Here is a 59,650-nt window from a genome sequence, read left to right as displayed (position 1 = left end):
CTTTAAATAATCGACGCCTGTGAACAAATATTGTTTAAAAAATCCACTCTATGATAGGCCTTGAAAAAAATCCACACTTCTGGTTGTCCTTGAAAAAAATTTAATATATACGCTTCTGGCAATCCTTGAAACATATTCTTTAAAAATCCACGCTTTTGATAGTCTTTATTCTCAAAAAAGCAATTCGATTTGCTTTAATTTTATTTCCACAAAACACATTCCATGTAAATGTAGCAAACTAGTCAACTGCTGTTTGTTTACATTTGTTTGTAAGTTTGAAAAGCATTGCTTTACCGTTTCGTTGACGTTATCTTTTACTCACTTTGAAAAGCTTTGCTTTACAGTTTGAAAAGAGCACGTAGCTCTTTGCAAAAAATAAAACAAATGACAATTGTTTTTGTTGTCTTGAGATAAATTCATATGTGAAGTGAAGTTCATTGAATTATTTTGCGGTGAAAAGAACGTCGATTTTTGTGCAAAAAAATCATTAACAGTGGACATTAATTGGAAAATATGTAATTACTACAATTGGATAAAAGAAAACTCAAGCAAAATTTAATTAAAATAAAAAAGTGAGTTGGCAGATGATGGAATATTTGGGGCTGAGCTAATAACAAATCTGGAAATCTGTTGACATACATATAAATACGTAAAGGATTAAAAATAAACTGCAGTAGAAAATATTTCTTCTTACTAAAAAATTATTATTTATATTTATAATATATGTATGTATTATTTTAAGATATTGGCAAACCAAATGGTGTTCGTTGAGATAAGTTTTGCTCTGCATTTTTGCGGAAAGGTTCATTAACATTGCACTTTTGTATATATGTGCGGATGAATGTTGATCCGTATATGGCCTTCTCGTTGAAGGTTAGACGACAACACTCAATCGTCGAGGTACACATGAACGAAGAAAAAATGAAAGGAGTCAACATTCCATATAAAGAACGTCGTTTGTTTGTATGCATTTTTTTTAAATTATTTGTATATATTTTATATATAAATATCTGACATTTAATAGATGATGTAGGGGTATCATGTTAAGGAATGTGAGCGATATGACTGTTTCTTTTCCATATATCAGGAGAGAAATGTATATTTCTGAATTTGTATCAGTAAAATATTTCTGCTGGATACCCCATACCATTTATGGACTTAAAACGGTGGCCACACTATCAAATAGGCAATCATTGGGTCAAGGGTGACATTCGAAATCATTCCGCTTTAAGGGTAACTAATTGAACGCCAATCTTAAAAGGAGGATATTTTTTTTTTTTTAATTATGCCAATTAGGTATAGTTATATTTTTTTCATTATAAATATTTTTCAAAATTATAATTAACTAACCACCATATAATTTTTTATCAAAAACGATTTAGGTTATTTCCTCTGCTAGCCAAGAAGTTACAATTAAAATTGTGGGAGCTCTAAGCTAGTAAATGGGTTAATGTCGTGCTGACCAGTACTTTAGTGAAATTCAGGGGAATCATATAATAATAAAGTTGCATTATACGTAGGAATTTTATATCGCTGTGATGACGATAAGAAATTTTCCAAACTAGAACAACTATTTTGCAGCACACATTAAAAGCGAGGACAAGGGACCTTATAATATTTCTTCTATGGACAAATGATTCAATAAAAAGGATAAATAGGATAGGCAAGCCTTGGATGCCTGGAATAAAATACATTATCCTCGTAGAAACCCCTTCTCTGGATAGTATAAGGATTTATATAGAAAGACGCCGAATCTCCTAAAGACTTTCAAGGCGTTTCAATTAAAAAACCAAACCTTCAAATAGAAAACTTTTAATTAAAGAAAGTTTTGATGGCGTAGCCGAATTCGCAACCAGTCTATAAGAAAATGTATTAAATCACCGCTCGAAGGCAGGATATTTTTGTTAAAAATATATTTTATATTGTGAAGTCGAATTTTTCACTTGTCTAATGTGGCAATCCCCGGCCGTAAGCTGCTAATTTGAAGATCAGGGAACCAGACATACCTCGGCTAAATTACAAAAAAATCGATATGAGCCGCATATTTCAATTTATTCCTATGTTTCTTCGATCTGAGGAAACCAAAACCAAATAATACCCGCTTTTGGTAATCCTTGAAAAAATCTTTCTTTTAAAAATCGTGCTCCTGTTAGTACTTGAAAACATCTTGTTTAAAAAATTCACGCTTCTGGTAGTTCTTTAAAAAATCCATGCTTCTTGTAGTCCCTGATAAATTCTTATATGGGAGCTATGCCTAAACGTGGACCGTTTACCGATGGAGAATTTATTCCGTTCACGAATTATTGGGTTTAAACTACGACAGTCCTTTTGCAATTCGTTTACCACTGCTACTTACGATGGAATGAAAAGTAGGAACAAGGTCTTCGTGTTACTGGCTTATAGCAATTGGGTCGCCGACAAAGAGACCTTGTTGATCTCATATAAATCAAAACGCCGATCAGTGTAAAATATCCTTCGCCAAACCCACAGCCACATTGCTCGCAACTTGGGCGGCTAAAATTAAGCTCCCACTGAACAGAATGGTCGATGGAGAACTGATCAATTACCCCAATATATTGGTTGTAACATTCAACAGCCAGAGAAGTAGAAAAAGGATCCTAAAATCACTGGCCGGTAGCAGTCTTTGTCTTTGTTAATCTATTATGAAACAATAGACCGGTCAGTGTGCTTTACCAATGTAAGTAATATACAGTGGGGGAATATTAAGAGCTGTCTAAATGTCCATCTGAGAACTGAAACAGGGAGCATTTCTCCTCATGACACTAGTTGACCATTTTTACAAGAAGTAAAGGATTATACCCATCGGCACAACCAAATGTTGTCGATGAAGTAGCTATTTGGGTGTTATCGTAGGGAACATCACTGGCATAGTCTTATATTCGTGCTTCCCATCAGGAGAGATTTTCATGATCTAGAGAAAGAAGTCCATCAGGGCTATCAAGCAGGCTTGAATGGGATTCATACAGAATCAGTTGCTATATCCCTGCTATATATCTTTCCCTGCTATATCCACTCACAAGGACCATATTTTTAAGTTGTGGATTATTTAAAGAATAGTTTTCCAAGGTCCGCCTAGGCGCGGATTTTTTAAAGAATACTTCTCCAAGGTCCAACTAGGCATCGATTTTTGAAAGAATAGTTTCGTAGACGTGAATTTGATTTATTGACGATAACTTAGAGTGAATATTTTAAATAAAAATTCAAGTGCGGAAGGACCACAGGAGTATAGATTTTTTAGTCTATTTTTTCAAGGACTATAATCATTGACATATTTTAATATGTCGTTGAATGTAATAAAAAATAATAATTGTGAGCATATGGCTAAACTGCTGACGCCTTTTTCTTGTTCCTACACACAACATTGTCGTCATAAAACCAGTGATGACAGTCCAGTGTCATACTGGCATTACTGGCATGCGATATGGACATTAAACAATAATTTTAAAATTAAACAAATATCGCATTTTTCCTGAAACAAAGTGAAATATATAACACAGGTGTTGTGCTATGTGTGTGTGAGCAATGGGTAATTCCAAAGGCAGTACTGGCTATTACTACTTACCCACTACCCCGCCATATTAATATGACGCCTGTTTTAAAATTTATAGACAAGGACATTAACGTCACTAGAAATGACATATGTATGTAGGCGTCCTATAATAACGTCCTATCGATAACAAATTATTAATTTTCAATTTGAAAGTTAAAAAATCCAGACTGGGTGAATGGAAAAAAATTATCAAATGGTCATTTGAAAAATCAGTCAGAAAATAAAAAAAAAAACCCACGCCTATGTTGGACCCTTGAAAAAACCCACGCCTATGTTGGTTAAAATAGGCCTTGAAAAAATATTCTTTAAAAAACCCACGCCTTAGGTGGACCCTTAAAAAAATATTCTTTAAAAAATCTACTCTTTATCAAAAAAAAAAAAATAACAAAAATTGAACTTCAAAATTTAAAACTGGCTACGTGCCGAACTAATCTCAACAAAAACCACGTTCCTTTTTTAGTTCTAATTTTTTTTCCTCCACATCATATAGTCTAGTCAGTCATTCCGCAGCAGCTAACGTGCAACAACCTTGTTATTAATACAAATGACCATTTAACGCAATGTTTGAATGACTACATAAAAAAGTGTCAGAATTCATTGTTACAAATCTACCAGCACCAGCTAATCTTCTAAAGCCAATGGACTTGTGGCGAAAATACAAACAATACTGCGAAGAATAAAAAAGTGAATTAGCGCATAGCCAAAAAAAAAGTAAAGTAAAACAACAAAAGCCAAATAGCAACAGAAAAATACAACAAAATATTCCGGCAAACTACAACCGGCAAAATCTTCAGAAGGGGGAAAACAACAAACAAACCACCAACCGACTGAACAGAGGAAAACCAAAGTAAGGCCCAGTCAGCCAATCTAGTGCTTTGCCACAACTTTGCATTTTAGTCATTTGAGAAACGTTCAACGAAAGAGGAAACAAAAAACGAAACGAAAAACTGAAAACAATTGCGTTATTCGTGTGAATTTTTTTTCTTTTGAAAACTTGTTGTGAAAATATTTTTCTGAAAAATCCAAGTGGAAACAAAAACCAATATATAATTTTTTCCTGACAAATACAACAATTAGTATTGTTTTTGCTGTCTGTTCAAATCCAAGCAACACCATCACCTCCACCCACCACAACAACAATCGTCCATAACTGAGAAGTTATCGCAAAAAAGAAATCCAACCAAATGCCCTACATAATCATACGTGGTAATTTAGCCTCCTATAGCCATAAATATCCATGGCGTGTTCTAGTATCAGGATTAAAAGGTAAATCAAATCGAATTTAAATAAGTGACATATAATAACACACAAATAATACCACTTAGTTAGCAATTTTGTTTCGTTAATTTTTCCGAATATTTTATTTAAATTGGGCACTATTTTTGTTAAAATGAAAATTATTTTTGGCCTAGCAAATTTTTTGATTTGATTTCACTTTTTGCACGTTCCTTCCACCTTACGCTCATGTTTTGATAATGAAATATATTTTTAATGTGCTAAAGATCGATACATTTTTTGGAACACCGAGAAAAACTTTTTTGAAACACAACAAATTTTTCAATTCTCATAAAAATAATTAAAAAATGAGACGATTCTACTTGAAAAAATACATTAAAATAATAATATTTCAAAAATCTTACATAAATTTTTCCATGAAAATTGTTTAAATGTATTAAAAAAAAAATATTTTTTATGTGAAAAGAGCATGAATTTTAAAACAGATACGAAGAACTATGCCCAAATATACCGAAATGTAATAGATCAAGATCAAAATAGAAATAAAATGTATGGTCTGTTCCAGAACCTGCAAGAATGTACAATTTTTTACTACGATAACAATTTTTCCTTTATGTTATCGGAAAAAAGAGTAAAAATTAGTAGATTCTTGCTGTACGGGAACAGACCAGTATTTAGATGACACTTGTGGGGAAATGAAGGTGTTACGAATAGAATACAGTTTGTGAATAAAAATGTAATTATTATTTGTTACATTATTGTATCAAAATTGTTAATTTTTCAATCAAGGGTAAAATATATTTTTATACCCTCCACCATAGTATGGGGGGTATATTAATTTTTTTTCCGCTTGTTTTGTTGTTCCGACCCTATAAAGTGTATATATTCTTGATTAGCCTACAATTTAATGACGATTTAGCCATGTCCGTCTGTCTCTCTGTTGTAATCACTCTAGCGTCTAAATGAATTGAGATAGATCGCCAAAATTTGCATATAGTTGTCTTTTGTCTGCAGGCACAGAAATTTACGATATTTCGGGGGATTTAAGCGCGTTTTTCAACCGAATTCGCTGAAATTTGGTACAATTTGTTCTTATTGGGTACCAAATTTGTCAACTAAAAATTATAAATGTAAATCTTTTTTTCGGCTAGCCCCTGTATAAGGGTACCCCCAATTTTCGGTATTTTGGAGTTTTTAACCTCTTTTTTCAAACGGATTCGCTGTAGTTTGGTATTTTATAGTCGTATATGGTAACAAATCTACCTACCAAAGATTATTAATATTCGCCCCCTTTTTGAAGTAGTTCCCATATAACCCCCTTTTTTATATTGAAATAGTTATCTTAATTATTCCCGTTTTCGGTTTGGTTCTAAAACTTCTTTGTAATCTTGAACGTAAGATACGATAATGAAATATATATATGATATATAGCCCGCATTAGGCCTATCCCCCATATAATGATACCTACCGATTTTCGGTATTTTTAATATTTAGCGTAAAGAAATGTATTCTGATGCAAAAATGTTAGTTTCAATATAGAGATATCTCAGTCCTCAATTAGGCATAGCACCTCATATAATGATAACTACGAATGTTCTGTAATTCCTACACGATGTAATTAACACTGGTTCCGTTTAAGGTATAGCCTCCAGGGACGTCTCATACATTGGATACTTATATTGAAATATATATATTTTGACCATTTGTGGGGGAGGTACCAGAAGGAGTGGACCAATGGGTCCCATCTTCGGACTTAATATAGACTTCGTAAGGCTAATGGGCTGTGTAAAGTTTTTTTCAAAACCGGACATTCCATTCGCCTGATATTGGATTTATAAATATTGAAAATTTTGATCCTCTGTGGGGAGGTACCAGAAGGAGTGGACCAATGGAAAGGAGTGGACTATTTTCCTAATTAATTTAGGTTTGGTCAATATAATAGGTTGTACAAAGTTTCGTTAAAATCGGATAGTCCGTTTGCATGTTATTATAAAATTATTTTTAGAATAATTTTGACCATTTTGTGGGGGAGGTACAAGAAGGAGTGGAGTTAAACTAAGTTTGGAAGAAATATTAAGATGCGCTAAGTTATCGTGCGCACCAACCAGACAGACGGACAACGGACGGACTGACATTTGTAAATCGACTCCAAATTTTCTGAAACGGATTTGGTCGAAAGAAACATGGGGTCTAAAAAAAACAATATTTCGATGAGGCATATTTTCACCGTATCAAAGTGTAAAAAAATCCTTGAGAGGATTTTTTAAGTTATCCTTGAAAAAAATATTTTACTATATTCCTCAAATCAATTCCTTTTTGAAAAATTTTTTTCTTTAAAACAATACTTTAAATCCCTTCTCATAAAACCAAGAGAAATGTTAATCCTCTGGCCGAATCATCTTGATAGAATATTATTTAAAAATTGTTTTCCAAAAACGGATTTTTAAATAATCCTCAACTTCTTATGCTTTAAAAATGAGCCGATTTCTTATAATAATTGAAAAAAAAAATTTTTTTCAAAAAAATCCTCAAATCAAATATTTTTTTTGAAAAAAAAATATTTTATCAATCCTCGATGGTACTTGGAAAACAATATTGTATTAATAACCGCTTATAACTCGATGACCCTGGAAAGAAATTGTTTAAAAAATCCACGGTTATAGCTCAGATGGTCCTTGAAAAAAAATAATTTTTATAAATTCAAGCTTATAGCTTAAACGGTTCTTTCAAAAATCTACGCTAATATGGTATGTGAAAAAAAATATTTCAAAAAGTGTTGGCGGTTTATTTGGGATACCATTTGTATTTTGTTTTTGCAAAATAGTCAGGCTGAATCCCAGTTTGTTGTTTTTATAAAAAACAACTATTTATTAGTGGGGAATGTATGGCATTGTTTGCTGAGAGGTAAGGCAGGGAAGACTATAGTTTCGGATCACGCCACTGATCCTCATCAGTTCCCTTAGTTTTTTGTTGGGATATTCTCCCCAGAAGCTATTGCTTCTATACAAAAAACCGTTCATACCCAAATGTCTCTTGTAACAAAGCGAAGTACTTAGCTGACCAGCGACATAAACTGTATGAGAATTTCCCTGGAGGCTCACTTCGAGGTTAACAAGTCATTTACAAACAATTCCATACCTTTCCCACTGTTGTGTGTTGTCACATCGCGACAAATGCACACAACGATTTTGTGGGTGTTGCTAGTATACAGCAACAAACCAAACAGTTTAACCGTACCTGCGTCTACAACTTCAGTAGTGTTGGCGGTTTATTTGGGATACCATTTGTATTTTGTTTTTGCAAAATAGTCAGGCTGAATCCCAGTTTGTTGTTTTTATAAAAAACAACTATTTATTAGTATTTCAAAAATCTAAGGCAAGTTCGGCTAATTTTCTTTTTTTAATTCCACATATTGAAAAAAATCTTTAACAAATTTACGCTTGTTGCGGTCTCCGAAAAAATATTATTTACTAAATCCACGCCTGTAATGGTTCCTAAAAACAACGTCCAAGCTCCATTGCGCTTGAATAAATATTTCTTAAAAATGAACGTCTTCAGAGTTTTTGAATGTTAATTAATTCTACGTCTGTAACTGACCTTGCCTTTTTGTAATTTCAATACAAAACAAATATTTTTTTTAAATCCCGCATCTGTAATGGCGCTTGAAATAAAATCTAAAACAAATGCACGCTTTATTAAAAAAATATTTCTTCAAGGACCGACCCCTACAGGCGTGGATTTTTTAATGATGATTGCAGATATAGAATTTTGTTTCACGGTCCACGAAAAAATATTCTTTAAAATCCACGCCTGTAATAATAATTAACAAAATTCCACGTCTATAATAGTCCTTGAAGAACTATTTTTTTTAATCCAAGTCTGTGTTAATTTATTCATTGAAAATTCATAATCTCCCCCTATTCCTTAAAAACATTCTTTAAAAATCCCCATCGGAGCACTCTTTTTCATTTTCAGTACTACTATTAAACAACAAATATTACAAAATCTCTAAACTACTGGTATTCATTTCAAAATTGGATTTATGAAGGAAAACCACAAATCGAATTTGCAAACATTGAGAAAATTTTCCTTTGTCAATTAAAAATGTAAATATTTGTAAAAAAAATGAAACATAGTAAATATTTACAATATAATGCGTCACCATTGCCTTGCAACAACAACAGCACCACACCACAAACACCATTCACAAAAGTTTATTGACATATTTGTTGTTGCTGTTTTTGTGTCTGTAGCACACATTTTACGCTGCTCAATATAGACACAAACAAAAAACTTGAACCACTGTCAACTTTATATATTTTTGTTTTCACTATTGTGTACCTCCCCCCTGTCCCCACATTCCAATCGCATGTATTAGTAGTAGTAGTAGTAGTAGTCGATTTGGCTTTAGAACTTTATTTTTTCACAATCTTGATATCATCTCTTGCCGGTCAATTGTGCTATGACACATAATACTATAACTGCTATTTCGCGAGATATGGCGGAGAAGAGAGAGAGAATGTTGTGCTGAGAGCGATTTAGTCGTTTGTTGACAGTGGGCTGAATGACTGAAAAATATATACATGAAGAAAATGTTTTTATGGAAAAAATATACTTTAAAAAATTCAATTCTGTAATTATATTCTTCTACTCAGTATTTCATGAGGTCATTCAATTGTATTTGATGTTTTCAGAAAATAGTTGACAGTAGTCCCTACAGTTGTAAGATAATTTTTGTTGTAATGTAATACACACTGATTATTTTTTATTAACTCGGTGTGTCCGGTATCTCGAAGATTGCAACCCGCTTTGTTTGCGTCCACCCATATTGCTCCTGAAGCCTGGACAATGGGCTGGTCCCGCTACTGAAGCCAGACAAGGATGCCAGCAAACGTGAATCATACAGTTCGAGTTTAGTTTTGTCACCAGTATCGAAGACTCTTGAGAACAAGCAGTATCTGCTTAATTGCTTCAGGGTTAAACCATATAGTGGATAAAACTCCATCTTAAATAGTTCTTCAATATGAAGTAGAAAACTTCGGACGAGGTCCTCAATAGGGAAGCGCACCTCTGAATTACTTTTCACGGATTAGAAGACTGTGAAGAGGTATTCTCTAAATTAAAATACATACGAAAAGGTTCTCCGCGATGTCGGTATTCGAGGAAGAGGGGTGAGAAGCAGTTCAGCAGCTGCGGCTCTACAGTGATGCAAATTATTCTGCAAACAATAGGCTGCTGTCTGCATATTGTTTTAATGGCGGGAGACGGATCAAAAGGAACTCCGTCTCCGCGATGGAGTCACTGTCCCGTCCAATGAATCGGCTGCAGTAGATAACCGCTCTCCGGTACATCTTCTAGGCAGCGATCTCCTTGACGTTGACTTGTCTGCCTGTCTCTTGGATATAATAGACTTTTGACGATGTCCTCAACAGAGTAGAAGGCTTCTGATAAAGTTCACGATAGAGTAGACGAATTCTGACGAAGTCCTCTATAACATAGAAAACACTGAAAATGTTTCCTCGAGAATATAAGCCTTCTGAAGAGGTTCCTCTTGATCAAAAGGAACTCCTTCTCCGCGATGGAGTCACTATCCCGTCCGATGAATCGGCTGCAGTAGTTAACCGGTCTCCGGTACATCTTCTTGGCAGCGATCACATTGACGTTGACTTGTCTGCCTGTCTCTTGGATATAATAGACTTTTGACGATGTCCTCAAAAGAGTAGAAGGCTTCTGATAAAGTTCACGATAGAGTAGACGACTGACGAAGTCCTCTATAACATAGAAAACACTGAAAATGTTTCCCAGAGAATATAAGCCTTCTAAAGAGGTCCTCTCTAGAACAGAAAACAACCAATGCGACGACCCATCGCAGCTATAATTCCGAATTCCACCTCTATTTCTACATCTAATATCAAGTTTATTACCATTTAGTACTCTTCATACACATAAGCACTAAATTCCGACATTTCTTTCTTATTTCCATTATACAGATTCAAAAGTGATCAGATTTCCAATTCCACATTTAGTTCCATTCAGTACTTTTCAAACATATAAGTACACATTTTCAATACTACCTTCCCTTTGGTACTTCTTTTTAACACTCCGTCCCACATTCCAAATTTTAGGTTTCCAGCTCTCCCCGTTACACACATCCAAATTGTTCCAAATTTAGTGCATTTTGTACTATTCGTAAACATATATTCGAATTTCCAAAGCTGTCAACAAAAGCTCAAACCTACACTTCAACAGTAATCTAAATTCCAAATCTCTGGATTCCAGCTTTATCCATTCACCCAAATCCATATTGTACAAAATTTAGTTCTTTTCGTACTCATAAGAAGTACGAATTTCCAAAACTACTTCAATCATGTTTTTAAATAGTTAATGTAAGTTAAAATTTAAGAAATCTAGCTTTGGAAAATTATACTTACGTAGACGTCGCCTAAATTCTACACTCCAACAGTCCTTTTAAACATAAATTTCAGAATTCCACCCCTATCCGTTCACATAGATCCTATTTGTACCATATTTAGTACTTTTCGAACTTATAAGTTCGAATTTCCAAAACTACCTAAATCCTGTAATCTGTAACTGTAATTTTAATTCCAAATTTAATTTTTCCATCTTTATCCGTTCACTCAAATCTAAATTGTTCCAAATTTAGTACCATTTTAGTACACATAATTACGAATTTCATTTTTCATTTATTTCATAACTAACAATGTTGTAATATACAAAAAAAAAATTAAAAAAAAAATTATATATAATTATAAAAATTTTAATGCAATTTCCCTACAACATTGGTTCCCCACGAAGTAAAATTAACAAAATAATATTTAAAAAAAAGTACCAACTATTTTATGAGAGCACTACTAAAAGAGCAGAGTCTAACCAATCACATTTGGTTCAGCGCAAATTCAGTATATCTGTTAATAAATATTAATAATATAATATAAAATAAATAAATTTCAAAACTACCATCAAATTTCAGGATCACAGCTAGCACTATCCGTTCACTCAAATCCAAATTGTAGCATATTTTGTACCATTAATCATTTTTCGTGCCGAATGCTAAGAATCAATTCTATTCTCCAAAAGTAATTTAAGTGCCAAATTTCAGGATTTCAGTCAACGATTTTTAAATCCCTTCGCAATATTTGATACATCTACATATTTCAATTTTTTTCGAATTTATTTTTGACTATATACAAACTCATAAATATTTTTTCTTTTGTCCCACTGTACCCCCATAGCATGACACAATAACTTGACTCGCTTTTTAGCCAGTAGAATCTATTTTGTGCTCATTCTCTACTACGTTTTGGGATACCATTGAACATTTTATCGTTAAACGTTGCCTAGCAAACACCACGGAACCAAAAAACACAAAAAGAAAATCTTAGTTTTGTGAATAACACCAGTTACGGGTATTTATTCTATTGTTTTTATTTGGTTCTATTTATATAACCTTAGAAAAAAGAAAACAATCTAAAACTGCAATTTTTTGTTCTATTTTTTTTTTTTTTTTTTTTTGCACAACAACACTTGAAATCAAGTCACATTTTTGTTGTTGATTTATTATTAAGTGATAATAGTAATAACTTTCGTTTTTCGTTACAATTTCAGCCTCAGATATTGAACAGCTGAATAAATTTTCATGTGGTGGTCTAGTGGATGAGACAACAATTGTTTATTTAGTACATCCTTGTCACATTCTATCCGCGCTAGAGGTAAGGCGGTAATCATGTGAATTTTTTTTGTATATAGACACAATTCATTTGCATTGAAATAGTAATTTCATTTTTTTTTCAACTATTAACAGATTTTGGAAGAAAAAACTTTGATTTTATAATGAAACGTAATTTTGGGATAATATGGGAGAAAAGAAAGGTTGAAACTATTGGAGAAATGTTATCAGAAACAGAAACAAATATTTAGAGATTTCGAAATATGATTCAACATGTTGGCAGAATTATATGTAGATATGTGAAGATGTGATTAGCAGTACGTCACAGTTTTGCAGAAGAAAAGAGTGGGAAGAGATTGAAGGATTTAAATCAAGTGCATTTAAAATATTAGTTAGTGGGATATTAGAGTTTGTTACATACCAAAGGACAACCCAACCAAAATTATACATAATGATATACCCTCCATGGTCATTTAAAGTGGGAAACACATACGAGGATTAAGGCCTGGCATGATAAGTTGGCTTTGTATGAAATGTCAATTTAGAAAGACATATCAGAGTCAAAATTGATTTTGAACGCCGTTATATCCTCTATAGTATAGAAGACCTCTTTAGAGGTCCTTTATGGTATAGAAGACCTCTTAAGAGGTCCTATATGGTATAGAGACCTCTTAAGAGGTCCTCTATTGTATAAAAGATCTGTTAAGAGGTCCTCTATTGTATAGAAGACCTCTTAAGAGGTCCTCTATTGTATAGAAGACCTCTTAAGAGGTCCTCTATTGTATAGAATACTTCTTAAGAGGTCCTCTATTATATAGATGACCTCTTAAGAAGTATTCTATTATATAGATGACCTCTTAAGAGGTCCTCTATTGTACAGAAGACCTCTTGAGACGTCCTCTATTGTATAGAAGACCTCTTGAGAGGTCCTTTATAGTATAGAAAAATTCTGAAGAGGTCTTCTATGGTTTAGAAGACCTCCCCTGGGCCCCTATAGTCCATAAAACCTCTGAAGTGGTCCTCTACAGTATAGGAAACCTATGAAGAGGTCCTTTATAGTCTGAAGAGGTCCCCTATAGCATAAAAAACTCTGAAGGGGTCCTTTTTAGTTTACAAGACCTCTGAAATGGTCCTATATAGTCGTTAAAACCTATAAAGAGGCCATCTAAAGCCTAGAAGACCTATGAGAGGTCAGACTCCCCAGGAGGTCATCTATAGAATATCTCTGATGAGGGCCATTATAGCAAAAAAATATCTGAATAGGTATATTTGACCTCTGAAGACATCAGAGGCCCTCTAAATAGATCTACTATAGAAGAGAACACTATTGAAGAAGTTATCTAAAGAATAAAAGACTTCTGAAGAGTTCCCATATAGAATGGAAGAATGCCAAAGATGTCTTATAAAGTCTGCAAAGATGTCCTCCGGAGAGATCCTCTATGTTTTACAAGCTTGCTGAATTGATTTTTTAAAATCTACTTAGTAAATCCTTTAGCTGAATAGCACCAAAAGAGTTTCATTAGTTATTACTTAATACATTTTTTTCATTTTTTAGTAGCTGAATTAACAAAATTGTTTGTTGAATTCGAGTATTAGGAGCTGAATAGGTCAAAAAGTGTTTCCAAATTATAACTAGATACAATTTTATTTGTGAAACATTGCTAAATGAATTTTATAGTAGCTGAATTTACAAAATTGTTAGCTGAATTCGAGTATTAGGAGCTGAATAGCCCCAAACTGATTCCTAATGTTATTGTTAGGTGAAATTTTATTTCTAAAACCTAGCTAAATTAATTTTTTAATAGCTGAATTGACAAAATTGTTAGCTGAATTTATATTTTACTTGCTGAAAATCTCAAAACGTGTCTAAAAATGTATTATTATATGAAATTTTGTTTTTAAAAACTTTCTGAACCTTGTTAAATTATTTTTTAGTAGCCAATTTGACAACATTGTTGCTGAATTCATATATTATTAGCTGAATAACCGCAAACTGATTCCCAATGTTATTATTAGGTGAAATTTTATTTTTAAAACCTTGATTAATTGTTGTTTTAGTTGCTGAATTGACAAAATTGTTAGCTGAATTCATATTTTGGTTGCTGAATGGCTCCAATTGTATCTACAAAGTTATTATTCAATAAAATTTTGTTTTTAAAAGCTTTCTGAATTGATTTTTTGAAGCTAAATTCACAAATTCGTTAGCTGAAATCGATTATTTGTTGCTGAATAGATCTAAACAATTCTCAGAATATAATATTTTATTTTAAAAACATTGCTGAATTGATTTTTAGTAGGTGAATATAAAATTTTAGCTGAATTGGAGTAAAAGTCTTATGGCGGTATCCTCTATAGCATAGAGACCTCTGAAAATATTTTCTTGAAAATAGAAGACTTGTGAAAATGTCCACTCTAGGAGAAATGTCCTTCGAAGTGACGCTTTTTCAAATATAAGACCTACGAAGATGTTCTCTAAAGTGTAGAATGTCTGTTAAAAGGTTTTCTTTGGTGTAAGAGTCCTTTAAAGAGGTCCTCTTTAGTATGGAAGACCTTTAAAAAGGTCATCTTTAGTATGGAAGACCTCTGAAGAGGTTTTCTATAGAATAGCAAACCTTCATAGGTATAGGATTCCTCGTAGGATGTCTTACATTTTTAATTCAATTATTTTCCTCCTATTAAAATAACTTTTCCATATTTCCATCCCGTTTCAGATTTTAGGTTTTCGCGTCGTTGCCTCCTCATCGACAGCCGTTAAGCAGGATTACAATGAGTATATGTGGACCATGCGTAAAGAGTTTGCTGAACCAGAACCATTAGAAACCGAATCTGTTGTAAGAGAAAATCTATCAAATATTGGCAGAGAAGCGGCCAGTTTAGGCAATTATCATAAAGTGCATTCGCCCGAATAAATCGTTTGATCGTTCGTTCAGAATTTCTTCGTTTCAACTGTGTTAGTAGAAAACAAAAAAAATCAATATTTGAAGAATTCCCCGCCTTTTCCTAACCCCCATTTATTAACAAATCAAACTATTAGACTACAAAGCCAAGTTTTTTTTAAGTAAACAGAAAAAAGAAAAAACAAACAACAACTACAAATCTCTTGAGAAATTTACACTTCGGTACGAAAAGAAAAACAGAAACGAATTAGAAAAACACGGCTTTAAGGCTCGTATAAGAAAGAGACAAAAAAGAAAAACACAAAACTTTAGAACTAAACTTGAAATGGAATCTGATCCAACAATTAACACACCTACAAATCCTTTACCAGAATCTGCATCATCCAATTCGGTCTCAAATCAATGTGTTGTACCCCCTCCGGTTGTTGCGGCTCCACCCCAACCGGCCAGTGTTGTTACCATACCCGTACCCGTGGTTAATAACGAAGGCACCTATGCTTATGTAACTGTCAAAGGTTCACTGCATGATCGTTCGTGTCAAGTATTTGGTCTTAACGATACTGAATTACAGGCTCTGTCGAAACGTTTTGAGAATGGCATTAAACCCGTGGTCAATGGTGTTATGATTGCTTGCCCACCCATGATTATGATGAACACCTTGGCCCAGCTAAGCTATAAAGTTGTGTGCAGTTCGGGTGAAGCTGAAATTTGCTGGACCATGCAACGTGAAATTTAAACAAAAAACATAAATTCCACAACTACTACTTATTCATTCAACTGAACAACATTCTATTTTCATTTTCTCCTAAGAAAAAACAAACGAACATAACCTAAAAAATAAAACATAACCTAAAAAAACATTTTTTCCATAATACTTAAAAAAGTATAAACAAATAAGAATATTTCTTTCAACTCAAAAAAAAAAATATTAAAATTAATTAAAATGGATCGACACAAGGCTGATTGCTGCAAGTGTCACAAACAAGTCCAACCTGCTCAGCAGACTATCACGGATATGGAATTTGATCGCGGCATCTGGAATGCAGGTGGGTGTCGGATTTTTCCAAAATATTTTTTATATTTCCTAAAGTTTCTTATTTTTGTTGTTGTTGTAGTAATTTATAACGAAGTCGATCGGGTGCGTAGTTTTGTCCAAAAGGGTAAAACCATGGATCTGGATAATTGTGAATATACAGCTTTACATTATGCGGCGCGTAATGGCAACGAAGAAATTTGTAAATTACTTATTAATGAGGGCAAGGCGGATGTGAATGCTATTACCAAGGGTGGCGTTACGCCATTACATCGTGCAGCTATGATGGGTAAGTAAACGAAATACTACATATAAGACCTCTATCAAAGACCTCTTCATCAAAGTCCTCTTTAGAATACTTCCGAAGAGGTTCTCTATTTTCTGGAAGACCTCCGAATAGATCCTCTATAGTAATTTTTTGGAAATGACATTTTCTGAAGAGGTCCACTGTGGTCCACAATACTTCCGAAGAGGTCCTTTGTAATAAAACATTTTTTCTCAAAAGTGCCTCCATAAAGTAGAAGACTTCAGAGTAGGTCCTCTGTATTAAAATAGACCTCTGAAGAGGTTCACTATAGCCTAAAATGCCTCTGCAGAGGTTCTTCATTGTATAGAAGACCTCTGATGAGGTCCACTATAGCCTAGAAGACCTCTGAAGAGGTCCTTCATAATATAGAAGACCTCCGAAGAGGTCATTCATAGTATAGAAAACAACTGAAGAGGTCCTCTGAAGCCTAGAAGATCTCTTCAGAGGACATCTATAGCCTAGAAGACATCTGAAGATGTTCTCTATTTTCTGGAAGAATTCCGAATAGATCCTCTGTATTAAAATAGACCTCTGAAGAGGTCTACTACAGCCTTGAAGACCTATGAAGAGGTTCATCATAGTATAGAAAACCTCCGAATAGGTCATCTGTAGTAAAATAGAACACTGAACCCGTCATTCATAGTATAGAAGATCACCGTAGTGGTCCTCCATAGCCTACAAGAACTCTGAAGTGGTCATCTATAGCCTAGAAGACCTCTGAAGTGGTCCTCTATAGCCTAGAAGACCTGTGAAGGGGTCCTCTATAGCCTAGAAGACCTCTTAAGAGGTCATCTATAGCCTAGAAAAGGTCCCCTATAGCCTAGAAGACCTCAGAAAAAGTCCCCTATAGCCTAGAAGACCTCTGAAATGTTCTAGATGGCCTAGAAGACCTCTGAAGAGGTCCTCTATAGCCTAAAACCTTTGAAAAATATCGTCTACAGTATAGAAGACCTCGGAAGAGGTCCTCTGTCGAATAGAACACCCCTGAAGAGGTTATCTATCGAATAGAAGATATTTGAAGAATATCGTCTACAGTATAGAAGACCTCGGAAGAGGTCCTCTGTCGAATAGAACACCCCTGAAGAGGTTCTCTATCGAATAGAAGATATTTGAAGAGGTTCTTTATAGCCTAGAAGACCTCTGAAGAGGTCCTCTATAGTCCCCTTTAATCTAGAAGACCTTTGAAGAGGTCATCTTTAGCTTATATCACCTCTGAAGAGGTTGTTTATAGCCTTGGAAAATGTTTTATTTAGTCTATAAGACCTCTAAATAGGTCTTCTTTATTTTAGAAGACCTCTGAAAAGGTCTTCTATAAAATAGAAGTCATTTGAAGAGGTCCTCTATAAAATATAAGTCATCTGAAGAGGTCCATAGCATAGAGAATCTCTGAAAATGTTCTCTATAGTCTAGAAGAATTCTGAATGGGTCTTCTATAGTCTAGAAGACCTCTGAAGAGCCCTCTATAGTATAGAAGACCCTCTATAGTGTAGAAACCCTTCTGAAAATGTTCTCTATAGTCTAAGAGACCTCAGAATAGGTCCTCTATAGTATAGAAAACCTTCTGAAAATGTTCTCTATAGTCTAAGAGACCTCAGAATAGGTCCTCTATAGTATAGAAGAACTCTGAAAATGTTCTCTATAGCCTAGAAGACCTCTGAAAATGTTGTCTATAGTATAAAACACCTCTGTAGAAGTCCTCCATAGTATAGAAAATCTCTATAGTCTATGTTATAGAAGACCTCCGAATAAGTTCTCTCTAAATTATAAGTCCTATGACGAAATTGTTTTTTGGGTAAACTCTTTTATAGATGTCCTCTATACCTCTACAGCTACTTTTAAAAAATTAAAAATTATTTTGTTTTTTTCATTTTTTTAAATTAATTTTTATCACCCCTCTCTTCTCTGTTTTCTTTTTCAGGTCATCTTCACATAGTCAAACTATTAGTGGATGCCCATGCCAATGTTGATATACAAGATGATGATGGTCAAACGGCACTGCATCGTTCTGCAATTGGTGGCCACATGGAAGTTAGTAAATTTCTTCTAGAGAAAAATTCCAAACTAAAAGATATACCCGATAATAAGGATAAGATACCATTTGAATATTTAGCAAAAAATGCAAATGATGATTTCAAATTACTGCTTAAATCCTAAACATAAAAACATCCCATAAATGTGGATTTAAAAATTTACTATATACATACACACACATAAAAAATATATATCTATTTATCTCTGTATACATTTTTTATTAATAACCATAATCGTGCATATAAAAAATATTTTGTCTCTAATTTTTTTCGATTAATTTTAATTAAGTGCATTTCAACATAAAAACAACAACAACAATTTATATATTTCAAGATTCAAAACTAACCAATAAAAGTATTTTTAAAAGAAAATTAAAAAAAAAATACATAAATGTTTAGCATAAAGTTATTTAATGAATAAATAAGAAATACCATACCATAAATATTAACTTTTATTACAATGTTCGGGAGGTTTTAAGGTCCCTGAAGGCGGGTCCTTAAAGAAGTTTTTTTAATCTTTTTAAGATTTTTTTTAAGGTCCCCATATGAAGGCGTGGATTTTTTTAAATTATTTTTTAAGGTCCCCATATGAAGGCGTGGATTTTTTTAAATTATTTTTTAAGGTCCCCATATGAAGGCGTGGATTTTTTAAATTATTTTTTAAGGTCTCCATATGATGGCGTGGATTTTTTTAAATTATTTTTTAAGGTCCCCATATGAAGGGCGTGGATTTTTCTTAATTATTTTTTTAAGGCCCCCATATGAAGGCGTAAATTTTTAAAATTATTTTTTTAAGGTCCCCATATGAAGGCGTAAATTTTTAAAAATTATTTTTTTAAGGTCCTCATAAAGACGTGGATTTTTTTTAAATTATTATTTTAAGGTCCTCATATAAAGGCGTGGATTTTTCTAAATTTTTTTAAGGCCTTTTTAAAAATAGTTTGTAAGTCACCTATAGGCGTGTATTTTTTAAAAATATTTTTTCCAGATCCAAATATAGGTATGGATTTTTTTAAAATACTTGTTTTAATTTTTAATTTTCTATTTTTGTCTACGACACGTTATGACTAACTATTGCCATTAATAATAAATAATGGAACGCTTTTATTTGAGGTTAGGCATTGAAGTGTGCCAGCTGTCAAATTTACTTTAGCAAAAAAAGTCGTGTAATTGACAAGGTTTGGAAGATACGATATCTTTGAAGGAAAAAATCTTAAAAATTTAATAAATTATTTCTTAAAGTTTAATAAAAATGGGTCTCTTTGGTGGTCGCAACCTATCGCTGGTGTTTTGCCTATGCCTAGCACTGATTTTCATTAGCGGCATTGTCGATGCTGAATCGGAGAGTAAAAAAGAAATTCCAGCAACAAAATTTGGTCAAAGTCAATCAGCAACAATGACATTTTTATACTGGTATGTGGTTAAGACACTTCCAACCCCCCGTTTTGCACCCCTCATATCTTTTTTTTTTTAAGAAGTTGACGATAATATTTCAAATCTTTTCTCTTTCTTTTTGTTGCTAACAGTTATAGCTGTGGTTATCGCAAAGCCTTTGAAGACTATGTCAATATTTTGGCCGATAAATATCCACAAATTACCGTGACCGGTGGCAATTATGATCCACCCGGCATGAATATGTATTTCTCCAAATTGATATTTGCCGTGAAGATTTTGCTCATTGTGGTAATTGTTTCCTCCTTCGATATCTTTGGTTCATTTGGCCAACCAACACCAAGCTGGTGGCGTCATCTGTTGGAGAATAAATTATATGCCTGTATGATGATATTCTTTGTGGGCAATATGCTGGAGGGACAGGTGTGTATTTGGCAACATGATTATCATTTAAATAAATTATAAATTCTCGTCTTATCTGCGGCACAAATGATAACCACGTCACACACGTATGTTAATGCTTTATTTTTATTATCTCTCTTTTCCAGTTGGTATCATCGGGTGCCTTTGAAATTTCCCTTAACGATGTACCGGTGTGGTCGAAATTGCAAACGGGTCGCATACCCGCACCCCAGGAACTATTCCAAATTATCGATAATCAACTGCAGTTCGGTGATAAATTCCAAGAGAATCCAGACTTTGTTAAATAATTATTAGCGGACACCTTCAGCTCCTGACGTTGTGAACAAATCATATATATGTATTTTTTAAGTTAATAGATATGCAATTTGTATTTACCCACCACACACACACACCCATATAGGTTTATTTTTAAGTGTTCATTGTAAGTCTTTTATGGGTCTGTAATAACGTTATGGAGTTTGTCATGGGGTTATTTTTTACCATTTAGTTTTTCTTTCCTTTATGGCAATGTTCCTTTTTTTAAAGTTTACCTTTCCATTTTTTAGTTTCACTCTAGTTTGTTTTAATAATGGTAATAATTCAATTCAATCATATATAAATAACTTTTTGTAAATTAATAATAGTTAACAGAAAAAAGTGTAAACGTCTACAAAAGTTCTGTTCTGGTGTGAACAGCGAATAGAATCGTTTGACATTGACAAAAAAGGGGTTACTTTATTTTTCGATTTTGCGGGATTTGAAAATAAAAAGAAATTCTTTGAAAAAATTATTCTTTACAAAATCCATGCCTGCTTTAGTCTCTTCTAAAAATATTCTTTAAAAAATCCATGACTGCTTTAGTCTCTTCTAAAAATATTCTTTAAAAAATCCATGCCTGCTTTAGTCTCTTCTAAAAATATTCTTTAAAAAATCCACGCCTTGTTTGGAGGATTGAAAAAATATTCTTTTAAAAATCCACGCCTTGTTTGGAGGATTGAAAAAATATTCTTTTAAAAATCCACGCCTTGTTTGGAGGATTGAAAAAATATTCTTTTAAAAATCCACGCCTTGTTTGGAGGATCTTGAAAAAATATTCTTTTAAAAATCCACGCCTTGTTTGGAGGATTGAAAAAATATTCTTTTAAAAATCCACGCCTTGTTTGGAGGATTGAAAAAATATTCTTTTAAAAATCCACGCCTTGTTTGGAGGATTGAAAAAATATTCTTTTAAAAATCCACGCCTTGTTTGGAGGATTGAAAAAGTATTCTTTAAAAAATCCACGCCTTGTTTGGAGGCTCTTGAAAAAATATTCTTTAAAAAATCCACGCCTTGGTTAGGCTCTTGAAAAAATATTCTTTAAAAAATCCGCCTCTTGTTTGGTGGCTTGAAAAAATATTCTTTAAAAAATCTACGCCTTGTTTGGAGGCTTGAAAAAAGATCCTTTAAAAAATCCACGCCTTGGCTCTTGAAAAAAGATCCTTTAAAAAATCCACGCCTTGGCTCTTGAAAAAAGATCCTTTAAAAAATCCACGCCTTTGATATGCCTTGAAAAAAGATCCTTTAAAAAATCCACGCCTTTGATATGCCTTGAAAAAATATTCTTTAAGAAATCCACGCCTTTGATAAACCTTGAAAAAATATCCTTTAGAAACTCCACGCCTTGTTTAAGACTTAAAAAATATTCTTTAAAAAGTCCACGCCTTGTTTAAGGCTTAAAAAATATCCTTTAGAAACTCCACGCCTTGTTTAAGACTTAAAAAATCCACGCCTTATTTAAGTCTTAAAAAATATTCTTTAAAAAATCCACGCCTTTTTTAAGGCTTAAAAAACATTCTTTAAAAAATCCACGCCTTGTTTAAGGCCTAAAAAATATTCTTTAAAAAATCCACGCCTTGTTTAAGGTTTACAAAAATATTATTTAAAAAATCCACGCCTTGGATAGGCCTTGAAAAAATATACATATTTTTGCAAAAATGTTTAATTTTTTAGAAAATAATTATTTTTGTTTATTGATAAATAATATTCTCAATGTTGTGTTCGGGTTATTTCTTGTTTTTTCTTCATTTTAATGCTTTTAGGATTATTTAACATGAAAAAAATATTATATAGCAAACAAAGAGAAAGAAAGAATTATGAGCAAGTCATCATGACTTGTAATGTGTTGAGAGTTATACATATAAATGCTATGCGACGGCCTTTCAAAGGATTCATTTGAAAACGATGGTATCCAACATAGCACCCAGACACTGGACAATATTATTTTGCATAACCTTATCCACTTTCTCTTCCAAATGGCGTTTGGGATCTTGTTTGCCAACGTTTTTAATGGCCAACTGTTCGGGTGTCATTTTTTCTTCATCTTCCAGAGACTAAAAAAACAAAGAAAATATATTATAAATAGGAAAATTGGGAAAATTAAATTGTTTTCTCACCTTGTTATAATTTTTGGCTAATTCTAACATTTCTTGTACTGTACTCTCATTAATCGAACTATGTTCATTGTAATCCTCCAGAGTTAAACCATCCTTCCAGGATTTCTTGTGTAAGTTGAGTAACATTTTCTGTTCCAATTCATTTTTACGATAATTAATGCTGATCGAATAATAATGACGATTGAGGCCATGTATCAGTGCTTGTACGGAGGGTTTTTGTAAATGGCCCAAATTTGAGGTGGTCTGTCTGGGCTCCTGGCCCAAAACCAACATATTGGGATTAATGAGACGGAAGGCATCGATGACAACTTTACCCTTAACCGATTGAATGGGATCAACGACAACAGCTACAGCCCTCTCGGACAGAGCTTCAAATGACTGTTGTGTATTGATATCGACACCCGACAACCAACAACCAAAACCAGGATGTGAATGATACCAACCGACAACCATTTCTGGGCGACCAGTCTGCTTTAACATATCCAACATTTTCGCTTGGAACACAGGATCAACAGCTTCGACCGAAACACCGGTACCCGTTTGTGGCATAGCGAATACATCGATTACCTGCACTGTATAATCATCGACAAATTCACCCAACATCAGACCCATAACTTCCATAGGGACACCAGCACGACCATGCTTTAACATTTTCAACAAGGCCAGCGAGGAAATGTAGACCTGTTCGGCAGTATCGACAACTGGAGCATCAGTTGGTGGAGCCGCTTGCGGCATAGCACCTCCCAAACGTAATAAACGATCCATGTTTCTGTGGGAAATATATAGAGGATTTTGTTAAATCTGTATTTAAAAGGGATTTGATTGTTGTTGGCTTACCTATTTGTTGTTATTTATTACAAATACGAACTAAAATTCTATAAAATATTTTATATTTTCCTTTGTATCCAGAAACACAACACAGCAGAAATCAACTTTTTGCAAATGTGCAAGTAATGAACGCGACAGATGACAGTTGTTTGTTTCTGTCATCATTGCCTTTACAAACAGTGTTGTATTTTGAACGGCGTTCGTTGTGAGCACACTACATTAAAGCGTCACAGCGGTTATCGATGAAGGGTATATGATTATCGATATTTATTTAAAATTTAATTTAAAAATCCCAGTGTGGATTATTTAAAGAAAATTTTTCAAGAATTTTTAAAGAATATTTTTTAAGCATAACTAAGGCTTTAATTTTTTTAGATAATATTTTTCAAGGCGCAGATTTTTTAAATAATATTTTTTTCATGCCTTCAACGAGGCTTGGATTTTTTAAAGAATATTTTTTCAAGCTTCCAAACAAGGCATGGATGTTTTTAAGAAGGGTCCAGGTTTTCAAGGGTCCAACAAGGGGTACATTTTTTAAAGAATATTTATTTCATGCCTTAAACAAGGCGTGGATTTTTTAATGAAGATTTTTTCAAGCCTTAAACAAGGCTTGGATTTTTTAAAAAAATTGTTTAAGCCTTAAACTAGACCTGGATTTTTTAAAAAAATTGTTTAAGCCTTAAACAAGACCTGGATTTTTTAAAGAATAATTTTTAGAGGTCTGAAAAATTAGTGGATCTTTAAAGAATAATTTTTTAGAGGACTAAACAAGGCGAAGATCTTTAAAGAATATTTTTTAGAGGTCTAAACAAGGCGTGGATCTTTAATGAATATTTTTTGTAGAGGTCTAAACAAGGCGTGGATCTTTAAAGAATATTTTGTTAGAGGTCTAAACAAGGCGCGGATCTTTAATGAATATTTTTTGTAGAGGTCTAAACAAGGCGTGGATCTTTAAAGATTAATTTTTTAGAGGTCTAAACAAGGCGTGGATCTTTAAAGATTAATTTTTTAGAGGTCTAAACAAGGCGTGGATCTTTAAAGATTAATTTTTTAGAGGTCTAAACAAGGCGTAGAATAAGAATATTTGTTAAAAGATTTTTAAAGAATATGTTTAGAGGATTTGTAAAGAATATTTTTAGAGGATATTTTTTACAGAATCCAACCAAGGCTTGGTTTTTTTAAAAATATGCCACTTGTTAACCACCTACCAATCCAAAAATTCGCATTTTTTCTTTCTATACAATTTGAAAATCCTACCTGGCGCCCGATTGGTACTACATCGAAATAATTTCATTGTGGGTATTTTCTGTTCATGTAATGATTCACTGGTGTCATGAGGAGGCACACTGCTGAAATTCTTAAAGCGGCATTTTGACAAGCCTAAATATTTCTCCATTGCAGAGCACACTAACTTATATTTATTTTCGTCCCAAAAAATTAGAATTGAGTCGATCAGGAACGAATTAGTTTAAAAGGAAATATTCCGCAAAAAGAACGATCGGTCCGGTTCATGGTTTACCGTTTATTTATAGAAGTGTTCTCGGAACGATCGTTACTAGGTCCGGTTCTTTCGTTTATCCTTTGTTTAGAGACATGTTCTCGTCGTCATGGAACAGTGTGACGTGATTGACAGCATCAAAGGCTTTTCTATATGTCAAACGCTATCTAAAACGGTGATTGGTGCCGCCTTTTCTAGTATAGTCATCGATTAAAATGTGTGTAGATGCCATGCTCATAATCAGATACTGGATTGATTACTCCTGGGCTGGCGAGTAGTAATGATTCACTTCTGGGGACATCTTTGCTTGATCACTTACGACTCATGCTGCGGAAATGAGCAAATGGTTATTGACAGTTTCACAACTTTGATAAGCGCCGTCTTAGAATTGGGATCATCAAGCCATTTCAGCACCAAAGAAGAGTGTTGGGCGCCATTTTCACCTGACAATTAAAAATGTACTCATTTTTACCTCTTCCTATATCATGAATGCCTCGCTTAGCACGTGTAGTTTTTCAGGTCTGATCAGTACTACAGATATTCAGATTCCCATGTCACAAATATCCTTTTGCAGGGTTCCAGAGTGACTTTACATACACATGTACATATATCTTTCTTCTCAGAAAGGTTAGTTCAAAGTACTTAAAACTGTGTTGTTTTTTTTTTTGCATTCAAATACCATTCCTTTATCTAATTTAAAAGTTCAAACAAAAACTTATTCCCGCATTTCGTGAATCGACCAAACAAACTTCTCGAAAATTGATTTCAACTTTTGTTTTTGGCATTTTACTTTACTACGAAGCGAAAAGTTCAGTCATTTCTTCATTCATTTATGCATCTATCTTTCTAGCCATTCATGCACGCCATATTTCGCGATTTAAACTCCCCAAAAAAAAAGACAAACTACTAACTTCAAATGTTAAAGTTTTCAAACTGTTTTTTGAAGTTGGCAACAGACCCTCACACACTCATACACAAACTAAAATAGGAGGAGTTGTACAACAACACCGCCATAACAACAATGTAATCACCCAAAATATACAATTCAACAGCAACTTCATTGACTCGAACAACGGACCTGAATGCCCCCTCACAAAAGCGAGTGCAACAATGAATGGACTTGTGGTTGACTAGTGACGACGGCGACTGATGACTGGTGGTGGCGGTTAAGCGTAACGTTTTTGTGTCTTTCGAAAAATATTAACCAGCAAATGGAGTTAAGAATTACGGTGTACGAATGTTGAGCTTTGGTTTGGGTGTTTGGATATTGCAGTGAAGGGAAATTGTTTGAGATTGAAAAAATGATATTCTAAACGAAAATTATAATTGGTTAACAATAGCAGAACAATTTAATTCTGGAAACTGATTACTTGGGCGTATCTAAGGGGGCTGCTTGGAGGTTTTGAACTGATCTAAAATGACTAGGGTGAAATATATTTTTAGCCAGGACCGCTTATACGTATGGACGTCACTCGTGTGCGTAATTTCGATACAAATTCCAGCTGTGTTCGTTTCAGAACTTTAAAAAGTTTGAGGGCAGGGTGCCCGATCCGGGATCTGAGTTTAAGGACCGCAGGGAAAGACCCAACCCTCCGAGACAATTATATGGTTATATGGGACACAAAGGCGAAAACTGGCCAGGGTGAACCGGAGGAACAAGCGAGAACAGAAAACTGATGATCAGAAGTATCAACTGAGTGCGGCGAATGAATAATATGAATAAATAATAATATGAAAAAAACGAGCGCTGGATTGGAAACTTGAAACCTGAAGATCGGGAATCACAAAATGACTAACCGAAGAAGGAAAATGGTAACAACAATTGGTAAGGAGCCGCTATCCTATACAAAGTTTGGAGGCCGTAGGAGGCCCTATAGAAAGGAGCTGTGATCGACGAGAATTGGAAACTGGGAATCTTCCTTGAAGATCGGGAATCACAAAAGTACCAACAGGACTTTACGAAGAAAGAAGATGGTAGCAACAATTGTTAAGATTCGGGAAACAAAAAAGGGAGATCCATTGGAAATTGATGGATGCGGTGAATAATACGATAATGGATAACCTGCTTCCTCATAGACTAATTCTTATTCTCACATTTCAGCCTGCATTTACACAAGATTGAATGCGATTGAATCAACAGGTGTAGATCGCTTGAAGGATGACAGAGAAAGCGTTGAAACCCTTTCTTTGCACTGCTCAGTTTTTGCACGCAATAACCAATTGTTGCTACCATCTTCCTTCTTCGTAAAGTTGGTCCTTTTGTGATTTCTGATCTTCAGGGAAGTTTATAAAGATCTTCGCCGCTTCTGAGGTAGTGGAGGGAATGTTAGGCTTATGCTTCGAACATTAGTTTGTTGTTCGCTGTTGTTCCTCAGGATCTCACAGGCCAGTTTTCGCCTTTGTACCCCAGATAAATGATTCGTTCTTCGCTCCTCCGGCATTCGAAGACTATTGTGTTAGCCTTATCCTCATGTCCAGACTCCAAAATTGAGTCCTGATTTCTTCTTATTGTGTGGTTGGCGATATCCTTGCTCACTGCATCGGAGGGTTGGGTCTTCCCCAGTGGTCCTTAAACTCAGAACCCGGGCCGGACACCCTGCCCTCAAACATGTTAAAGTTCTAGAATGAAGACAGCTAGAAATGGTAACGAAATTACATGCACGAGTGGCGCTCAAATTTATATATTTTAAAACATGAATTAAAAAAAGATCCTACCCATATTCACCTTGAGGATATACAGGGTGAGATGAAAAAACTGCAACCAACTTCAGACAGCTATCATTTCTAAGCCACTCGTCCGAAAACTGTTAAAATTTTTCCAGTGACCGCTCATTATATTGTTTACAAGCGTACAAAAGCATTTTGGCAAGAATGTTCCAGAAAAAAATTATTCATGATGGAACAGAAAGTAAATAGACTGAAAAGAGCTAAAGAGCATGGCCGAAAGTGGTGAACTGCCGAATTTGCTTTTCATCGATGACAAAACATTCGTTGTCCAGCAGTTTGTAAACGAACAAAATTATCGTGTTTACTTGCAAAAGAGGTCAGCTGAAAATGTGAACCTTCAGTTGGCTACCAAAACTCAAGCGCCGGCCATGGTGATGGTGTGGGTCGCCATCGTTCGAAGGGTCGCCGTCGTTCGAAGATGAATAATACCGGTCCCCTCCTTCCGGTACCTCTCCCACAAGAATGGTCAAAATGTTGGGGTTTTTTCATAATACCAAGTGAACGGACTATCCGATTTGAACTAACCTTTAAACAACCTATTTTCTTTACCAAACCTATAACAAGTCCGAAGATGGGATCCATTGGTCTACTCCTTCTGGTCTACCTCCCTCACAAAGGGTCAATATTTTCAATATATTTGTATCCAATATTAGGCGAATGGAATGACCGATTTGATCCTAATTGGGCACATCGTAAAATTTCTTTCAAACTCAAACTTTTAAAATTTCGAAGATGGGGCAAAACTATCCAATCCTTCTGTTACCTCCCACACAATATGATGAAAAGTTTTCTGAAAATTAATTTTATAATATCAAGCGAACGGACTATTCGATTTCAACTTAACCTAATATATTAACCTTGTCTATATAATGCTGGATGTTGGGACTTATCGGTCCACTCCATCAGATACCTACCCCACAAAGGGTCAAAATGTTGAAATGTAAATCTCATATGGAGCGAAACGAATATCGATTTTCATCAAAACTTTGCACATTCTAACATATTTTACTTTCATAGATCAAAGTTGGAGATGGGGCCCGTTGGTTCACACTTTTTTGTACCTGCCCCAGAAATTGCCAACATTTTGAAAATTTGGCAAACATAATGGAATATCGGATTTTATACAAACTTGGCAAATTGAAAAATATTTTTCCAAAGCTATATTAAACCAGTGAGAGGAGCAGTATCGTCGGACGGGGCCGACCATACGATACCCTATACAACTACCACGGCACTCTAACATTCTGCCGTGGTTATTTTGAGCCTGGGCAATATTTCGTGATATTTGCACCCTCTTGCCCGATTAGAGGTCAACAACACTTCTTTCATACACTAACATATTTTCCGAATATTCCCAATATACAGTACAGCCCTTCTAATTACTTGTCCAGATTCCTTTAGCCGTGGGTTGTGTTGTGATGTTCGGCTTATAATTGTATATATCGAATCGAAAAAATAAGTTTTCAGTCGACTTCATCCGAAAAATTTGTATCTGATCATCAACGATAATTAAAGGCGTTATCCTTGACCATAACTGGAACCCCATGGAACATTTCAAATCGATCAGCATTATATTTCCGCCCTCTAGTGTGGTAACGGTTACTAAATAATAAAAGCACCTGTAAATATTTATGTGTAACTCCCACATCCGAGAACATACGACAATATAATTGGTATCAATTTAAAGGTCAGCCACTCCTCTTGAATATATTATCATCTTCTCGGGTCTATGTTCTTTAGGAGTAAATATATACGCCATAGAATCCAAATTTTGTCATTTTTCACACAAAAGTCAGGGTCCATTTGACCCGCTAAATTTTGACCGATCTTTATCAAAACAGGCATGTTTATTCTTTGGCCCGATCACCTTCTGCATGTAAAATTTCACGATGTTTGGGCCATAATTGCGGCCTCTGGAGCGACCAGAAAAACCGACAAAAATTTAGTATTTGGTCCATTTCATCCCCTAAATATTAACCGATCTTTACCAAAAACAATAGGGGTCTTCAATGGCCAGAACCCATCCTACATGCAAAATTTCGTGAAGATTGGTCTATAACTGTGGCCTGTATCGTGTTTAAAAATTATAATGGACAGACGGACGGACACACATGTCTAGATCGACTCAGCTAGTCGAGATATGACGATCGGTATAAAGGTGGGTCTAGGGCCAATATTTCGCGGCGTTACAAACTCTTGGGGCTCCACAAAGCTATAATACCCTGACAACATAGTTGTGTAGGGTATAATTAATTCGGAAACTTTTTAAAGATGGTCAATTCTTTGAATAAAACCTTATATAAATCGACCTGTGTTTTATTCCGTAGACATTTTACTAACAACAAATTGCAAACAAATAATACAAAAAAAAAAAAAAAAACAACCACAACAACATTACAGCAATGCCTGAGGTGGCGCCCAAATGTATATTTAAGTAATAAAATATCGGAATTTTAATATATGGACCTATATTTCATGATAAATTCCGCTGGTTCCAAATTTACATACTACGAAGGTTCAAGACCCAATTAAAAAAAATAAACATCAACAATTCGATTTAAAACAAATTTCTTTGAGGTTATAACAAATTCGTCGTTGTCGAACTTGATGACATGTTTAGTTGTTCTTTATTCACCTTTTGTTCAGATTAATTTTTATGTTGTTGTCCCAACAAATTTTGCAATATTTATGTTCCGTTTTTATGTTGGTGTAACATTAATAGGGGTCATTTACAATCCGCTGGCCATTTAGTGTCGAATGAAAATATACCTTGCCTCATATTCGGGTTCTATGTGGCAGGGTTAACTTCCGTTTATCTGTCAGCCATAATTAGATGGGAATTTCTTCATTTCTTTTTTTCTTTGCTGATGAATTCAGAGAAGTTCGTGTTGTTGTTTTTTCTTCATTTGAAATTGTTGTTAAAACAATTTTCTTGTTACCGGTGAACAGATAGTGGCAGTGGTTGGTGGTGGTGTAAAAACATTTGTTGTTGTTGCTGATGGTGTTGTTGTTGTTGCTGGTGTTGTATTTAGTTTAGTAGCTGCTATCTTCAACTGTTATTATTTTAGCCGCATTTCACTCAAGTACCAAATAGGCTAGAGTAGAGTAGGCAGCCAAAACAATGAACCTTAAACGAACTATGGAGCGACAATACAAACGACCAACAGTCGGTTGGTTGGCTTTGACTGTTTGTCATTCCGTTGATGTTTATTAAAGCCACACTTTGGTCTCTTAACTTTTTTAAAAAACTTTTTTGTTGTTGTTATTGTTTTAATGGTTTATAATATTTTATTACGGTTTTTCGGTTTTAGTTCAGTTTATTTAATCTGATTGTTGTTGTTTTTGGTTCCTCTGCCCGGGTTTGGGCCAGCCAAGTTGTATTTCATTTACGTTTTTTTCTTCTCAGTTTCTTGTTGCGTTTCTTTGCTTCTTTGCCCGAGAGTTCAGTTTCAGCAGTTTCCCAGCCAGCCATTCATTTATTCATTTGTTTTATTGTCGATGAGATAGATTGTTGTTCTTGTTGTTTTTGGTTGTGTTGCTGTTGTTGTTGTCTTTTTGTTTCTTTCTTGTAAAACGCTCAAATGCCAAAAGCGACTGTGGCAAAGTTTCAGTTGCATTTTGTTTGTTGTTGAAGTTGTGCGCTGTGGCTACTTTTTTCTCTGTGTGTGTGATTTTTTTTTTGTTTTCAAGAAAAAACAAAGAAGAAAAAAATAAAAATAAATAAAAAACTAAAAAATTATTGTGAAATTTTTATAAAAAATACAAAATTGACAAAAAACCCCTTCTCTGTGGAAAAAATATTGTGACTTAACTCCTTTTTCTATACCATCCCCGTGTAAACCCTCTTGTGTCTGTTTTGAAAAACTCAAGGAAAAATCGTACCCTTTGGCAACCCTTTTCCAAACTTTTTTATTCAATCTTTCAAAAGTTTTGTCTATTTAAAAATTCTGTGCCTAAAAATTCTATTTTGTTATGATCTTTTACACAAAAGATAATTGAAATTTCGAGAAGAAGAAGAAGCAAACGAAAAACCATCATAAAAATCATATTTTGTTAAAATAAAATCGTTTTGTGTACCATTCCAAAATTTCAAGGTAAGTTTAAAAAGCGGTCATTTAGAACGGAAATGTGATTCGAAAAATTGAAACGTTTTGGATTTTTATTTATTTTTGTTCTCAATTGCAATGAGCTGTCTTAACAGCCGAATTGTCCAATCTTTGCTTATTCAGGGGGACATTTTTGAATTTAGAAGAGTGTAAAATAACGGTTGAATTTATTATTATCTGTAGAAGGTCATTCAGGGGCCTTCACACAACAGAAGACTTATTGAAGGTTTTCCTGATATATCCGATTTAAAAATGTTTCTCTTCTCAATGAAGAGCTATTGACGGAATATTTCATACAAACGTTCACTATAAGTAGAGCTGTTCATGCGCTTTGGTGGAGGGTCTGACTGTTGAAATCACCCTATATCCTAGGATCATTGGTATGGAAATTCGATTTTTTGATATATCCTCCTCTTAAATATTCGATACCGGTCTTAGTCATATTTACAAACCGTCGTGGGAACATTCGCTGGAAATGTACAACTTAAGGGTCTGAAATTTCACAATCCGATTTCTTGCACGCGAGGTAATAATCTTAGCAAAAAATGTCAATATAGGTCGATGTTCTGACGTAAACTCTTTATTATTTTGAACGTTTCAGCATCATTTCCTAACCGAAGTTACTTTAATTTGATTTTCCGTATTTTTGTAGGCTCTCATATATCTATGCGCAACATGTTCGATAAATTTTTATATCTAAGGTCCCGCCAATTTTTTTTTTTGTATTTTGAAGGTTTTAGTTCAATTTTCCATACAAGTGGCTGTAATTTCACATTCAAGGTGCCTATAGGGTGAAAAACATCTCTGAAGGATATAAATCCATATTCTGAAGTAGCCTCCATATAAAGATCCTATCTCATTTCCGATTGTTTTTTTTATAGGTTTTAGACGTGCTTTTTTAACCGAAACCACACCAGTTTGACATTTATGGTTCCTGAAGAGAGAAGAACGACTCTGATAATTTTTTTCCGATATATGCTCTGAAAAATATAGATCCATTTTCTGATATAAGGATCCTCACCGAAATGAGAGTAGTTTACCATTCTTTAAGGGAGAAAAACGTCCCAGAATAGCCTCGATATAGCCTCTTATATGTGTTCCTGTGTCATATTAGTTTGTTTTACTGTTCAAACCGCATACCGAAATCTGAAAGTGGAGCGGCACCTTTTTATGGAGGTTAATATACAAAGGACCCGTACCATTTTCTATATTTTACAAGTTTTAGTTGCATGTTCCCACCAAAGTGGCTGTGTGGCAGAGTCGATATATGTATGTATGTCCGTCTGCCTGTCTATGTTAAATTGTAAACAATGTACAGGTCGCTTTATGATCAGAATTGGATGAAATTTGGCAATGACAAACCCTATTGAAACTAAGAAAAATCCGTGCAAATTTAGATATAGCTCCCAGCAACGTACACAGGATTTCATTTCGGGGGGGCCCGGTAGTACAAAATGAGAAAATTCGCTGTTGCAAACATAAATTTACTGTGAACAAAATTCATTTCGGGGCCGACCCCCTGCTTGCGTCCCTGATATCTCCCATATATATTTTCGTCCGAATTAATAGAAATGGTACACCCAACCCCCATATATATCTTTCGATTTGCACGAAATTTGGCACATCGTACTGAATTGAGTGTAGAATGATATGTGCTAAGTTTCGTTCAAATTTAGATATATACCTACCAAATTCGCATTTTTTAGACGGATTTTCGTTACAGAACTATGTTCTGAGTCCTTTGATGTCGCATTCAGCTGAATTTTCCAACCTATGTAATAAAAACCATTGAGCTGAGCAGTATAGTCGAACGGAACCATATCCTACCATACCATAACCTACACAACTACCACTGAGCTATAAGTTTTTGCTGATCTATATTCTGAGCTTGGATAACATTTTTCTACCTCTTGCCCGATTAGAGATCAACCAGCTCCTCTATGCCATATGTTCGGAATCATGTTTTCCCGGTGTAAAAATGTACTTCATATGATTCAAATTTAAGACTATTTTACACAAACGAGTTTTTGTTCATTTGACCCGCTAAATATTGAGCGTTAATTATCCAGAAAGCCATTAGAATTTGTAGTTCAGATCGGCTTCTCCATGATCGGCATACAAAAGTAAAGTTTTCGGTTAATTTCATCCCCGAAATATTATCGCATCATTGAAAATTATAGGCGTCGTCCTTGACCTAATGCTATCCATCGGAGCTACATAAACCAGTGAGCGGAGCAGTATAGTAGGACGGGGCCGACCATACGAACCCTACACAACTACCACGGAACTCTTAACTTTCTGCGGATTTTTATTCCCAGCCTGCGCAATATATCGAGATATCGTTGCACCCTCTTGTCCGATTAAAGGTCAACTGCACCTCTTCCTTACACTGACTTATTTTCCGAATATTACTAATCTTCAGTACAGTCCTTCTAATTACTTGTCCATATTTCCTTCACCGTGAGTTGTGTTGTGATGTTCGGCTTTCAATTGTGACCTATAGATCGACTCGAAAAACACAAAAAATAGGTTTTTGGTCCACTTCATCCCAAAATTATTATCTGATCATCACCGAAAATTATAGGCGTTGTCCTTAACCATAACTGGAACCTAATGGAACATTTCAAAGCGATCGGAGCCATATTTCCGCCCTCAAGTGTGGTAATGGATTACTAAATAATATCTGAATACGTAAGCACCTGTAAATATGTACGTGTAACTTCCATATCCGCAAAATATAATTGGTATCAATTTAAAGGCCAATCATTCCCCTGGGATATACTATCAACTTCTCTTGACTATGTCCTTCAGGAGTAAATATATACACTATAGAATACAAATTTTGTCATTTTCACAAAAAAGTCAGGGTCCATTTGACCCGCTAAATATTGAGCGATCTTTATCAAAACAGACATGCTTATTCTTTAGCCCGATCCCCATCTCCTTGTGAAAATTCGCGATGTTTGTTATCCCCAAGTATCATTTCCGACCATTTTGGGTACTTTGAAGGTCCTATCAGCATTTCCCAAGTGATTTTGGGGTAATTTTATATAAATGTCATAACATTGGGCGCCACCTTTAATATTCGAGCTGAAGAAACATTGGAGTAAAACAATCATACTGTATGTTTTGCAGTACGTCTACGAAGCCTGTTCTCTAATTTCACACTTTGGTCTCTGTTTGAGCTCTTGCTCTTTAATTCAGGATATTTTTCTCTTCTTGATCCCTCTTCAATATTTATATAAGTGCCAGTGTCGACAGCTCTAAGTTCCAAATGTTTTTATCTTTATTCCTAAGGTATGTGTAACCATATTTAGTTGTGGATTTTTTTTTAAATATTTTTTCAACTTGATTCCTATAGGCGTGGATTTTTTTAAAAATTTTTTATAGCTCACATATAGGCGTGTGTTAAAAAAAAAATTCTAACCTTCAGTAGAAGTTATTTTAAAAAAATGTTCCTATCAATTTTCAAACTCTAATTACGTTGAATAATTTGTCATTTCCATTAAGCCCTATATTTGTGTTCCACAGTGTAATGTATTTTTGGTTTTTTACTTTCACCACCCTGCAAATAATGCGCCTAACCCTTACACGCGTGTAAAGAGTAGTCCATAACAGACCAGGAGTAGTCCAAAACTAACCCAAATGCATTGAAAAAACCTAACCGATTTAGCATTGCTATGTCCTAGGGCCGGACCATGTAACCCAGCTTTGCATTACATCAAAGTAGTTTCAAAACTAGTCCACGTCATTACTCTATGGTACACCACATACGGTTGATCTTAAAACTAATCCGTGTAACTAGTCCATAGAGTACCCCAGAGGGCTAGTTTTGAAACCAATCCATTAAGTGGTCTATTTATTTTGCGCTTTTCTCTGATTTAACGATATATACACTCAGAGAAAAACAGGAAATAATACAACATAAGTAATGTACTATAAGTATTAGTGTTTTATTCTATAAAACATAAAAATAAATATTTCATTCTGCAGGTACATTGATAGTCTTTAGTGAGATAAATAATATAATTAATAATAAATTCATTAAAAAAACTTAAGTAATATTCCAATTCACTGTCATTAAAAAAATTAAAAATTACATGTAATTAACAAATTATATAATTAATTTTTGTTTTTGTTTTGGGAACAAACAACTCGGAAGTGCCTTTTTTTTACGACTTGGAGTGCTGCTCGAAATTCTTTTTCGCTATTGGGGGAATAGTCACTTATTGCAGCTAAAATAAAGAAATTCATTAAAACTTAATAATGTTTTAGAATCAGAATACTTACCAATAACAATTTTATATATTCTTTTAAAATTCTTCAAACATTTTTTCCCACAAATACCATCCGTATTGTACATTACGCAAATCTCCCGGGAAAAAATGCGTTCCAAATTTTTTATTGCGCTGCCATCGATTAAATACTTTACAGCAGATATCTAAAAATAAAAAAATATTGAAAAAGTATATAATTTTAAAATTGAAGGTATTTCAACATATATACAATATAGGGCAACGATTACTTACATATTTTTCTTCATTCGAATCGCATATTTCACTCTCAACTTTTTGGAGATCTTCTTCGGATTTGAGGGGAAATTTGCTTGACAGGGAAGTAACATTTTTCTGGGACTTATTGAGGGTTTGCAGCTGTAATTTGTGCTCTGCTAACATTTCCACTATTATTTTGTTTTGCTGTTCTGTTGTTGCTATAAGAGAAAGAACTATATAACAAAAAATAACGATGACGAAAAAAACATTATACTTTACTTTGTAATTTTGAGAGCTGTTCCTGTAATTTTTTTTGTTCAGTCATCATCCCAGCCATCATTTCTATAAATTAAACAATGTTATTAATAAAGACGAAACTCCATATTTAACAAAAACTACCTTTGAGTTCTATGCAAGAACAGCATGGCGTTTCTTTGGCACTATCTGAAAAACATAGTAATATGGCTTTAGAAAATTGAAAAATGTATGTTATAAATTTACTTACAATTAGAAAGTCTGTTGCAAGTATTTAGATGTTTAAGATTTCTGCCCTCCATTTTAAATATTGTCGAATTGCGAAGATATCAGTTAGAATTGCGTAGATTAAAAGTGTTGGCTATATTAAATAAATGAGACGTTAATTTTTGCAACTTTAAATGCAACTATGAAGAATTGGCATTAAAACCACTTTATTTTCAAAGGGCAATGATATTAGTTTGCAATTAATATTTTCAATATTAAATATTTCCTCACTATCTTCTAATATCTTATCAGCAATACATATACCTAATGCTGATAATGAGTCCAATGGCTCTTCAAAAAAAGGACAAATATTTTTGAAACGTCTCGCTTTAAAAAAAATTTTATTATTCTCTCCTCGTTTGAAGCCTGTAATTTTTAACGGGGTAAATGGCATTACAAGACAAATGTTATCTGGTGTTTTAATGCTCAACCAGTATTCATCACCCAAGTAACCATAAATAAGTCCATTTTTTTCTTTTAACCCCAATGTTTTTGGCTCTTCTATTAAATTTTGCAAGACATTTCTTCTGTGTAATTGATTTAGAATATCAGTCGGTTTGCGAACATCTTTTTTTATCATTTGCAAATGGTTCTCAAAATCATATGCTGAAAAGCTGTACAGCAAACCGTGCTGTTTGACGCATTCACATATATGAAGCAAACTGTGCACATTATAGGTAACGTTTTGAGGACCAAAAACGACACTGAAATTTTCAACAAAGAGTTTCAACAAATCTTCGGCGGCAGCAATGTTATTTTCAAAGTTTTTTGGACATGACAAAAGCCTTATAGCACAATGAAAGACTAAAAACGTGTAATAAAAATCATCACCAACATTGTTTTTTAAGACTAAAACACCAGTGTATAGTAAGAATTGACGAAATTCTGTAGCTTTCCAGTTCGCAAGTTCATCCAAACTACGAGGCATTCTTGTGAAGTCTTTAGTAATACACTTTTTTAATGAAACTAGTAATTTAGATATATTTCCCTTATTCGAAATTGAAATTTTTTCATTCACTTTATTTTTTACTAGTTTCATCAACATTTTCCTAGTTACCCCTAAATCAATAACGTGCATTGGGTCTAAAGGAACTTGACTTATCATATTTAAATTTATTTTCTCCAATGGTGTTTTGGTTTCAATAAATTTTAATTGGTGATGATTTTTATATTTCCTTTTAGCAAAGTCGTCATCGTCTATAATTGTACCTACTTCTGAACTATAAGTTAAAACATTGCATATTTTTTTGGCCACTTGGGTACATTTTGAACAACCATTTGCAGATGAATGGTGAGCTATCCCACAAATGAATGATTTTGCGGGAGCATCACAAATCACAGCTCTTATTTTAAAACTAATTTTTTTGCCACCAATAAACAAGTGATTTTCCTGTAAATCGCAAATTTCTTCAACGAGTTTTTCTAGGAACTGACTTATATCATGAGGTTTCTGTTTGCCCTTATAAATACCAACAGGAAACACCTTTATATTTCTAATATTAATAACTTTAATTAATATTGGCCAAAGTTGAAGATTTGAGCTTTTAAAGATGGGTAAACCATCAATATTAATATCGCAAATTATTTCCTCATATTTTTGTAAAATTTGTGCTGCTTTCATTAAATTTTGTTTCAGGCCGAAATGTGCATATTCACCAGGAGGAACAGAAATTATATCTGCCCTCGAACTAACTTTTTGCACCAGTGTCATTGGAGAGAGAGGCACATCCAAACCATAATTTTTTAAAATTATTAGCAGTTCTCTCATGTTCTGGTTGGATGTCCGGCTTTTTAACTGCCATTGCCCTAAAGCACTTATAAAGTTGTTTCTTTTGTCAAATTCTTCATTTGCATTGTAATAATCATTTTCTGTCCCTTCTATTTCAACTATTGAATCTGAATCTGCTTCGGCATTTTTTTCTACTTCAATTTGTTCACACTCAACACTTGAACTAAATAGTCTTTTGACAAAATCTTCTTTTTCAGCTTTTAAAAGCCGTCTTTTATGACGCGAACTACATTCCATTTTTTTATAAGTTATTCTTTTTACCTTCAAATCTTTTACTTTTGTTTACACAATCTTTTGTTTGCAATTTATCACCACGCACAACGATGCAACCGACGCACAACGCTTCCAGAAACAAACTAAAATCAATGTCAAATTTGTGCCAAAAAAAAAACGATAAACACGTGTCTGCAAAAAAAACTAGCGCTTGCAAAAACAACAAATTAATGAGCAAACGATAAAAAACGATCATTTGCCGTTACATTTCTTAACCAAAACATTCTTGATTGACAATGACATGGTCCATAGCTGCATTACATAGGACAATGTTGTAACCAGTCCGCAGCTGCTGAAATGGATCACGTAGTCCACAATTATTTGCAGGGCATGGACTGAGGGCATTTGAGTGTGTGTGCACTCCAAGTCGTTTAAGATGTTCTGACATGAATTGGTTATTTAGCCACGGGTTGGGCGACCAAACATACACACAAATGTACACATGTATGTATGTACACCAATCGTAAAAAAGCCCAAGCTATTTCTTAATTGTTTTCGAATCTATGAACTAATCTAAAATTTAAATTCAAGTCACTGTAACCGAGAAAGATTGTTAAGAAGTTTCATGGGACAGAATTTCAGACATTTACATATATATTGATAATAAATGCCGGATAGTGACATAGACAGTCGATTTTAATGAAGATTACATTATAGTAAGGGGTTTAAAAATTAAAAAAAAATTGAAATTACGAATTTCATTATAAACCCTTTATTATTTTTTAGTTACACATTACATACCTTACATGTCTTGGCAACTATACATATCATCTAATATATGTATTTATCTCATAATCTATTGTTTTTTTTTATAATTTAAAATAATGACAAACGAAATGTGTGTGCATTGAAAAAAATGGTTTTTGAAACTCAATTATTCAAATGTTACAAAATAATTCGTGCAAATAATTTGAAAGGTCGCTAAAATCTCACAACTAGACTAGACGTTCGGAAACGAATCGCGATAGCTGCCACTGAGGTTTACCGCAGAATAATTCGTCATGCCATCAACTTGACAATAATACAACAACAGCACAATTTTGAAATAAATGTTTGTCGGTTCGGAATTATGCAGTGTTTTTATACCCTTCACCACACTGTGGTACAGGGTATTATGTCTTTGTGCATATGTTTGTAACAGGCAAAAGGAATCGAGATAGACACATGGTTCCTTTTGAGAATATGCATAGAATCACTTTGTGAGTCGATTTATGGATGTCCGTCCGTCTGTTGATGTTAAATTGTAAACAAAGTACAGGTCGCACTTATGATCCGAATTGGATGAAATTTGACATTGGTCACGAATTTGGTCCAATGACGAACCCTATTTAAATTGAAGAAAATCGGTTCAGATTTGGATATAGCTCCCATATATATTTTCGTCCGATTTAAGGTAAATTGTGCGCCAAAGTCCCTAAATATCTTTCGATTTGCACGAAATTTGGCATAGCGTACTAAATTGAGTCTATAATGATGTGTGCTAAGTTTCCTGAAAATCGGTTCAGATTTAGATATAGCTCACATATATATTTTCGTCCGATTTAAGGTGATTGGTGCGTCAAAGTCTCTAAATATCTCTCGATTTGCACGAAATTTGGCATAACCTACTACATTGAGTCTATAATGATGTGTGCTAAGTTTCCTGAAAATCGGTTCAGATTTAGATATAGCTCCCATATATGTTTTCATCCGATTTAAGGTAAATGGTGCGCCAAAGTACCTAAATATCTTTCGATTTGGCTGAAATTTCGCAGTGTGTACTGAATTAAGTCTGGAATGATGTGTGCTGAGTTTCGTGAAAATCGGTTCAGATTTAGATATAGTTCCCATATATGTTTTCATCCGATTTAAGGTAAATGGTGCACCAAAGTCCCTGAAAATCATTCGATGTGGACAAAATTTCACATAGCGTAGTGAATTGAGTCTGGCATGATGGTGTTGAGTTTCGTAAAAATCGGTTCAGATTTGTATATAGCTCCCATATATATTTTCGTCCGATTTAAGATAAATTGTGCGCCAAAGTCCCTAAATATCTCTCGATTTGCACGAAATTTGGCATAGCGTACTGCGTTGAGTCTATAATGATGTGTGCTAAATTTCGTGAAAATCGGTTCAGACTTAGATATAGCTCCCATATATACTTTCCTCCGATTTAAGGTAAATAGTGCGCCAAAGTCCCTAAATATTTTTCTATTTACACGAAATTTGGTATAGCACACTAAATTAAGTCTAGAATGATGTGTGCTAAGTTTCGTGAAAATCGGTTCAGATTTAGATTTAGCTCCCATATATATTTTCGTCCGATTTAAGGTAAATGGTGCGCCAAAGTCCCTAAATATCTTTCGATTTGCACGAAATTTTACATAGCGTACTGAATTGAGTCTATAATGATGTGTGCTAAATTTCGTGAAAATCGGTTCAGATTTAGATATAGCTCCCATATATATTTTCGTCCGATTTAAGGTAAATGGTGCGCCAAAGTCCCTAAATATCTTTCGATTTGCACGAAATTTTACATAGCGTACTGATTTGAGTCTATAATGATGTGTGCAAAGTTTCGTGAAAATCGGTTCAGATTTAGATATAGCTCCCATATATATTTTCGTCCGATTTAAGGTATATGGTGTGCCAAATTCTTATATATCTTTCGTTCAATTTCATATCAATGTTTTTTGAAGGGTATCATAAAGTCGGTCCAGTCCGACTTTACTACTTTCCTAACTGTGTTTTTTTTTGACGAAATTTATTTTATTTTTTTTTGGAATAATAATAAACCAAAAATAAAAAATAAAGATATAAAATGGATTGTTGTATGTTTTACATTGCTTTATTTAATATTGACAACAACAACAACAACATCTAAAAACCAACCAACAAACAAACAACAGCGTTATGTTTGGCCTCTCATCATCGTGACCGGATTATTGGCCATAACTGATTTTCTGCCAATGTTATGTTCTTGTTGTTGTAATTCGAATACAACATAGTTTTTTTTACTAAGTCCCACCACAGCCCGAATGTGACTTGGGTAAGCAAATTGAAAAGCAACAACATCTACAACAAATCATTTATGTATACCAGCTAAAATGTAGAACAAATGGGTCAAGACTAAGAAAATCCATAACTAAGTTAAGAGAATAATAAAAAATAAGAAGCGGAAAATAATTATAAAATTGTGTTCTGTCATTAATGCAACAAATTAGGGTTAACAATGTTGCTGTTGTTGTTTCAAAAAGAGGCATGGATTTTTTTAAAGAAAATATTTTTTTCAAACTTCAATTTTCGATTTTTTAAAAAAATGTGAGTCCCAAGTTTCGCAGAATTTTTTCTATAGAAAAAAGTGAGTCTTAAAGGCTGAGACCCTTTTTTGTAGAAGAAATGTGAGTCTCACGGGTCTCAAAATTTTTTTATATAAAAATAATTTTTGTCCCTTCTATAGAAAAAATGTGATTGAGAATTTTTCCTACAATAAATATTTGAACCCCTTAAGGTAAGCCTTAAGAGTCTCAAAAGTGTTTCTATGTGAAAACGAGAGTCTATATCTACGCCTATATTTGAACATTCAAAAATATTTTAAAACCAGTAAGGAAAGTAGTAAAGTCGGACTGGGCCGACTATATGATCCATTTTTTTCTATAGAAACATTTCTTAGACACATGGAAAAAATGTGCAACCCAAGGGTTTAAACATTTTTTTCTATAGAAAAAATATGAGACCCAAGGGCATGAAAATTTTTTCTATAGAAAAAATATGCGACCCAAGGGTCTAGGAAATGTTTCTATAGAAAAAAATGGACCCATGGATCTGAGAATTTTTTCTATAAAAAACCATTAAGGAAAGTAGTAAAGTCGGACGGGGCCGACTATATGAGACCCTTCATCACTTTGGGTATATTTAACAGATGAATCCTAAGAGTCGTCGCATTTTTGTAGGACCAGTAAAATGAAATTGGATCCATAAGCATGTCATTCTGAAACCTATACTAAATTTCTGCAACCTATACTAAATAACTAAATTTAGAATCGGACGAAAATATATATAAAAGCTATATCGAAATTTAAACCGATTTCATCGAAACTTGTCCCAGGTTATATTATACTAATTTCAGTAAGTTTTGTGCATATCAGACACATTTTGAGATCTTGGTGCATCATTTACTAAAAATCGGGAGATAATATATATGGTAGCTCTATCCAAATTTGAGCCGATTTCAACAAAACTTTCCAAACTTTAGGGACTTTGATGATATAAGGACTTTCGTATACCATTTCATTAAGTCGGACGAAAATATATGTGGGAGCTATATCTAAATCTGAACCGATTTTCACGAAATTAAACACGCAATGTTCTAGATTTAATTTAGTACGCTATGCTCAATTTTTTGCAAATCGAAGGATATATACGGACTTTGGAGCACCATTTACCTAAAATTGGACGAAAATATATATGGGAGCTTTATCAAAATCTGAACCGATTTTCACGAAATTTAACACATATCGTTCTACAAATATTTCAGTACGCTATAGCAAATTTCGTGCAAATCTAATCATATATAGGGACTTTGGTGCACCTTTTACCTTAAATCGGACGAAAATATATATGGGAGCTATATCGAAATCTGAACCGATTTTCACGAAACTTACCACTCATCATGCTAGACTCAATTCAGTACGCTATGTTAAATTTTGTGCAAATGGAATGATATATAGGGGCTTCGGTGCCTTATTTTCTTTAAATCGGACGAATATATATATATGGGAGCTATATCTAAATCTGAGCCGATTTTCCCGAAACTTACCACTCATCATGCTAGACTCAATTCAGAACTATATGCCAAATTTCATGCAAATCGATTGATATAAAGGGAATTTGCTGCACTATTTACCTAAAATGTATGGGAGCTATATCTAAATGTAAACCGATTTTCACGAAACTTTGCACGCATCATTCTGGACTTAATTCAGTACGCTATGCCAAATTTCATGCAAATGGAAAGATATATAGGGACTTTGGTGCACTATTTTCCTTAAATCGGGCCAACATATATATGTGGAGCTATATCTAAATCTGAACCGATTTTTCCCAATTTCAATAGGGTTCGTCCTTGGGCCAAATAAGTGACTATGTCAAATTTCATCCAATTCGAATCCAATCAGACGGACGGACATGCATTAATAGACTCAGAAAGTGATTCTATGCATATTCTCAAAAGGAACCATGTGTCTATTTCGTTGCCTTTTGCCTGTTACAAACATATGCACAAAGATATAATACCCTGTACCACAGAGTGGTGAAGGGTATAAAAATCCAAGCCTACAGTTGAACCTTCAAAAAACATTTTTAAAAAATCCACCTAGCTAGGAAATATATATTTTTTTTTTTTTTTCAAAAAATGTCTTATACAGACGAAGTTATAATTTTCGTAGTTAGAATGTCCCACAAGCGGATGTTGTTGTTTCATATTTTTTTTCTTCTCGTTGTTGTTATTGTTGTTGCATATAATTGTTTATAATTTATGATAATAGTTAAGAGTAGAGTTTTAGAAACTCCATAGATAATTACAATGTCGCCTCTAATGATGTGAAAACATACCGAGTTTAACCCCCCTCAAGACGGAATTACAATCATCAAGATATAAATCATAAAAAAACCAACTGCATGTAGCATAATTAGACACACATACATATGTAGTTACTCACATATAGCCATAAATGTAGGTAGATATAGAAAAATGTGTCGCGGCATCTAAATGACAAACTATCTTTTTTTTTGTTTTAAACGAAATTTAGAGAGAGAAAAAAATAATTTCACTACGACAATTTTCTGATGACTGTTTTTTTTTATTCGAATCAGTCAGCCAGCCAGCCATCCATCCGCCTTTCTTTAAGTCTTTGCCAAGTCACTATTATTTAGCCACATATCCAACAATGATGAATAATATATTTGCATATGACCCACTCACTCACTTTAGTGTACAAACGAATCTATGGAGTCCCTTGCATTTTTTGTTTTGTTAAGTGTGCATCTCCGCCCAAGCTATCCATTGAAGCATGGACGGGTAGACTGGTAGTGCGAGTCATATAACCACCACATACGAGTAGTACCACCATCGGGCTATCTACCATCATATTTTCAACTGATTTACCGCTTAAATAAGATTGCAATAAGATTCAGTCACCAAATAAGTTATTTGGTGACTGAAGGTGAGAGTGTGTGGGTGAATGGTATATGACTAAATGAAGTTACAATTATGTTTAAAAATAATTCAGTTTCTGGCATTTCTGGCTTACTTAGCAAATGACGGAGACTTGACAAGACAATTGTAGACTCTCCTTTAGACTTCATATTCACCATAAGAGGTAGTTTACAAAAAAGGTGCACATGGAGTTCCATAACAATCAGTTCCTCATGTCTTATCTTTCACATCATCATCATGGTTTATTGGGATTGTTGGGAGCTGCTTTTTTTTATTTTATGAAAAAAAAAAATAAATATTTTTTGCAATATTATTTTTTTATGAGTGGTATTACATTTTTAAACCAATTTTTGTTATAAACAAATGTGGAAATTATTATTGAATTATTAACATATTTTTTTTAAATTTTTTGGTTGGTCGTTTTTCCTTTCTTAATTAATGATTTGTTGCGCCAGTCATGTAACGCCTCATAAATCTTCCATTCACTATTGAAAGAGAAAAATCAAAAGTTTGTAAAACCAGAAGAAGAGGAAAAATTGGTAGCAGTTTTATGTTTTTTTTGCATAATAATGCAATAAAATAAATATTTCCTAATAGAAAGAGAAAAAGTGGAATTATAAATAAGTTAATTATAAGATTTTATGAAAAGTGAAATTTTTTTTTAAAACATTTTTTCAAGGTCCACATGGATTTTTTTAAAAAATATTTTTTCAAGGTCCACATATAGGCGAAGATTTTTTAAAAATATTTTCAATATTTATCTTTTTGAGGCTTCTAAAAAATATTTTTAAAAATCCACGCCTCTATTTAGGATTTTCAAGATTTTCATTGGGCTGGTAAATGAATACCAATGCATGTTAAGGTTTGTAACTTAACACACATATAATTGAAGATTTAAAAGAGAAGAACAATAATTTGCAAAATTTGGTTGTTGTTGTTTTTGGTGATTAAAGAAAAGTCCTTATTATTGATGGCGGGCATGATAACTCCTCATTGGAATATCGGAATCCGGTAATTCCAAGGGTGTAAGAAAGAGTACATGTCTGGCTCTCGTATGAACTAGGATTATTGACTTGACAAAAATTAACAAAATGACGGACCTTTGAATTTTTTTGTTTTAGGGAAATTCGCCTATTTTGAAGTAAAAAAAATTAGGAAGTTTTTCATCGTCCACGCCCCTCTTAAGGCTTCTAAAAAATATTTTAAACCAGTAAGAAAAGTAGTAAAGTCGGACGGGGTCGACTATATAATACCCTTCACCACTATGGGTATATTAAATAGGATTATTAACATGAAATTGGATGAACTAAAATATGTGATACTTATCTAAATGTGTATGTCTGTACTTGTAGAAAACGCAACTACGTTATTCTATGCTAAATTTTGTACGTTGTGCAAAATTTCATGTCAATATGACAAACATGAGGAGTTTGATGCACCATTTACTTAAATTCGGACGAAAATATAAATGGAAGCTATATCCAAATATGAACCGATTTCAACGAAACTTGCCACAGGTTAGGTTATACTAATTACAGTACGTTTACAGTACAGACTCCATTCAGTACGCTATAGCAAATTTCGTGCAAATCGAAAGATATATAGGGGCCTTGCTATACTTAATTTAGTACGCCATGCCAAATTAAATCCGACGAAAATATATATGGGAGCTATATCGAAATCTGAACCGATTTTCACGAAACTTAGCACACATCATTCTAAACCAAATTCAATACGCTGTGTAATTTTCATACAAACCGAAAAATATATGGGGACTTTGGTGGAACATTTACCTTAAATCGGACGAAAATATATATGGGAGTTATATCTAAATCTGGACCGGTTTTTTACGAAAGTTGGCAGCATAACTTTAGGCTCAATTCAGAAGGTTATGCCAAATTTCGTGCAACTCGAAGTATATACAGGAACTTTGACGCACCATTTACATAAAATCGGACGAAAATATATATGGGAGCTATATCTAAATCTGAACCGATTTTCACGAAACTTTGCACGCATCATTCTAGACTTAATTCAGTACGTTGTGCCAAATTTCGTGAAAATCGAAGAATATATAGGGACTTTGGTGCACTATTTACATAAAATCGGACGAAAAAATATATGGTAGCTATATCTAAATCCGAACCGATTTTCAGGAAATTTAACACACATCATTCTAAACCAAATTCAATACGCTGTGTAAAATTTCGTACAAATCGAATAATATATGAGGACTTTAATGCATCATTTACATAAAATCGGACGAAAATATATATATGGGAGCTATATCTAAACCTGTGCCGATTTTCACGAAACTTAGCACACACCATTGTAGGCTTAATTCATTACGTTGTGCCAAATTTCGTCTAAATAGAAGGATATATGGGGACTTTGGTGCAACTTTTACATTAAATCGGACGAAAATATATATGGGAGCTATATCTAAATCTGAACCGATTTTCACAAAACTTGACACACGTCATTCTAAACCTAATTCAATACGCTAATGTATGTGGCTGTATTGGGACTGTGCCAAATTTCTTCCAAATCGAATGATAAATGCGACCTGTACTATGTTTACAATTTAACATCAACAGACGGATGGACGGACAGACGGACGGATCGACATGCATAAATCGACTCAGAAAGTAATTCTATGCACATTATCTAAAGCAACCATGGGTCTATCTCGATTCCTTTTACCTGTTACAAACATATGCACAAAGACATAATACCCTATACCACAGTGTAGTGAAGGGTATAAAAACAGTAGGGGTCTTCATTGGCCAGAACCCATCCTACATGCAAAATTTCGTGAAGATTGGTCCATAACTGTGGCCTGTATCGTGTTTACAAATTATAATGGATAGACAGACGGAGGGCACATATGTCTAGATCGACTCAGCTAGTCGATATACTTAAAAAATATTTCGCGGCGTACAAACTCTTGGGGCTACACAAAGCTATAATACCCTGACAACATAGTTGTGTAGGGTATAAAAATCCACGCCTACAGGTGGAGGCTAGAAAAAGATGTTGACTTCGAAAAATATTTTTAAAAAATCCACTCCTCTTATTTAGAGTAGAATCTTCTTTATTCAATTTCAATGCAATTTCACTGCCATCGCACTTTTCCGTTCGACACTTCGTGACTATGTTTAATTATCTTGACAAGAACAAAAACAACAAAATGCAATTTTGTTAATAACAAATGGAAGTAAATAATTTTTTTATTGTCAACTTAAAAAATTGTTAACTTCAGTTGTCATATCAAGATCGACAATATGGGTGCCCTATACAAATAAAATAAACATACGGAATAAGAAAGTTATTAAAAAAAACTGGTCTTGAGGATCATATCCACCAACATGGAGGTGTGATTATTCACTTATGCCTCTTCCTCTTCATGTGGGTAGGACGAGTCAGACTTGCTCAACTCAACTACTAGCCTGATTATTACAAAAGCACCAGAAATCGTTGCCAAGTTCAAAGATGCAGGCATACGCATGTTTATTTTTTGTTTGCTTACATTGGGGTGTAACGAAAAATCCACACACTTAAAAATATTGTTTGGTTTATTTTTAATAACCCTGAATATTTTTTATTTTCAAGGTAGACAAATGTTTTTGAGTCTTGGAAAAAATTGTAGCCTATTTTTCCACTCTCTCCTCTTCTCATCGTTAGGCTGTTATCAGCTATGACGACAAGAACAATAAAAACAAATACTAAAGTAAAACAAAAACAAATTGTGTGTCTTTCTGTTTTATTTTGCTGATAAAGCAAATATGTTCTACATTTTGCTGGTGATCGGCATAAGTGGTGTTGTTGTTGCTGTTCCACTGCCATTAATAATAAAAAATAATAATAATATTGCAACACCTTTCTGCTTTTTGTTCCAGACCGAACAAACAAAATTTAATCAACTGCTCGCTCACTCACAAAGTGAGAAATAAAAAAAAAATAAATAAATAAAAAAGCATTGAAGCCTCGTGCAGAGGAGTACTAGTTTTTTTGTTTATTGTGTTTTAATATTTCTTTTTTTCATTATTCTCATTTTGCTGACTTTCCACGCTGAAATTGAATCCGATCGAAGAGACACTAAAACAGGCAGTTAATAGTTTCGGTTTAAGTATAACGTGTCGCGTTCGAATTTTTTTCTTTTTCGTCGTCGTGGCGGAACAAAAAACTCCCCGTGTGTGTGCAAATAGTTTTTCCCAAGCCTCAAATATTGAATGAAGCAATTGTGAAAAATTTGTTAATAAATTTCGGTTTTGGTATCGGTTTCGGTTTGATATTTAATATCAATTACCACAACAGCCGCAATATGGCTAAAGTGAGGTGATCTCTATTTTTTTTATAAATGAAGTTACAAAACAAAAAAATTAAGTTAAAAAAAAATTGTGAAAAAATAACAAAGGGAAGAATACGAAAATTTTGAAATCAAATTCTTTGAAAAAAAATAAAAAAAAACATTTATCAATTATTTGAAATGTGATAACGATTAAATGGCAATATAAATAATGATCCGATAATTATTATTTATTATAAATAAGACAACAAAAGAAACAAATTATTAAAAAACCAGTAAGGAAAGCAGTAAAGTCGGACGGGGCCGACTATATGATACCCTTCACCACTTTGGGTATATTCAACAGATGAATCATAACAGACGTCGATTTTTTGAAGGACCATTAACATGAAAATGGATCCATAAACATGTCATTCTGTAACCTACACTAAAGTTTTCATTTGGTCAGATATAGGGTTGCTTCTTACAATGGGACAAAATTATATAAAGCAATGTAAAGGAAATGTATTATAGTAACTACAGTTCATTGTAACAATTGTGTGGAAATCAGACAAACTTTGGGTCTTTAGTGCACAATTTACACACACTCGGAAGAAAAAATATATAGGAGCTATATCTAAATCTGAACCGATTTTTACGAAACTTAACACACATAATTCTAGACCTTATTCATTACGCAATACCAAATTTCGTGCAAATCGAAATATATATAGGGACTTTGGTGCAACATTTACATTAAATCGGACAAAATTATATATGGGAGCTATATCTACATCTGGGCCGATTTTCAGTAAACTTAACACACATCATTCTAGACGTAATTCATTACGATATGCCAAATTTCGTGCAAATCGAAGGATATATAGGGACTTTGGCGCACCATTTACATAAAATCGGACGAAACTATATATGGGAGCTATATCTAAATCTGGACCGATTTTCTCAAAACTTGGCAGACATCACTCTAGGCTCAACTCAGTACGTTATGCCGAATTTCGTGCAAATCGAAATATATATAGGGATTTTGGTGCACCATTTACATGAAATCGGACGAAACTATATATGGGAGCTATATCTAAATCTGGACACATTTTCTCGAAACTTCGTAGACATCATTCTAGACCTAAATGATTAGGCTGTACCAAATTTCGTGCAAATCGAAATCGGCTGTACACTGTGGTACAGCGTATTATGTCTTTGTGCATATGTTTGTAACAGGCAAAAGGAATCGAGATAGACACATGGTTCCTCTTAAGAAATGCATAGAATCAATTTCGGAGTTGATTTATGCATGTCCGTCCGTCCAGGTATTTTTGGATGAAATTTCTCACATATCTTACTTATTTGGCCCAAGGACGAACCCTATTGAATTTGGAGAAAATCAGTTCAGATTTAGATATAGCTCCCATATATATATATATATAAATATATTCGTCCGATTTAAGGAAATAGTGCACCCTATATATCATTCCATTTGCATGAAATTTGGCATAGCGTTCTGAATTAAGTCTAGAACAATGAGTGTTAAATGTGCTGAAAATCGGTCCAGATTTAGATATATGTCCCAAACATATTTTCGTCCGATTTAAGGTAAATGGTGTACTAAAGTCCCTATATATCTTTCGATTTGCACGAAATTTGGCATAACGTACTGAAATAAGTCTAGAACGATATGTGCTAAGTTTCCTGAAAATCGGTTCAGATATAGATATAGCTCCCGTATATATTTTCGTCCGATTTAATGTAAATGGTATACCAAAGTCCCTATATATCCTTCGATTTGCACATAATTTAGCATAGCGTACTGAATTAAGTCTAGCATGATGAGTAGTAAGTTTCGTGAAAATCGGTTCAGATTTAGATATAGCTCCAATATATGTTTTCGTCGGATTTTAGGTAAATAGTGCACCAAAGTCCCTATATATTCTTGGATTTGCACGAAATTTGGCATAGCGTACTGAATTAAGTCTAGAATGACGGGAGTTAAATTTCGTGAAAATTGGTTCAGATATATATATATATATATATATATAAAGCTCCCACATATATATATATATATATTCGTCCGATTTAATGTAAATGGTGTACCTATATAAGTCCCGACTTCCCTACTCACCTTTCTGGTTTTTTTTTTATAGAAAAAATTTCTATAAAAACAATTTTGAGAACCACTGATTGCACATTTTTTCTATAAAAAGTTTGGAGATTCCTGACTACAATTTTTTTGGACGAATATTTTATGAAGACTAAACTGTATGTTGAAGGTTTTCGCTAAATTTTCTAACGGAAACCCCATTTCAATTTGAATTCCGGGGCTTCGGAACTGCAGAAAACATCCGAACTAGATCCCCCATGCAGATATTCGATATTCTTTAAAAAATCCACGCCTTCGTTAGACCCTTGAAAAAATATTCTTTAAAAAATCCACGCCTTTGTTAGACCCCTGAAAAAATATTCTTTAAAAAATCCAGGCCTCTTGTAGCCTCCGAAAAAAATATTCTTTAAAAAATCCTCGCCTTTGTCAGACCCTTGAAGAAATATTCTTTAAAAAATCCACGCCTCTTGTGGACCCTTGAAAAAATATTCTTTAAAAAATCCACGCCATTGTTAGACCCTTGAAAAAATATTCTTTAAAAAATCCACGCCTTTGTTAGACCCTTGAAAAAATATTCTTTAAAAAATCCACGCCTTTGTTAGACCCTTGAAAAAATATTCTTTAAAAAATCCACGCCTTTGTTAGACCCTTGAAAAAATATTCTTTAAAAAATCCACGCCTTTGTTAGACCCCTGAAAAAATATTCTTTAAAAAATCCACGCCTCTTGTGGGCCCTTGAAAAAATATTCTTTAAAAAATCCACGCCTCTTGTGGACCCTTGAAAAAATATTCTTTAAAAAATCCACTCCTGTTGTGGACCCTTGAAAAAATATTCTTTAAGAATCCACGCCTGTGTAAATCCCTTCAAAATATTTTTAAAAAATCCACGCCCTCATCTCGTCGATATTTTTTCTAAGATTGTGTTTTTTAATTAAATTTCATTAAGAAAATTTTAGCATCGTGGTAAATCCTCTTTTGTATATATGTGGGCAAATATGTATGTTTATGTCATACATCCAGCCGACATATCATGTAACCACTTACTTAGTGGTAATAGAGCGTCTAATATTAACAACGCCAACAACATATCTTAGACGACATTTAAGCCGGTTAACGCCACTTCTTGACTTTTGAACATGGCGATTATTTCATTGAAGTTTCCACAGAGCAGAGGAGAGTTGAATGACTGACTCGATGGCTGGCTGGCTGGATGGTCGGCTATCGTTTACCATAATTCACTCATAACTAAGTAGTTAGCGGAATTAAGTAACCAGTTTGTGTAAATCACTTGTGTATATTTGTATTAATGTATTTATGTGTGTAATTGACAGTGATGGCATAAGACCATGGAAGATAATAAGTTTTTTACAGAGGCGTTTTTATTTTTTTCTAATTAGAAATGTGTCAAATTTTAAAATTTAATTGGAGCACGTTTGGAAGATATTTGAATATCTTCCAATAATAGAAAAAATAATTTTTGAAGAGGAGGAACAGTCAGTTATGACTATGGAAATAGAAAAATTATACATATGTCCGATTAGATGTCAATTAAGAGATCAATTAAAAAAATCTGATCTGTAGATGACCTACAAATCTATTGGCGGCGCCTCAATTCTATATATGATTTTCTTTTCTAATGGAGCCTCAATTCTATACCGAATGTTTGCCAAGAACTTCTAAGAACTTCATTGGCACAGAATTGCCCTCCAAATATTGAAGTTTTGTATGGTCAGCAAAATTTTGATATTTCAAACCTTTTTTACATTCAAGTTTCGTGTTTTTTTGTTAGTTTTTGGTTTTCAAGGTTTTTTTCGTATTCGATACCTGTATGCCATGTTCTCTTTTACTTTTGGCAAGACAAAGACGAAATGAAAACAAATACTAAAGAAAAAAACAAAAAGTAAATTTCTTAATTGCTTAATTGTCTATAAACGCTCGATTTAAGTATAATTTCACTTTTAAGCGAAAAAACGTTTGTTTTCAGTTTCACCGAAGTCTTTCCGGTCGTATTCTTTTGGTATTACTTTCTTTCTCACTCTAACTTAGCAAACTATCTCCCAGAGAGCAGGGATGGGAATTACTAACCATACTGAAAAATACACGACTTTATAGACAATCTGAAGGGAGTCTTTGGAGAGGGGCTAAAGGGAGTCGTTATAGGTGAGCTGAAGGGAGCTTTTGTAGACGAATTTTAGATGAGCTTAAGGGAGTCTTATAGAGGAATTGGAGGGCGTCTTTATAGACGAACTGAAGGGAGTCTTTCATAGACGAGCTGAGGGGATTCTTCTATAGACGAGCTGCAACAGACTATCTTATTAGACGAACTGAGGGGAACCTTTATAGGCGAGTTGAGGGGAAACTTTATAGACGAGCTGAAGGGTATTTTTCATAGACGAGCTGATGGGAGTCTCTTTCATAGACGAGCTGAAGGGAGTCTTTCATAGATGAGCTGCAGCTGGGAGTCTTTCATAGATGAGCTGCAGCTGGGAGTTTTTCATAGATGAGCTGCAGCTGGGAGTCTTTCATAGATGAGCTGCAGCTGGGAGTTTTTCATAGATGAGCTGCAGCTTGGAGTCTTTCATAGATGAGCTGCAGTTGGGAGTCTTTCATCGATGAGCTGCAGTTGGGAGTCTTTCATCGATGAGCTGCAGCTGGGAGTCTTTCATCGATGAGCTGCAGCTGGGAGTCTTTCATCGATGAGCTGCAGCTGGGAGTCTTTCATCGATGAGCTGCAGCTGGGAGTCTTTCATCGATGAGCTGCAGCTGGGAGTCTTTCATAGACGAGCTGAAGGGATTCTTTCATAGACGAGCTGAAAGGAGTCTTTCATAGAAGAGCTGAAGGGAGTCTTTCATAGACGAACTGAAGGGAGTCTTTCATAGACGAACTGAAGGGAGTCTTTCATAGATGTGCTGCAGCTGGGAGTCTTTCATAGATGAGCTGATGGGAGTCTTTCATAGACGAACTGAAGGGAGTCTTTCATAGACGAACTGAAGGGAGTCTTTCATAGAAGGGAGTCTTTAATAGACGAGCTTAAGGGAGTCTTTAATAGACGAGCTTAAGGGAGTCTATAATAGACGAGCTTAAGGGAGTCTATAATAGACGAGCTTAAGGGAGTCTATAATAGACGAGCTTAAGGGAGTCTTTAATAGACGAGCTTAAGGGAGTCTATAATAGACGAGCTTAAGGGAGTCTATAATAGACGAGCTTAAGGGAGTCTATAATAGACGAGCTTAAGGGAGTCTTTAATAGACGAGCTTAAGGGGGTCTTTAACAGACGAGCTTAATGGAGTCTTTAAAGGGTCTCAAATTCTTTTTATAGAAAAAATGTTCGACCCAAGGGCCTCAGATTGTTTTCTATAGAAAAAATGTTCAGATTTTTTTCTATAGAAAAAATGTTCGACCCAAGGGTCTCAGATTTTTTTCTATAGAAAAAATGTTCGACCCAAGGGTCTCAGATTTTTTTCTATAGAAAAAATGTTCGACCCAAGGGTCTCAGATTTTTTTCTATAGAAAAAATGTTCGACCCAAGGGTCTCAGATTTTTTTCTATAGAAAAAATGTTCGACCCAAGGGTCTCAGATTTTTTTCTATAGAAAAAATGTTCGACCCAAGGGTCTCAGATTTTTTTCTATAAAAAAATGTTCGACCCAAGGGTCTCAGATTTTTTTCTATAGAAAAATTGTTCGGCCCAAGGGTCTCAGATTTTTTTTTATAGAAAAAATGTTCGATCCAAGGGTCTCAGATTTTTGTCAATAAAAAAATGTTCGATCCAAGGGTCTCAGATTTTTTTCCATAAAAATATGTTCGACCCAAGGGTCTCAGATTTTTTTCTATAAAAAAATGTTCGACCCAAGGGTCTCAGATTTTTTTCTATAAAAAAATGTTCTACCCAAGGGTCTCAGATTTTTTTCTATAAAAAAATGTTCGACCCAAGGGTCTTAGATTTTTTTCTATAAAAAAATGTTCGACCCAAGGGTCTCAGATTTTTTTCTATAAAAAAATGTTCGACCCAAGGGTCTCAGATTTTTTTCTATAAAAAAATGTTCGACCCAAGGGTCTCAGATTTTTTTCTATAAAAAAATGTTCGACCCAAGGGTCTCAGATTTTTTTCTATAAAAAAATGTTCGACCCAAGGGTCTCAGATTTTTTTCTATAAAAAAATGTTCGACCCAAGGGTCTCAGATTTTTTTCTATAAAAAAATGTTCGACCCAAGGGTCTCAGATTTTTTTCTATAAAAAAAATGTTCGGCCCAAGGGTCTCAGTTTTATTTCTATAGAAAAAATGTTCGAGCTGCAGTTGGGAGTCTTTCATCGATGAGCTGCAGCTGGGAGTCTTTCATAGATGAGCTGAAGGGAGTCTTTCATAGACGAGCTGTAGGGAGTCTTTCATAGACGAGCTGTAGGGAGTCTTTCATAGACGAGCTGAAGGGATTCTTTCATAGACGAGCTGAAAGGAGTCTTTCATAGACGAACTGAAGGGAGTCTTTCATAGACGAACTGAAGGGAGTCTTTCATAGAAGAACTGAAGGGAGTCTTTCATAGACGAACTGAAGGGAGTCTTTCATAGAAGGGAGTCTTTAATAGACGAGCTCAGAGGAGTCTTTAATAGACGAGCTTAAGGAAGTCTTTAATAGACGAGCTTAAGGGAGTCTTTAATAGACGAGCTTAAGGGGGTCTTTAATAGACGAGCTTAATGGAGTCTTTAAAGGGTCTCAAATTTTTTTTATAGAAAAAATGTTCGACCCAAGGTCCTCAGATTGTTTTCTATAGAAAAAATGTTCGACCCAAGGGTCTCAGATTTTTTTCTATAGAAAAAATATTCGACCCAAGGGTCTCAGATTTTTTTCTATAGAAAAATTATTCGACCCAAGAATCTCAGATTTTTTTTCTATAGAAAAAATGTTCGACCAAAGGGTCTCAGATTTTTTCTATAGAAAAAATGTTCGACCCAAGGGTCTCAGATTTTTTCTATAGAAAAAATGTTCGACCCAAGGGTCTCAGATTTTTTCTATAGAAAAAATGTTCGACCCAAGGGTCTCAGATTTTTTCTATAGAAAAAATGTTCGACCCAAGGGTCTCAGATTTTTTCTATAGAAAAAATGTTCGACCCATGGGTCTCAGATTTTTTCTATAGAAAAAATGTGCGACCCAAGGTTCTCAGATTTTTTCGGTAGAAAAAATGTGCGACCCTAGTGTCTCAGATTTTTTTTCTATAGAAAAAATATCCGACCCAAGGTTCTCAAAATTTTTTCAATAGAAAAAAATGTCGGAACTAATAAACTCAAATTTTTTTCTATTGAAAAAATATCCGACCCAAGTGTCCCTAAAATGTTTTTATGGGAAAAATGTCCAACCCAAGGGTTTCAGAATTTTTTATAGCAATAATTCCGAATTTTTCCTAATTTTTTTTCTATACAAGAACCAGTGAGCGGAGCTGTGTAGACGGACGGAGCCGACCATTTGATACCCTACACAACATCCAGGAAAATCTAACTTTGTTTGATTCTATATTCTGAGCTTGGACAATATTTCGCGATATTTGCACCCTCTTGACCGACTAGAGGTCAACAAATGTTACTAAAATTCAGTACTTGTTCAGATTCCTTTTACCGTGGGTTGTGTTGTGATGTTCGATTTCAATTGTGGCCTACAGATATATCAAACAAATTAAGTTTTTGGTCTACTTGATCCCAATTATTATTATCGGATCATTACCGAAAATTATAGGCGTTGTCCTTGACCATACCTGGATCCTTATGGATAATTTCAAAGCGATCAGCGCTATATTTTCGCCTTCTAGTGTGGTAATTGTACGTAAGCACCTATAAATATTTAAGTCTAACTCCCACATCCGAGTACATACGACTATATAATTGGTGTGAATTTAAAGGTCAAACACTTCTCTAGGATATACTATCAACTTCTTGGGTATATGTCCTTCAGGAGTAAATATATACGCTATAGAATAAAAAAAATTGTCATTTTTCACACAAAAGTCTGGGTCCATTTGACCCGCTAAATATTGGCCGATCTTTATAAAAACATGTAAAAATTCGTAATGTATGGGCCATAATAGCGGCCTCTGGAGCGACCAGAAAATCATTCAAAAATAATGTTTTTGGTCCATTTCATCCTCTAAATATTAACGGATCTTTACCCAAAAACAATAGGGGTCTTCATTGGCTAGAACCCATCCTACATGCAAAATTTCGTGAAGAATGGTCCATAATTGTGGCCTGTATCGTGTTTACAAATTATAATGGACAGACGGACGGACGGACACATATACACATATACATATTTCGCTGCGTTACAAACTTTTGGGGCTGCACAAAGCTATAATACCCCGACAACATAGTTGTGTAGGGTATAAATATTTTCGATCTCACAATTGTTTTTGGTCTCAGATTTTTGACCCTTGGATCTCAGTTTTTTTTTTCTACAGTGCTCAAAATATATGGTAGATCCTATTAAGTTCTTCTGTTCTTAAAACCTTTTCTGCACTTAAAACCTCTTCTATAAAACATTCTAAAGTGTTTTCCCTGATCTTAACATTTTTTATCATTTCGAATCTTCCAACTCTGACTCCACCTTACTTCTCTTATCTATTTTATTTGCAACTCTTCTATGATTAACAATGAAAGTAAAGTTTACACGCGTCAATATATAATAACACACACACATATATCGAAAATATGTGTGTATGTCTTTATATATAAAAATGCGAAACAATATTGTTATGCGATTGTTTCATTTCAAATGCCTTTTATGGCAAATTCGATGTTTACCACCACTTCGCCACCCGGCCACTTACATTTCACTCAGTGGCTGAGTGGCATGTGGCAAAAATGTTGCTACCTCCTGAGGCATTTCATTGGGTTCGAATCCCGCTTAGCGATTTTTTGTCTGTGTGCAATTAATTTACTTTAGTAATTATGGCAAATAACATAATTTGTTAATTGTTTTCGATGTTGTTGTTATTTTTGCAATTGCTGTGCAGTCAATCGAAAATGAAAGCAAAAACAACAACAAAAACTGAAAAAAAAAACTAACAACTGAAAGAAATGCCGCAAAAGAAATATTAAATGTGGAATTCCATGGTATAAATGAGTTGTTGTTTTTTATTTTTTTTTTTATAGAAATGTGGAAATATTAAATCCCAAATATTTTTTTTTTTGAAAAAGTAAATAGAAATTAATAAAGTGATTAGCTGGAAGTTCAATCACTTTTTTTTTTGACATTTGATTTGGGGAGTGGAAATCGATCGATTGGTTTTGTATTTTTGTCTAAATCTGCTCTCCCTGTGATTCTGTCATTCTTCATAATGTGATGTGTAAAAGATTCGGTTCGATTAATTTTACCCATAACATTCAGATTATTTGAAAAGAACAAATTATTAAACAAAATCAAGTCTTGCTGTAAAAATGTTTTTAAATAAATCTAGACCTATGGATGACTCCTGGGAAAATATGATAATGGTGAACATAGGTCTATATTTTTATATAGTCTCCACATAAGGAGTCTGCCTATTATAGAAATTTCCTTTTTTAGATTCTGCCTCGTTTTAACATGTTGAAGATCAATATTCATGATCCAGGCCACATGTTTCTACCGAAGTTTTTGTAATCAGCTATAAGCCCAGTTCTTGAAAATTTTTAAAAATTAAAATTTATTTATGAAATAGTACAAAAGTGCAGGCCTGAAAATTATTTGTTTTTGAGCCAAGTTTAATATCATATACAAATATTAGAACTGGAATAATAGTTTGTTAAGAGATTCATGGCTGTGGGATACAACTTAAGTCTAATAAGAAAGTTTTCATCATT

At 34.0% G+C, this 59,650-nt stretch overlaps 6 protein-coding genes across 8 annotated transcripts; 4 read left to right on the top strand and 2 right to left on the bottom strand.

Annotated features, from left to right (window-relative positions):
* The first annotated feature begins 4,738 nt into the window (after positions 1-4,738).
* LOC133338774 (uncharacterized) lies at positions 4,739-15,403 on the top strand. Its single transcript, XM_061546882.1, has 3 exons — positions 4,739-4,837; positions 12,434-12,537; positions 15,206-15,403. The coding sequence occupies exons 1-3, from the start codon at positions 4,756-4,758 to the stop codon at positions 15,401-15,403; spliced, it is 384 nt and encodes a 127-aa protein (XP_061402866.1). The 5' UTR covers positions 4,739-4,755.
* A 313-nt stretch (positions 15,404-15,716) lies between these two features.
* Positions 15,717-16,129, top strand: LOC133338784 (uncharacterized). Its single transcript, XM_061546894.1, has one exon. It carries the CDS (start codon positions 15,717-15,719, stop codon positions 16,125-16,127), a length of 411 nt encoding a protein of 136 aa, XP_061402878.1. The 3' UTR covers positions 16,128-16,129.
* A 183-nt stretch (positions 16,130-16,312) lies between these two features.
* Positions 16,313-18,893, top strand: LOC133338761 (ankyrin repeat domain-containing protein 39). The gene is made up of 3 exons (XM_061546872.1): positions 16,313-16,437; positions 16,507-16,713; positions 18,650-18,893. Exons 1-3 carry the CDS (start codon positions 16,335-16,337, stop codon positions 18,883-18,885), a joined length of 546 nt encoding a protein of 181 aa, XP_061402856.1. The 5' UTR covers positions 16,313-16,334; the 3' UTR covers positions 18,886-18,893.
* A 1,136-nt stretch (positions 18,894-20,029) lies between these two features.
* Positions 20,030-20,893, top strand: LOC133338722 (thioredoxin reductase-like selenoprotein T homolog CG3887). Its single transcript, XM_061546851.1, has 3 exons — positions 20,030-20,174; positions 20,288-20,576; positions 20,702-20,893. Exons 1-3 carry the CDS (start codon positions 20,158-20,160, stop codon positions 20,861-20,863), a joined length of 468 nt encoding a protein of 155 aa, XP_061402835.1. The 5' UTR covers positions 20,030-20,157; the 3' UTR covers positions 20,864-20,893.
* A 1,863-nt stretch (positions 20,894-22,756) lies between these two features.
* On the bottom strand, positions 22,757-23,764 carry LOC133338706 (26S proteasome non-ATPase regulatory subunit 14). Its single transcript, XM_061546850.1, has 2 exons — positions 22,989-23,764; positions 22,757-22,925 (listed from the first exon to the last, which is right to left on the bottom strand). Exons 1-2 carry the CDS (start codon positions 23,751-23,753, stop codon positions 22,764-22,766), a joined length of 927 nt encoding a protein of 308 aa, XP_061402834.1. The 5' UTR covers positions 23,754-23,764; the 3' UTR covers positions 22,757-22,763.
* A 12,312-nt stretch (positions 23,765-36,076) lies between these two features.
* On the bottom strand, positions 36,077-39,425 carry LOC133338795 (uncharacterized). 3 transcript variants are annotated; one of them, XM_061546910.1, is made up of 7 exons: positions 39,213-39,425; positions 37,146-37,256; positions 37,040-37,084; positions 36,920-36,982; positions 36,677-36,849; positions 36,438-36,588; positions 36,077-36,382 (listed from the first exon to the last, which is right to left on the bottom strand). In XM_061546910.1, exons 2-7 carry the CDS (start codon positions 37,195-37,197, stop codon positions 36,270-36,272), a joined length of 597 nt encoding a protein of 198 aa, XP_061402894.1. In that variant the 5' UTR covers positions 37,198-37,256; positions 39,213-39,425; the 3' UTR covers positions 36,077-36,269. The 3 variants fall into 3 exon arrangements, with proteins under 3 accessions (XP_061402894.1, XP_061402888.1, XP_061402902.1); XM_061546904.1 differs by having other exon boundaries at positions 36,677-36,858; positions 39,213-39,398; XM_061546918.1 differs by lacking the exons at positions 36,920-36,982; positions 37,040-37,084 and having other exon boundaries at positions 36,677-36,873; positions 39,213-39,415.
* Positions 39,426-59,650: the final 20,225 nt, after the last annotated feature.

The sequence above is a fragment of the Musca vetustissima genome, unplaced genomic scaffold (assembly GCF_032173495.1).
Source record: "Musca vetustissima isolate MV318-11 ecotype Yass unplaced genomic scaffold, APGP_CSIRO_Mvet_v1 utg51398, whole genome shotgun sequence".
Taxonomy (NCBI): domain Eukaryota; kingdom Metazoa; phylum Arthropoda; class Insecta; order Diptera; family Muscidae; genus Musca; species Musca vetustissima.
Note: the sequence above shows the minus strand (reverse complement) of the source record. Positions and strands in the feature narration are given on the sequence as shown.

Excerpts from the sequence above, each read along its gene's own strand:
- LOC133338774 (XM_061546882.1), top strand. The coding sequence starts at position 4,756 with ATGCCCTACATAATCATACGTGGTAATTTAGCCTCCTATAGCCATAAA. Across the intron at positions 4,838-12,433 it reads TCTAGTATCAGGATTAAAAG|CCTCAGATATTGAACAGCTG; the intron begins GTAAATCAAATC and ends TTACAATTTCAG. Across the intron at positions 12,538-15,205 it reads ACATTCTATCCGCGCTAGAG|ATTTTAGGTTTTCGCGTCGT; the intron begins GTAAGGCGGTAA and ends ATCCCGTTTCAG.
- LOC133338784 (XM_061546894.1), top strand. The coding sequence starts at position 15,717 with ATGGAATCTGATCCAACAATTAACACACCTACAAATCCTTTACCAGAA.
- LOC133338761 (XM_061546872.1), top strand. The coding sequence starts at position 16,335 with ATGGATCGACACAAGGCTGATTGCTGCAAGTGTCACAAACAAGTCCAA. Across the intron at positions 16,438-16,506 it reads TCGCGGCATCTGGAATGCAG|TAATTTATAACGAAGTCGAT; the intron begins GTGGGTGTCGGA and ends TTGTTGTTGTAG. Across the intron at positions 16,714-18,649 it reads ACATCGTGCAGCTATGATGG|GTCATCTTCACATAGTCAAA; the intron begins GTAAGTAAACGA and ends TTTCTTTTTCAG.
- LOC133338722 (XM_061546851.1), top strand. Across the intron at positions 20,577-20,701 it reads GCAATATGCTGGAGGGACAG|TTGGTATCATCGGGTGCCTT; the intron begins GTGTGTATTTGG and ends TCTCTTTTCCAG.
- LOC133338706 (XM_061546850.1), bottom strand. The coding sequence starts at position 23,753 with ATGGATCGTTTATTACGTTTGGGAGGTGCTATGCCGCAAGCGGCTCCA. Across the intron at positions 22,926-22,988 it reads TAGCCAAAAATTATAACAAG|TCTCTGGAAGATGAAGAAAA; the intron begins GTGAGAAAACAA and ends TTGTTTTTTTAG.
- LOC133338795 (XM_061546904.1), bottom strand. The coding sequence starts at position 37,197 with ATGGAGGGCAGAAATCTTAAACATCTAAATACTTGCAACAGACTTTCT. Across the intron at positions 37,085-37,145 it reads TTGCAACAGACTTTCTAATT|ATAGTGCCAAAGAAACGCCA; the intron begins GTAAGTAAATTT and ends TATGTTTTTCAG. Across the intron at positions 36,859-36,919 it reads ACAGCTCTCAAAATTACAAA|CAACAACAGAACAGCAAAAC; the intron begins GTAAAGTATAAT and ends TTTCTCTTATAG.